The sequence below is a fragment of the Setaria italica genome, chromosome VII, assembly GCF_000263155.2.
Source record: "Setaria italica strain Yugu1 chromosome VII, Setaria_italica_v2.0, whole genome shotgun sequence".
Classification (NCBI taxonomy): Eukaryota; Viridiplantae; Streptophyta; class Magnoliopsida; order Poales; family Poaceae; genus Setaria; species Setaria italica.
Window position 1 is genome coordinate 3,121,849 of NC_028456.1, and position 70,740 is coordinate 3,192,588.

The following is a 70,740-nucleotide window of genomic DNA, read 5'->3' on the forward strand; positions in this document are numbered from 1 at the left end:
CTCTTTTGCCTAAGAAGCAGGATGCTACCCAAGTTAAGGACTTCCGGCCAATAAGCCTGATCCATAGCTTTGCTAAGCTTGTGGCCAAGATCATGGCTAACCCGCTGGCCCCTTTACTCCCCTCTCTGGTCTCCACAAATCAGAGTGCCTTTGTGAGAGGATGTCGTATCCATGATAACTTCATGTTTGTCCAACAGATGGTAAGATTGCTGCATAAGAACAAGAAAGAGGCCCACATCCTTCTCAAACTAAATATTTCTAAGGCCTTCGACTCAGTTTCTTGGTCGTTTTTGCTGGAAATTTTAAGTCGTGGGGTTTGAACAGCGCTGGCGTGATCTTTTATGTCTGCTTCTGTCTACATCCTCAACTCAAGTCCTAGTGAACGGTGAGCCAGGGGAGATTATCCATCATCGACGTGGTCTTAGGCAGGGAGACCCCCTCTCCCCTATGCTCTTCATCATTGTTATGAATGTCCTGAATTCCATGATAGAGTACGCTACAAGGGAACACATGCTGAAACCTTTGGCCATTCAGCAGGCCTGGCACCGGGTTTCTTTTTATGCGGATGATGCAGTGGTTTTTTGAGGCCTACTAGGGATGATTTGCATATATTCAGGCAACTGCTTGATCTCTTTGGGCATGCCTCTGGGCTTCAAACCAACCTGTCCAAAAGCTCAGTCTCCCCCATCCATTGTTCTGATGAGGAAGTGGCCCTCACAGCTGACATTCTCTCTTGTGCCATCAAAGAGTTTCCATGCAATTATCGTGGGCTGCCTCTCACTATTAGTAAACCGACCAAGGAGGTTTTATTGCCTCTTATTGACAAGGTGGCAGATTATCTCCCTGGATGGTAGGCTTCTCTAATGAACAGAGCTGGAAGATTGAAAATGGTTCGAGCAGTTTTGACAGCTGCTCCCATTTATCATCTAATTGCCATGGATTCACCGAAATGGGTTCTCAAAGCTATTGATAAGAGAAGGGGATTCCTGTGGAAGGGAAGGGAGCAGGCTAATGGTGGCAACTGCTTGGTAGCTTGGGAGAGAGTGCAGCGGCCCCTCGAATATGGCGGCCTTGGAATTCACAACCTAGAGCTTCTGGGGTGTGCTTTGAGGATTCGTTGGCTGTGGGCAAACAAGACTGATCCATATAGGCCATGGGCTGGACTTCCAGTAAATGTCCCCCGCAAGGCCCAAGCCCTTTTCAACATTGCGGTCGATGCAATTGTAGGTAATGGTGAGCAAATTTTGTTCTGGACAGACAGATGGCTGGATGGTCACACATTGGCTGAATTGGCCCCCAGCTTATTCAATTGCGTGCCCAAGCGAACAGCCAAGCAACGAAGTGTGGCTCAAGCTCTTCAGAACCGCAGATGGGTGGATGACATCAAAGGTGCTCTCACAGTTCAAGTCCTTATTGAGTATCTTCAGTTATGGGATTTAGTGGATGGAATAGTCCTACAACATGAGGTACCAGATCAATTCACTTGGAAATTAACCCAATCTGGGTTATACACCAGTAAATCTGCCTATGCTGCCTTCTTTGTGGGAACCATTAAATTTGGTCCCTGGAGAAGGATTTGGAAAAGCTGGGCGCCTCCTCGTTGCAAGTTCTTTATCTGGCTGGTTTTCCACAATCGGTGCTGGACGGCGGATCGCCTCGCAAAAAGGGGTCTGGCGCATCCCGAGGCTTGTCCTCTATGTGATCAAGCGGAGGGGACTATTCACCGTGTGCTGGTAGGTTGCGTGTTCACCCGCCAGGTCTGGACATTGATCTCCAGCAGCTGGACATTTCTATGGTGGCACCTGATCCCTCAACATCTCGCTTCTCCAATTGGTGGTGGAGAGCAATCTCAGCAGCTCCCAAGGAATTTTGGAAGGGCCTCAATTCCTTGATTATTCTGGTCGCTTGGGAGGTTTGGAAACACCAAAACTCTTGTGTGTTTGATAATGCTAGGCCTTGCATTCAGGAGGTTCTGCGGGCTGTCTGCAATGAAGGCGCCCTTTGGTGCAGTGCCGGAGCAAGAAAGCTCCAGGAGCTCTTGGTTAGGTCGCCAACCTTGGGCGTTTAGACCCCGAAGGTTTCTGGTCGTTGTTTTTGTAGATGGTGGCGCATCTGTTTAGTTTTTAGTGTGTGGGTGTGTGGGGTTCTCTTGTACTTGAGTAGGGTCTAACCAGACTCGTGTGCTTTTTTTTTCTACCTTAATGGAATGACACGCAGCTCTCCTGCATAGTTCGAGAAGAAAACATGTTTTGAGTATGAAATAGTTTGCCTGAAAATGTGCTGGTGACTTCACAAATTGGTTTACATGCACTTTCTGATTTCTCTTAGTTACTGTTTGCAGGATTTCTTTACAGTAGTATTTGAAGCCCCCGTCGTCGATGGAGACCTTCTATCATGGGTTGGCATTTCTGAACGTTCTCTTTGCTTACACAAATTTTGCTAGCAAGTCTGTATTTTGCACTTGAATTTTGCATGTAAACTGATAGCTTCGTATTCGGTGATTTAATTAGCATGGGCAGAACTAGCTAAATGGTTACTGTGATCCTTAATGTGCAAAATGATGAGAAAATTGGTTTCAGACATATTAGTGTAACTGTAGGATATCTCTCAACATTTCCATTCCATGTGCAGGCTAGAAAATTAAAAGCGCTTCTGGAGACTACATTTGGATGGGATCTTGAGGACAATGCAGTTAACCTCATTGATGAAGATGACGAGGTAATTTGGATCATGATCACAAGCGATATCACCTCTCTCTTACGACACTTTAGTGAAATTGTTATTTCAATCTGAGTGCAGTTTGCTCCTGTGGTTGTGGAAATGGATGGGTCATAGGCTAAGGAAGTCAGATTCCTTGAAATCTCCGGAGGGCATGGTACGCTTGGATGAATGCTGAAAACTTGCAATGGGTCAACCTTTTCTACTCTGATCCGTATTTTAAGTCATGCACACAATGTTATTAGAATCTTACAACTTTTGGTGTCTATAGGCACATGGTGCTGCGCTGATGTTTATGAAGTTTTACTGCCTGTAACTTGAATGATCGATTTGGTTGCCAGTTGGCAACTTTTCTGAAGATGGATATTAGTAGGATCCTTTGTATAGTGGTCCCGTGGTATCTGCATCAACAACGGTGTATCTTAGAACCTGATAGTGTGCTATGTACCATGGGAAAATTTGTACTTACAACTCACGTAGTACGTAGAGAGGGGGAAAACAAAGATGATTCCCATTGTAGGACTGGAGTGAACCAACTGAAATTGCGTTGGGAGTAAATCGAGTTGACATTTTGTTCAATGGGTTATTGAGGGTAGTAAAATAGACATCTATTTAATAAAATAAAGAGTGCATTCGCGGCTATTTTAACTAATTACAAATGGCGTCTAAACAAAATAATTACATATGGAATGCTGGTACAATTTTGGTTGGAAAATGTTCTGATATGACAGACATAAAGTTATAATGTCTAGACAAAATGTTCAGATGAGCTTGCTAGCTATGTTTTTTTCTTTTAACTCCCAAGTTTCATGATGACATTGGAATGTGATAATGTGGATTTGTCAAATCTTTGCAACCTTTTAACTAGGCCTCACCAGTCACCAATACTATGCGTCTGTTCTCCCGAAAAACGAAAAACGCGTCTCTTGCGGTTGCCCCACTATTCTGTGATGAACGGATACAGGTCGCATATTTTGGATGGTTTCGCGGTAAATCCATCTCGCATGTGCCTGCCTACAGGGCCTAGTTGTAATCTTGTGCTGTATCTGTTGAAAAAAGCGGTGCAAATGGAATCTAGTTGTAACATGCATGTGGTGTGCCCTCATTAACCTCGGGATGTGGGTAATTTAGGGGGCGTTTGGATGCCACGGGCTAAACTTTAGCCCTGTCACATCACACGTTCGAATGCTAATTAGGAGGATTAAATATGAGCTAATTATAAAACTAATAGCAGAACCCCTAGGCTAAATCGCGAGACGAATCTATTAAGCCTAATTAATCCATCATTAGCGAATGGTTACTGTAGCACCACATTATCAAATCATGGACTAATTAGGCTTAATAGATTCGTCTCGCGATTTAGCCTAGGGGTTGTGCAATTAGTTTTGTAATTAGACTATGTTTAATACTCCTAATTAGTGTCCAAACATCCGATGTGACAGGGGCTAAAATTTAGCCCCTCCTGGCCAAACACCCCCTTATTTGGAGGTCTACACTTTGACAGCAGAAGAGGGTGTGGGATGGGTGGTGTGGTGTGATTATGTGCACGCTGAGATGCTTTTTAGGGTTTAAGTTTTTTTTCTTTCAAACACGGTACACCTCTGAGAGAGTATGCTGGCAGATTTTGAGATTGATGAAATCACCATAGGTGACTCACTGTTAATGGCCATGTTGCATACACGGGTGTAGCCAGGAATCCCGTTTTTCCATTGTTAGGGGGCCCAGCAGTGCTAAGTTTACTCAAGATTTGATCAAATTTAAAATTTATAGTGGAAAATTCTAAACCATAGGGGGCCTGGCCCCTGGGCGCCCCCCTCCCTCCGCCATTGGTTGCATACCACTAAAAGAATAGCACTAAAGACCTGTGTTAAGTTTAAACTTGAACCCGAGTAGCAGTGGTGTAGTCAGGAATTTAGCTCATGGTATTTGTTGTAAAGTAAAAAAAAAGAGCAAATTTCCTCAGTGGTCCTTAAACTTGTCTCAAGTTTAAACCTCACTTAAATTTTTAGTAGATGAGAGCCCGGAGCAAGTTTATGAGCGTGGATGAGAGCTCAAGACAAGTTTAGGAACTATTATGTGCATTTTGAAAGTACCGAAGCAAAGTTTATGGACGTGGATAAGAGCTTGTGACAAATTTAGGGACTGTTATGTGCATTTTGAAAGTACCGGGATCAGAATAATAGCTTGGGATAAGTTTAAGAATCGTTTTGTGCATTTTGAGAGTACTAGGATCGGATGAGAACTCAAGACAAATTTAAATACCGCAGGTGAAATTTACTCTAAAAATTATGCGATGCAATATATAGGGCCATAACATCTTAATAATATCAAAAGTACAACGATGGCCTACTAGCCACGTCACCTTAGCCCGTGTGCACCTAGCTGTCGTGCCCGCGTTGCGTGGATCGGGGACGGCAGGGTGGCGTGGCCCCAGGAGGAAGAAGGTGCTTAGTATGATAGGTGGACCTCACAAACGGTATCTGACAGAAGGAGAAAACGGTGCTCATCCCGTCTGTTGCAATGTCTCCAACCAAATAAAAAATTGGAACGGACCCATTCCATTCAACCAAACATGAAATGGAATCATCCCATCCCAAAAAACTGGGACGGGATCGTCCCATCCTACATTGTCTCCCATCCAAACACAGTTTATTTTTGATTTCGCTTGACAAGTTACTGAGTTGAGCTCCATTTAGATCGGTGGAGACAAATTTGGGCTAGATCAATACTCATATATACTATGTATAATAAGTTTTTTCACCAAAATCTTGGGTATTCACGTGCCCTAGCTACGCCTATGCCGGGTAGGTTGGTTCCACCGTAAGGAACGTTTAAAGAGTTTATTTTCACTATCGTGTGCTCTACACTAGCAATTTCTTCCTTTTCTGGTGAGTTATTCCCATGTACCACTACTTATATTGTTGTAAGTTGTCCACTGGCTTTGATTTTTGGTACGGTATATATGAGAAAGAAATTGTCTTGAGTTTTTTTATTTATTTTGTGTCGATTATAGCAGAATTTGAGCTATACTTATGGCTTGTTCTCCACAAAAGAGAAAAATTGGTGTTCAATTGTCATAAATGTGAAGGTTGGAAGGATTATTATTAATATTTTCTCTCCAGTTTTCTAAATGAAAATATGGCCAATTTAATGTGAAGTGCCATCATTCAATAACTGTATCTAACAGCTCCAAGTAAATTTGTACTGCATCCTTTGAAATAGTACACTTTATGCAGTAAAAATATCTGAGTTGTTTAACCATATCTTGATGCAATTAACTAGGATAACACTCTACTTGGATCTAGAAAAGAAAATGGGCATTGCATTGGGATCTAGAACCTCTTGTTTTTGCGAGTAAACCTGCTCCTCCAGCTTTGTGCCTGCAGGCTGCAGAGCAACAAAGCAGTAATTTAGTGGCATTTGGTAAGAAGAATTTTTACAGCTTGCGCCGCATGTACTTTTTCCAGGATCCACATGCACTGCATGATTCACTTCTTGAAGTTTTAACAGTTTAATCTCTACATGGAGCATGTCCTTACGTCTCGCCTTTGTTACCCACAATCGATCATGATTCTCTCTGCTGCACGGCTTATTATATCAGTTCTCGGGGTTTGAACAATACAGTAAACCATATTGATCAGAAATAATGGGAAACATGTTGCACTACTAATAAATTGTAAACCTTTCAAAATTTCCAGTATTTCACATAGGTCCTCTTTCTTTTGTTTTCAAATAAATGGCTTGATTGAGGTATAGGTAAACCGTAAGTGTGAGCACGTATTATCTAAAAATAATCAAGTTATTAATGACTGGACGAAACCAAGAAATAACCCCGTAGTGGCGATACCACATCTGTTCAACACCCCCACCCCCATTAAAGAGGTGTCTGGATGAGTGAGATTCATGAAGAAATTTTGATGGTTTAGAAAACTTTGTAAGACCGAAGAAAATTAAGTTCAATCATTAAATTTTTAAATTTTGCACGGTTGTAGAATCTCTGCCAATATATTTCTGATAATTTTCATAAATAATTTGTAACTTTCATCTTGTTTTAATTTGTACTCAAACCTTTTCCATATTGTCAATTGTTACAATATCATATAGAAGATAGGGGAAGTATGAATAACAATTACTCCCTTGAATAATAATTACTCCTTCGTTCCAAATTGTAGGTTGTTTTAGCTTTTTTTAGTTCATAGATATTATTATGCATGTAGATATAGTGTATGTCTAGGTGAATAATAATATTTATAAACCTAGAAAAGTTAAAATGACTACAATTTAAAATAGAGGGAGTAGGTAGCATAAAAAATGAGAGAGATCTCTCAAACTGAACGGCACCAGCATTACTATTGAATCCTTTGATATATAATCTTTGAGACCAATCATAATGTCTTAAATGCACACGAGTGGCAATCTTTCTTGTCACTGTCCCATGATACCAACTGGCCGTCAATTGGGTCCCCTGTGCCAAACTTTCCAATGTGGCGCGATTCTTTAAACCCCCCAAAACCAGGAACTAGCAGTATGACCTAACCAATTGAGTGACATCCAACAGCTAAAGAAAAAAGAGACAACTCAACTTTAAGCCAAAACCTATATGTGCAACCAAAAGTTGATTGGTCACATTTGACTAGAACTTTTTAGACTGTAGGGAAGTTTGCATTTAGCATTGTGGCGCAACTGTCTGTAGTTTTCTTTAGTTCAACTTTCACCAGAAAGATGAAGAATAGAGGAGCGTCTCATGAACAGACGGGGACATATGTAACCCCATTTGACGTTGCAAACCTGTTATGGATATATTTGTTTCAGCTTGAGATTGTAAAAAGCAGCTTGTATATTGTAACAATCTACAATCTGGGCGGATCAGATTGTTCGATCGTAGCAATTTATCTATGGATTATATTGTTACAATCTGGAGTGAGAAGTGGCTTGCTTATTTCAGCTTCCGATTCTAAATGCTACAATCCACAATTCCAAGCTGAGATGAAGCCTACATTTTAGAATGCTTTTAGATATTTTTAGTGTTTTGCAAGTTTTCATTTATTTTCTAAATTGAGCTACTGAAAAATATATTATTGTGTTGCATCGATGGATGGATTGGATGTATGGAAATGTGAGAGGGATAATAAAAATAGTATAGAACAACATAATAACTCTAACTTCAGAGTCATTTGTCAAACAACTTGGAGGACTAGATTTTGTACAACTTTATTTCCGCGACAACAAACACAATAAGCATAAGTTACCATGTTTTAAAGAAATGAGCATGTAAAGAAAATAAAGCATAAATAAACATCAACACAAATTGACACCTTTATAATTTTTCACTATATGAATCATACATCGATCATCCCCATAAACCACAGTCCACAGCTAACCACATTCTTTTTCATATCTACAACCTATCTAGTGTACTGTATTAGCAACTACACATTCTCACACAAGATTGGAGTCCTATGGCCTATTGCTGACTTCAAGAATATGCAGGAAAATAAACCCTTCAAAATAGTTACTCTTGTTGTCTATGTCCCTCTTGTGGCACTAGTATATGTATCATGAAGACACTGAAGGATGAACCCCACCACAAGTCATCCTAATCCAGTGCTATTATGCCTCCCAATTCCTTCAGCTTTACCTCAAAAGAAACCCCACAAGCCCATTCAAATCATAACACTTTGAGAGATTCTTTTCCTGGGCCACAATTGACTAGTTACCAGCAGCCTAACATGGCTTCAATTTAAATAGGTAGCCACAAGCCCAGAGCCCGAGGCAGAGCCTAGTATTGAGCCATCTGGTTAAGATGAGACTGTCAATATTTTAATGCTAGATTAGGCAGAGGGTTAGACTGTAGTGTAAACACTGTTAATGCAGTAGGAATAGTAGTACTTGGTCAGGAATAATGTATCATAGGGCTAACGTGGTAAAGTTGTTAAAGTATTAACCACCCCTAAGAAGTCACACCCATCCCACCTTCATTCTGAATGTTACCATTTGATTTCAACTTTTTCACAGCTTGCGTTTAAGTTGCACAAAGCATCCTTATATTGTCAGAATTTATTTGCAAGTACACGACATTGCTGTGGGTAAACTTGGTATTCAAAACGATATCGAATTTGTTTTATTTTAGTTTGTTGGCAGTCCTTCGCGATTGATTCTGTTGTATTAATACCGACCTTGACATCACTTATATTTGTTGGGAAACAAATCTTAATAAGACTCGAACACAACAAATGGAATGCAAAAGCACTTGCAATTTCTTTTGAAATTATCCGTCTCTTTACAATGGGGTAGGGCTCCCCTTTTATAGTGACCCGGAGGTCATTTTACATACCATGAATACCCTTTCTCACCTACTACATTCCTAGAATATACTATACATAAAGATTTTTGGGGTAACTTTACAAATTGAACTCTCCTACCGAGTCACGCTTATCACGCTCCCTAGCAGTCACGCTAATCATGCCTCCTGGTGTTCACGCTTCCCACGCCTCCTTGTAGTCATGCTTTTCACGCCATTGTGTCTTTAACCTCGTGCTGGAAAACTCCTTAGCCTCGTGCTTGAAAGCTTCTGAGCCTCGTGCTGGAAAAGTTGCTTAGCTTCGTGCCTTCAACCTCGACGCGTATAGCTCAGCAATGACCCTGAGTAGAAAAACAGGGTAAGTCATTTCATATCTTAGCCATTAGCAAATGATCCTTAGCTTTGAGATCAAAACAACAGAGAAGATGCGAGGTCAACATGGTTTTCATGCCTGCTTAGATCCAGCAAGGTTAAGTGAATTTGTACAATAGTCTTGATTTTGCGAGGCTAGTTGGCTCTTGCTGAAGAAGACAGTGTCTTTTTGAGCGATTCCCAACAATATTTGCCAATAGGAGCCATACTTGAAATGGCAATCCATAAAAAACGCCAACACTAAGATCAGGTAAAAGAAAAAAGATATACTAAAGGGATAACAAAAATGAGAGCTGTCCATTCTGAGAAATCAAACGGTGGAAACAAAAAAAGTACCGTGAAGTACCTAAAGAGAAGTACTATGAAGTACCAATTTGGTGGGACCAAGTACAAAAATAGTGAGAAATTACTGTGATACCCTTTTAGTATGTGTAAATCTATTTAATTCTTATTTAAAGTAAAATAAGAATTGATACTTTAAAACTATTGTAACAAAGCTCAACAAAAATACTTAATAAAATGGATCATGAGGAAATTGCTTGACTACAAGGAATGTTATTTTAAATGATTCAAAAGAGAAGAGATTGGATATTCTCTTTTTCCTTGGTTTGCTGAACCTACCAATTTGCCAACTCCTTTGTTTAGGGATGACTTCATCAATATAAATGTAATTTGTTAACCCTTTATATATGTATCTGCACTTAGCTCGTAGTACAAAAATTGCATCTAAGAGGGCCTCAAATGTGAATGTAAAAGTAAAAAGGATCGACCATGAATTACCTAAGTAATTAACCCTCAACTCACATAGAGTAATCTTTTAACTTTATCTTGGTTTGCGTCTCATTAATTAATCCTTCATTTTTTTCCTTTGCAATGTGCTGTTATTTTGGAGAGTTGCTCCAGGTCGACAAGCACTAGCTCGTTCATCATCCAAAATTCCAACTCAACGCTTGCTCCCACGTGCATATCCACACAATAGCTTGCAAGAAACAAAGGTGATGGCTGTAAAACCCAGAGGTGACGCTGTAATAAGACGCTACGGTAACTAAATAGTTACAGTACTAAGTAATCTTGTTTAGGCTTATAGATTGTGGCTCGTGGCAGCGGCATATGATGCATAGGCGGCACCCGCTCTGAGCGGGCGCGTGAGTGCAGTACTTAATCCAATGAATAACCCATGCCGGCATCTTCACACCTCTATGCTAACAATACACTAGTACTGTACTGACGACTAACCACTGGATTAGAGAGGGACAGGCTGGCAGTGCCGTACGTCTGTTTATCATTTCAAATAATGGACACAGTCTGGGGAAACACACAAAAATGTCTATGCAGAATTAGCAGATCCATCAAAATTGCTGGTGCAACTTCACATATAGTTAGCTGCATTAAGGGGGTGTTTGAAACACCCTCACTAAACTTTAGCACCTGTCACATCAGATATTTGATACTAATTAGGACTATTAAACATAATTTAATTACAAAAATAATTGCACAGATGGAGTCTAATTCGCGAGACGAATCTATTAAGCCTAATTCATCCATGATTTGACAAATGTGGTGCTAATGCTGGATTAATTAGCTTTAATAGATTCATCTCGCGAATTAGACTCCATCTGTGCAATTATTTTTATAATTAGCTCATATTTAGTCCTCCTAATTAGTATCCGAACATCCAATGTGACCCTACTAAAATTTATCACCTCATACCAAGCACCTGGCATTCTGCACCGGCAGTTCGTTTTGAGCCAACTTCTTTTTGCTCAACCAATATTTCATAGTGAAATGACTGAGCAAAGTACAGACGAAAGAATTAATTGTTCACCCCTTGAGTGTGGCTATATCCAGGGCACAGAGAATGTAATTTTCAAACCGGGTAAGCGGCAGTGACAGGATGCAGAGTGGCTGCTGGCTACAAAAGGTGCTCTCTTTACTCATCAAATTAATTTTATTGCTACTTATTATGAGTGCAGTTCCGTTGAATAAAGAAATATAATAACAACTGCTCTAACAATTCAGATCAATTCCAAAACAAGTATACATATATCAACACATCTGGAACTTGAATTTAAGTTTTACTATTGGAGTCACATATATCTACATAGGAAAAAAAATATTCTATCGCAATATATCGGAAACACGCACTGCATACATACACAATACAACAACATTTATGCTCATATTGGATGTGATTTATCAATACTGTTTCGTTGGCATTTTAGGATCCGAAAATAATCTTTAGAGCTACACTTTGACCATCACTTTACCTTGCAATATATTATTAATTGTTACAAAGTCAATGCCGTCATTTCAATACCAGAAATATCGTGTAACTTTTATACACACTAAGCTAGCATACTAGTATAAAGTTTGTCTAATTATGTTGATTAAAATTATGAAGTTTGACTTTAAAATCCTTATATACCTTTACAAAAATCAAATGGACGAAATACCACTTTAGCCGCCCATACAATACAAACCAACTTGATGCTTGGCATCCAAGCCGTCCAGCATGCAAAGCAGCGTGTAGAGATTCGCGCTAGGCCGTTGGCAAGCGGCAAGGTGTACGTAGCATTTGCGAGTAGAAAACGCTCAAAGAAAAAAGAGCTAGGCAGAGAGGCATTGCTAATCCCTCGTCCTCTCCCCTAATTTGTCAGTGCCGCACTAATTTCTTTCCCGCCCTCCGATGCAAGTGCTTTCTCTCTCCACCACCAAGAGAGAGAACAGAGAAGAGAGGGTTTTGAGGAGCCCAATGCCTTGATGCAAGCACCCATCCATCGTCCACCTCCTCCTGCAACAACCAAGCAGGCAGCAAGCCGCAGGACACAAGCAAACACCTTTGAGGGTTTTGAGGAAGAGAGAGAAGCTAGCAAGGGAGAGAGACAGAGAGAGCTCCTGCTCCTCCTCCTTCCTCCACACTGCATTGAATCCCCCATTCCATCTCCATTGAGATCATCGCCACTCCCAATCCAGCAGGGGGGCAGCAAGCAAGCCCTTGCTTGGGGCATTGTGCACTGCCCGAGCCCCAAACACCGCGCAGTTTTTCATGCGGCTGCCGTTGCCATTGCCATCGCCAAGCCCCATGCGCCGCCGCCACCTCCTCCTCTCCCTTCCCCTCCTCTTACTCCACCTCCTCCTCGCCGCCACCTTCCCCACTGCTGCTGCGGCCGCGGGCTCGTCAGAGGTCGCCTTCCTGACGGCCTGGCTCAACACCACGGCAGCGCGGCCGCCGGACTGGTCCCCGGCGGCCGCGTCCCCGTGCAACTGGTCCCACGTCTCCTGCGACGGCGGCGGCGGCGTCGTAACATCCGTGTCCTTCCAGTCCGTGCACCTCGCGGTCCCGGTCCCGGCGGGCCTCTGCGCCGCGCTGCCCGGGCTCGTCTCGTTCGTGGTTTCCGATGCCAATCTGACCGGCGGCGTCCCCGACGACCTGTGGCGGTGCCGCCGCCTCGCCGTTCTTGACATCAGCGGCAACGCGCTCACTGGCCCCATCCCGCCGTCGCTCGGCAACTCCACGGCGCTGGAGACGCTGGCGCTCAACTCCAACCAGCTGTCAGGGCCCATCCCTCCCGAGCTCGCCGGCCTCGCGCCATCGCTCAAGAACCTCCTCCTGTTCGACAACCGCCTCTCCGGCGAGCTCCCGCCGTCGCTCGGCGAGCTGCGGCTGCTAGAGTCACTGCGCGCCGGCGGCAACCGCGACCTGGCGGGCCCGATACCGGACTCCTTCTCCAAGCTCTCCAACCTCGCCGTGCTCGGCCTCGCCGACACCAAGATCTCCGGCCCGCTCCCGGCGTCCCTCGGCCAGCTCCAGAGCCTCGAGACGCTGTCCATCTACACGACGGAGCTCTCCGGCGCCATCCCGCCGGAGCTCGGCAACTGCTCCAACCTCACCAACATCTACCTCTACGAAAACTCCCTCTCCGGCCCGCTGCCGCCATCGCTCGGCGCCCTGCCACAGCTCCAGAAGCTCCTCCTCTGGCAGAACGCGCTGACGGGCCCCATCCCGGACTCCTTCGGCAACCTCACCTCGCTCGTCTCCCTCGACCTCTCCATCAACTCCATCTCCGGCACCATCCCGGCGTCGCTCGGCCGGCTGCCGGCGCTGCAGGACCTCATGCTCAGCGACAACAACATCACCGGCACCCTCCCGCCGTCGCTCGCCAACGCCACCTCGCTCATCCAGCTGCAGGTGGACACCAACGAGATCTCCGGCCTCATCCCGCCGGAGCTCGGCCGCCTCGCCGGGCTCCAGGTCTTCTTCGCCTGGCAGAACCAGCTTGAGGGCTCCATCCCGGCGGCGCTCGCGTCCCTCAGCAACCTCCAGGCGCTCGACCTCTCCCACAACCACCTCACCGGAATCATACCACCGGGGCTCTTCCTCCTCCGCAACCTCACCAAGCTGCTCCTCCTCTCCAACGACCTCTCCGGCCCGCTGCCGCTGGAGATCGGCAAGGCGGCGAGCCTTGTGCGGCTGCGGCTCGGCGGCAACCGCATCGCGGGGTCGATCCCGGCGTCCGTGTCGGGCATGAAGAGCATCAACTTCCTCGACCTCGGAAGCAACCGGCTCGCCGGGCCGGTGCCGGCCGAGCTCGGCAACTGCTCACAGCTCCAGATGCTTGACCTCAGCAACAACTCGCTCTCCGGCCCGCTGCCGGAGACTCTCGCCGCCGTGCACAGCCTGCAGGAGCTCGACGTCTCGCACAACCGCCTCACTGGCGCCGTGCCCGACGCGTTCGGCAAGCTGGAGACGCTGAGCAGGCTGGTGCTCTGCGGTAACTCGCTGTCCGGGCCGATACCGCCGGCGCTCGGGCAGTGCCGCAACCTCGAGCTCCTCGACCTCAGTGACAACGATCTCACCGGAAGCATCCCCAACGAGCTCTGCGACATCGACGGGCTCGACATTGCTCTTAATCTGAGCCGGAACGGCCTCACCGGGCTGATCCCGGAGAAAATATCGGTGCTGAGCAAGCTCTCTGTGCTCGACCTCTCGCACAACGCGCTTGACGGCAGCCTCGCGCCGCTCGCTGGGCTGGACAACCTCGTCACGCTCAACGTGTCCAACAACAACTTCTCCGGGTACCTCCCCGACACGAAACTGTTCCGACAGCTCTCGGCGTCGTGCCTCACCGGCAACGCTGGGCTCTGCACCAGGGGCGGGGACGTGTGCTTCGTGAGCATTGATGCCAACGGGCACCCGGTGATGAACACCGCCGAGGAGGCGCAGCGCGTGCACCGCCTCAAGCTGGCCATCGCGCTACTGGTGACGGCGACGGTGGCGATGGTCCTCGGCATGATCGGCATACTGCGCGCGCGGCGCATGGGCTTCGGAGGGAAGAGTGGCGGCGGCGGTGGTGGCGGCGGCGACTCGGAGAGCGGCGGAGACCTGTCGTGGCCGTGGCAGTTCACGCCGTTCCAGAAGCTGAGCTTCTCAGTGGACCAGGTGGTGAGGAGTCTCGTGGACGCCAACATCATCGGCAAGGGCTGCTCCGGCGTGGTGTACCGCGTGAGCATCGACACCGGCGAGGTGATTGCCGTGAAGAAGCTGTGGCCCAACACTACCCACGCGGCGGCAGCGTCGTGCAAGGACGACGGCGGCACGAATGGCCGCGTCCGGGACTCGTTCTCGGCGGAGGTGCGTACGCTGGGCTCCATCCGACACAAGAACATCGTGCGGTTCCTCGGCTGCTGCTGGAACAAGACAACACGGCTGCTCATGTACGACTACATGGCCAACGGCAGCCTCGGCGCGGTGCTCCACGAACGCCGAGGCGCCGGCGCACAGTTGGAGTGGGACGTCCGGTACCGCATCGTGCTGGGGGCGGCGCAGGGGCTCGCGTACCTCCACCACGACTGCGTGCCGCCGATCGTGCACCGCGACATCAAGGCCAACAACATCCTCATCGGGCTCGACTTCGAGGCCTACATTGCCGACTTCGGCCTCGCCAAGCTCGTCGAGGACGGCGACTTTGGGCGGTCGTCCAACACCGTCGCCGGATCCTACGGCTACATCGCCCCTGGTATGTAGTAGTACTCTGAATGTATATGAGTTGTAAACATTTGCCAAACATTGTGGCAATTTGTTGAGATGAACTTCATTATATTGTTGATGAACTGAGATGAACACTGTTGTACAGAGTACGGGTACATGATGAAGATCACGGAGAAGAGCGACGTGTACAGCTACGGCGTGGTGGTGCTGGAGGTGCTGACGGGGAAGCAGCCGATCGACCCGACGATCCCGGACGGGCTCCACGTGGTGGACTGGGTGCGGCGGTGCAGGGACCGCGCCGATGTGCTGGACCCAGCGCTGCGGGGCCGGTCGGATGGCGAGGTGGAGGAGATGATGCAGGTGATGGGCGTGGCGCTGCTGTGCGTCAGCCCGACGCCCGACGACCGCCCGACGATGAAGGACGTGGCGGCGATGCTCAAGGAGATCAGGATGGAGCGTGAGGACCTGGCCAACGTGGACGTCCTCCTCAAGGGCGGCGCGTCGCCGCCTCCGTCCCATCATGGTCATGCCCCGGTGGCGGCGGCGGCCAAGCTGGCGTCGTCGTCGACGTCGAGCACGCCGCCGTCGTACCGGCAGGGCCCGAGCAACAGCCACAGCAACAGCTGCAGCAGCAGCAGCTTCTCCGCCATCTACTCCTCATCCAACAAGGCCAAGTCGCCATTTGGCTGAAGCTGAACCAATGCAAAGGAGGGCTGCAAACTAAGCTCTCAGCGGATGAAGAAGAAGAATGTTTCTAGCTTGCGAGGCTGGCTTCTGTGATGCGTTTTTGGAGCAAGTTAGTGATGGTGGTGAGCTGTGTAAATGAGAAGATAGGTTGTTTGCATTTGTTTCTGTTTTTGGAGGAGTTAGGATTAGACCTTGAACCAAAAGGTTTTAATGCCTTCTTGATGAGCGAGTGTTCAGTGTATGTTTGTTCGAATAAAGATGAAAATTTGGTTGCATGCTCATGCAGATGTGCAAGATTTACAGTTTTTGCAATGCTTAAAGCCTCAGAGCTTCTTTTGGTGTAAATGGCCGAGTACTGATAGCATCCTCCAGAAGATGCAGACTTGCAGTTTCTGTAAAAGAGAAATGAGCATTACTGCTTTTAGATTTTTCATGTTGCCAGCTTGATGTTCGTATATTTAGAACTCCAATACAGATAAGGGCGGAGCTTAAAAGTTGCATGCAACGAACAAAAATTCTTAACCACTCCTATATGAACTTTAGACTTAAATCAGGATCAGATAGCTCCTTGACGCAGCTAGTAGACTCAGACGCAAATTGTGCACAGTAAAGGCAAGAAATAGCTCCCAGGTCAATGCCATATCTCCAAGAGCATAAAAGGTCAATAGCATCCAATTATTTTAAAGGTAACCGAAGGAGCAATTTTTAATGGTACAACAAGACAGTATCATGGAAGCCTGATATGCCCTTGTACCAAAAATGGCATCCATGATGCAAAATGAAACCTCATGGATCTTCTTTTCTAAATAAAATAAAAAGGAGGTCCAGTCAGCAGTATTTTTAACAGTCACTCAAACCATTCAGGTATGTCTCAGGTACTGAAACCTGAAATACATTGTAGTGATGATTTAGACTTTTCTCCCCATGCAACCTGTAGACTCCACCGAGCGCTCCAGTAACTGGATTCCGGAAAGCGTAGAACACGCGCTTGAATCTTTGATGTACGAGTGCCATCGCACACCTTTAAACAAACATACATGTGAGCAAAAATGAAACTATGAATATACATTGATGTCAAAGTATATCAGTGAACATACATTGCACATGGCTCCCAAACAAGGTAGATATCAAATCCTGTGCAGAGATATGGTCTGGTGGTTTCAGACAAGTCGCCACAGCATGATTCATCTGTAGATTGCTCTTTATCCTGAAGTTCAAATTTCACCATGTCAGAAAAAAAACAGAGGAAATGAAAGCATAATTGACAGTTTATACGACAGCATTGCAATGAGAAATTTATGACAAGCAACAAGGCTCACTTTTGTGTCCGTCTTTAGCCTTTTTGCTGGTTCATTGTCCGAATAATCCTCCAGATTGCCATTTGAATCTGGCATGGTTATTGGAGTCGATGAAGGGAACAACATTCTATCCCTCTCAGCGGCATTCTCAATGGCAACCATGGCAGCATGTCTCAAGGGATGCCATGCAAAACAGCCTTCACAGGGCAATGGCTTCTGCTCAGTAGTCCTTCGTTTCGTCCATCCCAAAGGATTTATACATGAGACTTCCATGTTCAAACTGTTGCATTTAGAAAGACGGGAGCTTGGCCGTAACAAATTGCCATTATTCTCAGTTGATTCATCCAAAGAGAAGGTATCATTTGCTTTCACTTCAGCAAGTTTGTTTCCTTCTGCAGATGTATCATGCTGGTGTGTTTGGTCTGTAGCCTTCGCAATTATTTGCATACTTGATGGATCAACAATAATGGCAGCATTTCCTGCCTGGTAGATACAGATAACCAAAGTAGAGGTTAGTGAATAAGTATATGATTGAACAGCAATCATCCAGCAAGATGAAATAGAACTTCATGGAATCACACTCTAGGAACTGGTTTCTTGAGAAGCTAGCTCAAAGAGAAACAGTCTCCAGTTTAGTGTGGCGACGCAAATCCACCGCAAACTTCAAAACTACGCTGCATGCCCCAACCCATCGCCATTGACCCATTAGTCCAATCCAGCAGCAGAAGTTTTATTGGTTTCGACCAATTTAGTTGTCGCCTAGTTTTTTGTGTGTCACAAATTAGTCCCCCAGCTACTGGATCTGGTCTCTCAAGTGCTGGGGGTGGCGTACTTGGTCTCCAACTATTCTGCTCTGCTTGTTTCAGGTGGTTCAATGGTGTCTGCGCAAAGCCATGGACTTATTGCTTGGTATTTGTTGACGAGTGGTGTTGGGTATGGTTGCTAACCAAGCAAAAGGAGATACTAAATTAAATGTGCATAAACTTTCAGAATCGTTTATGCCTACCCTAAACAGTTACACATAAAATGAAATTGAGTAGCATCCTAAGAATAGTAATCATAGCCCCCACAGCTCCACAATGAGACATACATTTGAAAATAACGGAGCACAATATAATAATTATAATATAGCTTCCAAGAGGCATTGTTAAGCCAAGAGTGGTCACCTTTGATAATTGAATAGCAGTCTTCATGCAATTAAATATTGATGGTAATTCGTCATTTCGAAATCCACGAATAATATCAAGGCTGTAAATTAACATAGAAATCCATAGGAAAGGATACTTAAGCACATAATAAAAAATTGAATGAAGAGTTGAAGACCACTCAGTAAAGCTGCAGCATCTATGCAACTCTAATTCTCTGCACTAAACTATATCTACGGACAACAAAACTATATGAACAACTGCCAATTGGATGCAAACATTTGTTACTGTAATTCCATTCTGTCAAATAATTATTTAAAATATATGATTAATGAGCCATAACTTGAAGTTAAACAACCAGGAGCCCACCAAACACCACTGTCCACTGAAAATTCTAGACCCTAGAGCTATGCACTTGCCAATGTCCAGGACACCACTGGATAAACAAACAAGGAGAACTAGAGCTGTGAATGCAGATGCAACTACCCAAGCAGATTAAAGTGATCCATCAAGAATGGAGTCATGCTGCAAGATGGAGGAGTATTATCAGTTCAAGGGCAGTGCTATAGGCTAGAGTGGTAGACTGGAGGTCCAATTCCACCATCAACTGAAGCAGCTTTGCTGGCAACCTTGGTTGGGACATGAAAAACTTCTGTAGAAGTATATTGATGGTGGTTGGAACTTTGAAGTAACTGCTTCATTTTGAGATTCAGCTACAGAATTATTTTTCTCTTAAATTCATCGATAACATTTTGAAAAAAAGGGGGTCCCAACAGGTAACGTGTCCTAGAAAATATTGCATGTTTGGGCAAAGAAACTAACAAGTACTCCTACAATCCCAAATATAAGTCCATCTAGCTTTGTGCTAATACAAACCTTTTAGCATTGACAATCAATAACTAAAATTGATAGCATGAGGCTGGATGTAAATTCATTATGGTACATATTTCATACTATGTAACTCTTTCTATTTAAAATAATATATTCCAATAGATACTATTGGTCAAAGTGCAATTTTGGAGACCATGTCGATGTCCTAACAAACTTATATTTGGGATCAGAGGGAGAATTATTATGAACCGACATTGTAAATCCTACAGAACACCACAAGAAAATGCATAACCAGACACATAAGAGTTAGGACATACTTGTGCGCAGGATGGTAAGAAGTTGGCCAAAGTTTACATTGTTCTTCCCACTCCTCTTTTGATGTAGCGGAACACTTGGCAACCTGTGAAAGACTTTAACAAATAGTGAATGTCAATATATGACAAGGGCACAAGGTAAGTCTATCTAAATAAGAGGTTCTGTCAAGGATACAATCCAGAATCGCATGGCTAGCACTTTCACATGCCCAAAAAAATTGTCAAAATGAAATTTTAGCCAAGGATGAAAGCATTACTTACTTTCGCAATGAAAGGACTCAACTGATAAGTATCCACTATCTTTTGTACATCTCCAGGAAGCTGTTTGCTACAAGTTTGAGACCCAGTAGAAAGGCATAGGATTATTGATAAGTCAGATTTTCCTGTAAAATGTAATACAATAAATAGTTAGAAACAAAAAAACTCCAGCCAAGCTTAAAAATACTATGATCTGCTCAATTTTAATTCCACATTGTGGTGGTTGGTTCTTGAAAGAGATGTCGAGGACGGCGGTGACGAGGGCGCGCTAGAAGCGGAAGCTGGAGACCTAGGGCTGAAACCTAGACTCGTGATACCATGAAAGAGATGTTGTGGCGAGGAATGATTAGATTGATTGATACGGGAGCACAGGCTACAACCATATTTAGGCCTGGGAGACCAGGCAGGGGCGGCTAGGGTTGGGAAACCCTAACCGCCACCCTTCACACGCCTGGGCCGACGGCGCCCACAGGCGGGCTGCCAGCCGGCCTATAAACACAACAGGGGCCACAGGCCCATTAGCACTAATACATTCTAACAGTTCTGCTTTTACTAGTTCAAGATTAAGGGTTCTGAAATACTTGTTACATGGTAGGACAACTTGAAATATTGTGCTTCTCAGTTTAAGTTCTAGCTACTCTGATTTTCCTTCATTAAAATTGCTTACTACCTGACACAAATCAGCGCAAAAAGGCACTTTTTGCATTGAAGGACCAAATACTTTGGCATATGTAGATATTTTACAAGATAATAATAGAAAAGGCATCCTGCGTCCCGATGATAATAAAACTTTCCACTAATGATTGTGCAAAAGTAACTTTTGATGCATCACAAGGTTGTGCTTGACTAGAAAATATAAATATCATTCTGTATCTGACATTTAGGAGTATTTCTAGAGCTATGGCATGACTTTTAGAACATGTGTTTTCAGAAAGCTAGTGACATGTCTTCCATGAGTAGTGTGCTCAGAAGGCAAACAGAAAATGAAAATTGAGAGAATTTGCATATTCTACCACAATCAGTACATCGACGAACCCGCTTTACATGCCTCAGATTTTCCAAAGGACATATCGTGCTCAACTGCCTGTGACCAGTAAAAAAAAATTACTTGGAATGTTTATCACACTAATTGGTCAAGCTAAAGCCAAACACAACCAGGAAGGCGTTGCAACTTGCAGAGAGAAAGATGTAGCATGGTGTTGATTTTCTTATTGAAGAGAGAACTAAATAGAAACATTGGGGGTTTGAATTTCATATCAGGTGGATGCAACATAACTGAAAATCAAAGACAACTATATGTTCCTATGCAGAAGAGTAGAAATTCCAGATGTAATATTGGCTTTTCTAGACACCCATTGCTTAATCCAACGCGCAGCCCTCCAACTATTATTTCCTGAATTTCTTAACAAAACAATAACTCCCAAAACAGTACAGACCACTGAAAAGTTTGAATCCAAACTAAAAGAACAGGGATGAAAAGTCCTTTACCTAATGAGAGCGTTGGCTAGCTTTGGTTCAATGTTGGCAGCCACCACATCAACTGGTATGCAAAGCAACAAGAAAAACAAAATCAAATAGCAATAAAATTCAATTGCAGGCTAGGGCAATTAAAGCGATTGGAATACCTGTGGAGCCCTGGAGGGAGGGCGTTGGGTTGCCAGGGACCTCAGTGAGCTCCCACCCCATGATGACCAATTCTCAAAAGAAACTGAAACCAAGAAGCAGAGCAATCATGGTCACATTTTTGAGGTAAGCAAAACAATTGTAAAAAAACAAAGGAGAGAAGCAATCTTGCATAGATGGATGGGAATTAGGCCCATTCAACCCCTTTGGATGGGCAGGGGATGAATGCGCTTCTGTTGGGGGAATTGAATCTGAACTGATATTCCCACCAAAACCTAAGGGACTGGTCTAATAATCCATTCCTATTGAAAGCAAAGGGCCAGAAAGCAATCGGTTGCCCGACATTCAATCAGCAAAGTTGACCCATAGTTACACAAGTCTCTACTACATAATCTACATCAGCAGGAAACAAATCTGACCACGAACATTAGAATTCACATCAATAGAAGGCCACACCGCAACAGGTGGATACCGTTCAGGAGCAGAGTACCGCAACTTCAGTGTATAAAAACGCGCACACTTAATTCTAGGCATCAAGCGGAGCTGTGATTAGATCCTGGCGCAGGGTACCGCATACCTGCAGTGGGCAAAGCTTCCGGTGAAGGCGCGGCCGGAGGGAGTCCGGAAGCGGGCGGTGCTGGAAGAAGACCAACCCCGGGGAGGATCGAGTGGGGCCGGCGGCGGCCGCAGCGCTGGGAGATGATGGCCAGAGCGTAGCCCGTAGGAGGAAGCGGCGGACACAGATACTGATGGACCCGCCGTGGCTAGCGTCTAGCGGCGGCGCCGGGAGGGTTTTTCCCTTTTCTTCCGTCCGTTCCCGTGTGCTGTGCGGTATTTTCGGGCAAAAGAAAAGAAAAAATATTCGTTAGGATATTTAAAGGGGATATTTAAGTTTACGTATTTATCAACCCTCTAGAAATCTCTAGAAATGAAGCAACACATTTATCATTTTCGTTGACGTGGCGCGCCAACTCACCCGTGCAAGTATGGATCGGGATAGGAAAAAGACCAAAACACCCCTCACATATCCCCTATTAGATATCCCTTTCTTCTCGTTCACCACTATACGTGTGGAACCCACGTTCTTGGGGGTCATCTTCAACCTTCAAACGGTGTGACGTGGAACGCGAGCGCCGGCTGCAGTGGCGTCCTCGCCTTGCAGTTGCATGCAAACCTTTATGAGGTCGAGCGGGTGGGTGGAGCAGCCGGCCACGATGGATGCGATGTCGCCCTCGATGAATCCCTTGACCCCATTGCTTGGTTTGTTGCTCCTCGCTACGGTTGGTGCCACGGGGACGAGCAGCGTCGGCCACGGAAACGGCAGCAGCTCGCGGTCACAAGAGTGTTCGAAGGTTGAAGATGACCCCAAGATGTGGGTCCCACACGTAAGTGGTGGAGAGAGAGGAAATGGATAGCTAATAGGGATAAGGCAGGGACGTTTTGGTCTTTTCTCATCCCGATCCATGCTAGCACGGGTGAGTTGGTGCACAACGTCAACGAAAATGGCAAATGTGTTGCTTCGTTTATAGAGGGATGAAAAATACGTAAGCGCATCCATAAGGATAACAAATATTTAAATATCCCACCGGAAGATGGAAGGAACGGGCCTAAGAAGTGGCGGGCACTGGGGATGACGTCAGAGGGGGAGAACGCCGAGGGGGAGGGCTACCACGTCCGAGGATGGGACCGGAGCAGGGGCGAGGGCATCGGGGACGACGTCGGAGGAGGGCGGAGATAGCGGGGAGGGTAGAGGATGTTGCAGCGGCGGATGATGTGCGTAGGAGGTGGTGGTAGGCCTGGCGGTGGTGGTGGAGGTGGAGCAACGCACAAGGTGGCGGCGGTGGAGTCGGGAGTAGGAAGAGTAGGAAGACCAGGCAGCGCACGGGGAAATGCGAAGGCAAGCCTCGTAAGGCATGAAGGAGCACGGGCCAATCGATGAAGATCCGCGTGAGGCAGTTCCACTAGAATGTTAAGAGTTGGACGGTTGGAGATAAAGGTGTGGGAATGATTTTTTGTCTCTATTATGTGCAAGAAGAAGAAAAAACATGTGCAAGAAGAAGAAAAAAAAACCGTAAAAACGGATTCTTACGAGTCGCTGGAAACTACTCCCTCCGTTCTTAAATATATGATATGACGCTATTGATTTTTTTCATTTGTTTGACTATTCATCTTTTCTACAAATATTTTTACAAATAGATAAACCTACAAATTAAATCTAAAGTATATTTGACAATAGATATAATGATATACATTTTTACTTTAGTTAACTAACTCATTCAATAGATATTGGATCAAAGTTGGAGGAATAAGTCAACGGCATCATATATTCGAGAACGGAGGGAGTACAAATAAAATGTTTTCCTCCACCGTGAAATCCGAACAACTACAGAGCAGTAACCAGGTTTAGGTTTAGGTTTTTGTCAACGAAAAATAGAAGCTCCAGGGGAATTTCATGGAACACATACTTACACGCATGGCTAAGAAGGTGTAGCAACAATGCGCAAGGATGAGGCAGCTGCAGCAGGCAGAAGCTGCAACCAACGATGGAGTAGGCGGACGGCTGGCCTTGGTGGAAGCTCGCATGCGTTGCGTTGAATGCAGGGGCATGCGCCGCCGTACCAGCACCCATGGCCACGCCTTCCAAGGGGCGTCGCTGTCGCCATGTAGCCGTGAGGAGGACAAGCCTTGCTCCAGTGGGCGGTGTCCGATTGGGATCTGCCCGTCATCATGGAGGTGCCACCTCTTGAGGGGCCGCGAGCAGGGTGAGCTCACGCAGGAGTACACGCGGGTGGGGGCACTCTTGCACTGGCTGCGGCGGCAGCAGCGGCGGCCAGGACAGCGAGACTGTAGCAGCGACAACCCGGTGGCCCAGACACCCGCTCCTCCCCTCCCATGCACCGGCTGCCACACTCCTCCCCACTGCACGCTCGCGTCGCCTCCACATCCGCTCTGTCTGCTTGCTCGTGGTAAGGGATGAGCAGCGAGGGACGCTCCCTGGTGTGGCGGTAACGTGGGGATCGAGCGCCCGTCACGAGGACGGAGAGGAAGGAAGGAGGGGGAAGTAGCAGCGAGCCGTGTGGTGCCGGGAGCCGATGGCATGGAAGGGGAGGGCTCCAAGAGAAATGTTCTCTTCATGGTATTGAAATATTTTGGAACTCAGGGGGCGTGCCGCAAAGAAACCAAACGTGGTTACGGTTGGCGAGGGACCTCCCTGAACCCGAAGTTAATTAGCGGAGAACTGATGGGCTTTTTGCAAAATTCCACATGCATGCATGTGTGCTTGTGAACAGCCGAATCTCTTCTATCCGACGGACACCAAATAACGACCGGATCTCTTCTATCCGACGGACGCCAAATGAGACGTGGCCGGGCTCAGGGAGGCACGGCAGGTGGCCAGGAAGAAGGGAAGTTGATGTTGTGGCTTTAGCCTTGGAGGGATAGCCAATTTCCTATTTGGATCCCAGAATAAATCCCTACACATGATAAGAAGGCAATTTCCAGTTTGTATCCCAGAAAAAGATAAGTCTTGATTTGGATGCCAATTAGAAAGTTACAAATATGAACTAATTAGGCGTGATTAGTTCATATTTAGGCTATCATCATACTACTTTAGGATTAAATTAAACTAGTCCTCCACTTTGTTCCGCAGCTGGGCCGGCCCAAGCGTGCATTGTTGCTGTGCCCTTTGTTGGGCCAAGCATTGTGACAAGGCAGTTCCATTGGGGATCCCGGGTCTATGGACCCGTCAGGAGCCCTTGAGTCCCTTTAGGGCTTTGTTGAAGCTGTGAAGGGGCTTTCGGACGGTAGGCTGCTGCTTCCTTGGGGGGAGCACACAAGGGTGTTGTTTTTTTTGTCTTGTTTGTGGGGCAGACGGGCCGCATTGTGGGGGGTGGCCCCGTATCCAAAATGATAAGGACGAACTCCACGTGGGGATCGTACCGTTGCCTCGTGGCCCGGTACCTTCGCCTCAATTTCTAGCGCCTTTTACTATGCGGTAGTCGAACCATCGCCTTAGAGCCAGGCGTCTTTAGTGCGCGGTTGCTGAACTGTCGCTTCGATGCTAGGAGCCTTTATCGCGCGTTCATAGACGCGTACTGTAACCATCCCTGGGCGGTAGCCGGCCGCCTGGCTATAAATAGGAGGGGCTTCTGCATCTGGAGTTCCCATAGCTCGGGTTGTCGATCTAGTAGGTTTTAGACTCCTGCTCTTCACCATGGGCGGCTTAGGCTGTTCCTCATGATGCCAGAAGATTTCTAGTAATAGGCGTCGGCGTGCTCCTTCCCTCTAGAGCCTCTTTGGGCATGTCCGGGGGGCACAATGCGAAAAGAATTCTCATAACATGGATCCGCCGTGCATCCTGGATGTTTCTTGCCTGAGAGGCCGAATGGGAGGATGAGGGCGCTGCCGAGGGAGGAAGAGGAACCATGGCTTCCTTGTCCTCTATGCCGTGCTCGTTCCCCAGGCCGTCGAAGGCCGGACGTCATCATCGGAATGCTCGGCCTCTGACTCATCATCCTGATCTACTGCGCGCCTAGCGGCGTGGCAGCGGAGATGCACGCCGAGTAGGCACGATATGTAGGCGTCGATGGTGGCCGAAAGCCAGTTTACCCAAGTGACCTGGGACGAGTGCTCGTACTCCATCCATGCCTTTTCTTCTCGGTACATAAGATATATTTGTGGGGGACTGCGAGCCCCCAAGTGAACAGTTTTATGTTCATTTGTAATTGTGATTGGGAGCTTGTCCCGCCCGTCCTTGTTTCTGCCCTTAAGTAATTTTTGCTTTTCACCCTTTTCCTTTCAAACTTGCCCGTTGACCATAGGCTACAATCTTAAGAATCTGGGCGTGGCCCATGAGGCTTGTAACCATAGTCATGGCGGGGTCTGATCGGTCTGCAAGCTAGAGCGTAAGTTTCTTAGGGTAGTTTAGAGGACGGGATGCCCTTTCGTTCGGGCGCACCCTTTCATTTGGACAAGGTGCGTGATTACACAAAAAAGTAAAAGAGGGGGTGGAGCCGTACCCCCATGGAGCCCCCGAGTGACCCAGGCCGAGAGTGTTCGGGCTGGGATGCTGTAGGAGAAAGTGTTGAATGGGAAAGGACTGGTAATGAACCGAGTTAGGGAAATAAATGTAGTAACTGCTCAATGTTCCAAGTGTTGGTGAAAATATTACCGTTGTCGTCCTTCAGTCGGTAGGCGGCTGGGCAGATCACCTCGGCCACCGTGTACGGTCCTTCCCATGGTGGAGAAAACTTGTGCTTGTCCTTGGTTGTTTGGGTCCTCTGGAATACGAGGTCGTCAACTTCAAGGGTTCCCCCTTGAATCTTTCTCTCGTGATACCTGCGGAGGGTTTGTTGGTAACGGGTGGAGCAGATGAGGGTCATCTCGTGCGCCTCCTCGAGTAGGTCTATCGCATCCTGTTGAGCCTCCGCGGCTTGGTGGGGTCGAACGCCTTTACCCTTGGGGCACCGTAGTCAAGGTCGGATGGTAACACCGCCTCAGTGTCGTATTCCAGGAAAAAGGGGGTGTACCGTGTCGATCGGTTTGGGGTCGTCCTCAGGCTCCATAGGACAGCTGGGAGCTCTGCGACCCATGGTCCGATGTGTTCCTTGATCTGGTCGAAAATGCATGGCTTGAGCCTTGGAGGACCATACCATTGGCCCGCTCGACCTGACCGTTAGTTCGCAGGTGCCCGATCGAGGTCCAATCGACCCTGATGCCATAACCGTCACAGAAGTCCAGGAACTTCTTGCCAGTGAAGTTTGTTCCATTGTTTATGATGATACAGTAACCGGTAGACGATATCGAGGAAGAACTCGACTGCCTCTTGTGAGAGGATGTTGGTGATGGGTTTCGCCTCGATCCATTTGGTGAACTTATCCACCACCACGAGTAGGTTGGTGAAGCCACCTGCTGCCTTTTTGAGGGGTCCGACCATGTTGAGGCCCCAGACCGCAAATGGCCAGGTGATGGGGATGGTCTGGAATTCCTGCGCTGGCAGGTGACTCTGCCGAGCGTAGAACTGGCATCTGTTACACCTGCGAACCACTTCCTCTGCGTCTCCCAGCACCGTGGGCCAGTAAAAACCTTGGCGAAAGGTTTTCCCAACCAACGACTGCGGGGCCGCGTGATGTCCGCAAATCCTGGCGTGCACTTCAAGGAGAAGTTGTTTCCCCGAGTCGGTCAGGATGCAACATGAGTATTCCCGACGGACTCCACTTGTAAGTGCATCACCGATGGCAACGAACGTTTTGGCGCGTCGAGCGATTCGGCGCGCTTCCGTCCTCTCCGGGGGAGGACTTCTTCAAGGATGTAGGCTAGTAGTGGCGCCCTCCGGTCGATCGGGTCAAGCAACATTACCGCGGTGTCGGGGTTGGAGCCCCCGAGCGCTTGGTCGAAGTTGGGTTGTGTCGATGCGTTGGAGCTCCCGAGCATGCGATCAGGAGCTGGCCGCATCTGGGTCGAATCCTCCCGGATGCAGGCGGATGGCTCGTGGAGGTCCTTCACAAAGTCCCCGTCCGGGGGCGAGCCCCGTTTGACCGCCAGTTTCGCGAGGGAGTCTGCGGCATCATTGTCCTTTCGCGGGATGTGATGCAGCTTGATCCCTTGGAACTTGCCCTCGAGCTTGCGTACCTCTTGGCAGTACGCTGCCGTGAGGGGACTCTTACAGGAAGATTCCTTCATGACTTGGTCGACCACCAGCTCCGAGTCACCGCGGACGTAAAGCCATGTTGCGCCGAGCTCGATGGCGATTCGTAGCCTGTTGACGAGGGCTTCATATTCCGTGACATTATTCGAGGCCATGAAGTGGAGGTTGATTGCGTAGCGGAGCCTGTTTTCCTCTGGGGAGACCAGGACCACTCTAGCCTCCGAGCCGGGTCCCATGATCGACCCATCGAAGAACATCGTCTAGTACTCGTGGGCGACATCCGGGATCAGGGTCTGGACCTCCATCCACTCGCTGACGAAGTCAGCTAGGTCCTAAGATTTAATCGCAGTGCGCGGGGCATACATGATGTTGTGGCCTATGAGCTCAAGTGCCCACTTGGAGATCCGGCCCGCGGTGTCGCGGTTGCAGACGATCTCACCCAGGGGGTACGAGGTGACGATCATGACCTCATGTTTGGTGAAGTAGTATAGGAGCATCTGGTTTGCCATCAGCACAGTGTACAGAAGCTTCTAGACCTAGGGGTAGCATACCTTGGCGTCGGTGAGCACCTCACTGGCAAAGTACACCGGTCGCTGAATTTTCAGCACGTGTCCGGGCTCCTCTCTTTCAACGACGAGAATGGCGCTGACCACGTGGTCATTTGCCGTGATGTAGAGGAGGAGGGGTTCCTCTCGCTCGGGAGCGATGAGGATCGGGGCTGAAGTCAGCAACGATTTGAGGCTTTCCAAAGCTTTCTGTGCCTCTTTTATCCAGACAAACGCGTCCGACTTCTTGAGGAGTTTGTAGAGTTGCATCCCCTTCTCGCTGAGTTGGGAGATGAACCGGCTCAAAGCGGCTAAGCAGCCAGTGAGCCTCTACACACCTTTGAGTTGCCTATGGGACCCATTTTCGCGATGGCCATGATTTTTTTAGGGTTGGCTTCGATGCCATGCTCGGACACGATGTACCTGAGCAGCTTCCCCTTGGGAACCCTAAAAACTCATTTCTCAGGATTCAATTTGACGCTGAACCTTCAGAGGTTCACGAATGTTGCGGCTAAGTTCGCCAGCAGGTCACCCGCTTGAGCCATCTTCAGCACTATGTCGTCCACATAGACGGCAATAGTGGCCTTCAGCCGCTCGACCTGATCAGGATGGTCGGGCAGGTCGATTTGGTCGACGAAGCACCGTTGGTACGTGGCACTGGTGTTCTTCAGACCGAAGGGCATGGTCACGTAACAGTACGAACCATACGAGGTGATGAAGGAGGTCACGACCTGATCAAACTCTATCATCGCGATTTGGAAATAGCCGGAGTAGGCATCCAGAAAGGAGAGGATTTCGCATCCTGAGCTGGAGTCGACTATCTGATCTATGCGGGGTAAAGGAAAATGATCCTTAGGACACGCCTTGTTAAGGCCATTATAGTCAACACACATTCTCCATTTCCCATTTTTGTTTTTTACAAGAACTGGGTTAGCAAGCCAGTCGGAGTGGTACATCTCCTTGATGAAACCGGTCGCCAGGAGTTTGGCGATCTCCTCGCCTATAGGCCTACACCTCTCGTCGTCGAAGCGGCACAGGCATTGCTTGATGGGCTTCGAACATGAGGTGCTTCGTAGTGCATGCTCGGCAACCTCCCTCGGGATCCCTGGCATGTCAGCAGGCTTCCATGCGAAGACATCCCGATTGGCGCGCAGGATGTTAATGAGCTCGCTTTCCTATTTGGCTGGGAGTTTGGTCCCAATCTGCACCATCTTGGTCGTGTTGCTGGGGTTGATCTCCACCGCCTTGGTCTCCTCGGTTGGACTGAAGGTGCTCACGGAGGTCGGCTCGTTGTAGTCAAGCATTGCCGATGATGCCTCCTTTCTGAGTTTCGAGAGCTCAACGGAGTTGACAATGCCAGTGGTGAGCTCGAGATTCTCACGGTCACATGTGTAGGCGTGTGAGAAGGTGCTACCCACTGTGATGGGCCGTGCAGTCCCGGCATCTTCAGCTTGAGGTTGGTGTAGTTGGGGACCGTCTTGAACTTGGCGTAACATGGCCACCCCAGGATGGCGTGGTAGCACTCGAAGAAGTCCACCACCTCGAAGGTCAAGACCTCTATGCGGAAGTTGGCGCGGTCGCCAAACGTGACTGACAGGTCGATCTACCCGAGCGGATATGCCTGCATCCCCGGGATCACGCCGTGGAAGGGTGCACTCACCGGTCGAAGCTCGGACCGGGGGATGCACATGGCATCCAGGGTCTCAACATACAGGATTTTGAGGTTGCTGCCCCTATCCATGAGCACCCGGGTGAGGCACTTCCTGTTAACGATGGGTTCGATGACGAGCGGGTATCGACCCGGTCGGGGGACGCACGGGGGATGGTCCTTCTGATCGAATGTAATTGGATGGTTCGACCAGCACAGAAAAGTAGGGACAACTGAATCGATGGCACATTCCTCTTGGTAACACACCTTGTGCTGCCGCTTGGAGTGGTCGGTGTTGGATCCCCCGAAGATCATGAGGCATGCTTTGGGGTCGGGGAAGCCGTCTCCATCCTTGCACGCCATGCCCTCCTTGTTGGCCATGTCCTCCTTGCCCTTCCGCTCCTTTGGCTTGCCGTAGAAAACGCTTGAGGAGTTTGCAGTCCTTGTAGAGGTGCTTGATGGGGTAGGCGTGGTTGGTGCAGGGGCTCTCCATGAGCATTTTGAAGTGGTCGTGCTAGCCCGACTGGGGTTGTTTGTCCGGTCGGCCGGCCACGGCGACCAAGATCGGGTCGGTTGGCCGACGCTAATCCTTCTTGTTCTTCTTGCCTCGTTGCGTGGAGGGGCCATCATCCCGGTCCTCATGCTTGGCTTTGACCTTGTCTCGACCGGCGCTGAAGACCGCCCCAACAGCCTCTTCTCCCGAGGCGTGGTTTGTGGCGATGTCGAGCAGCTTGCGGGTGGTCCGAGGCTTGACGCAACCGAGCTTGTGGATCAGGGACTTGCACGTTGTCCCTGAGAGGAAAGCAATGATGACGTCTGGGTCGACGATGTCAGGGAGGGAGTTGCATTGCTTTAAGAATCTACAAATGTAGTCCTGCAGAGACTCATTAGGCTCCTGCTTGCAACTCTTGAGATCCCAAGAGTTCCCAGGGGGACGTACGTCCCCTAGAAATTTCCCACGAAGACCTTGAGTTCCGCCCAGTCGCGGATGTTGTTAGGCAGAAGGAACTCGAGCCACGCTCGAACAAACTCCCCTATGCAGATAAGGAGGTACTGGATGATGAAATAGTCATCATCGGCTCCTCCGGCTCGGCAGGCGAGCTGGAAGTCTTCAAGCCACACACCGGGTTTCGTCTCCCCAGTGTACCTGGTGATGTTGATGGGCGGTCGGAAGCACTGCGGGAAAGTCGCTTTCTGGATGCAGCGACCGAAAGCTCAGGGACCCAACCCATCTGGGCTGGGACTCCGGTTGCCATTCTGGTTGCTCGATCGGCCGCCACGCCTGGGGTGCATCTCCTCGCGCTCCTCGTCGAACCGGTTACGGCCCGCGTCAGCTACCCTAGCTGCCATCTGGTGGACGTCGGCATCGTGCTGGGCTAGGCATCACGCATGGATGACACTGCACGCATCGTGATTCGGCTTAATCCACTCGTGCACGTGCTGACGCCATGGAGCTAGTGCGGGGTCAGGCTGTGGCGCGGCCGCGACGCTCTGCCCTGCACGGTGCAGCTGTTGAGGCGAGCGAATGGAGTGGTTTGGCTGGTGCGGCCCCAGTGCTCCAGTCGGACATGAAGCCGCGTGTCGCTATCGCGATGCGGAGCTCTCTGCCTGTTGTACGGTGATAGTATCCACTAGTGCCTGGAGGTTTCGGTGGATGGCCTGTTCCTGGGGGTCAACCGGCTCGGGGAGGCTTCGGAGAAGCATCGCTGCGGCGGCGATGTTCTGTTCGGCTTGAGCAAACTGCGGGAGGTCATCCCTCCCGGCCAGGATGTTGCGCTGGACCTGGCGAGCGCGGGCTCGTGCGCCACTTGCTGGGTTGCACGCGTGTGGTATGGAGTGATGCACTAGGCACGCTGGTGGCGGCAGCTGCGCGTCTTGCTGGCGCTAGCGTAGCTCGTCGCTGTGCATTTGCGCTTGCGCCAGGGCCTCTGCACGGTGGTTCGGCGGAGTGTAAGTCTCATCGCTGATGCTGGAGCCGTCGCTCTCGAGCTCCTCGTCGCAGAGGTCATGGAAGGAGGCAGGAGCATAGTCTGCCATTTCCACGAACTCGCAGGGGTGAGGAGGCGACGTCATGATCCTCCAGAGCCCTCGGGTGTACGAGTCCATAGGGGATGCGAGACCCAAGGGGAGCTAGTCGTGTGGCGAGCGCGGTGGGGACAGCGGAGTCTCTTCGGAGAGCTGGTGAAAAGTGTTAGCCAGTGAATACATGATAGTATTCACATCACTTACCATGAGGTTCGTGCCCAGCATGGACTCGATGTGGAGCGTGAGTGCCTCCACGTCGAGATCATCAAGCGGCTCATGGGTGACGATGCGAGCCAATCCTCCCAGGAGTGTACGCAGAGCCGATCGGCGACAAAGTCCAGACTTTCGAAGCGGAAGGCCTAGGACGGGGCGAAAACAGGTGGAACCCATGCCCCACCGAGTGTGTGGGTGGGAAACTCCAACGAACCGAAGCGAATCGTATCGCTGGAGCCCACCATGCTGGAGGTAGCTGGAAGATGGGCCATCCGATGACCTCCAAAAACGTGAACGCAACGGCGTCTTCCCCACGGACGGCGCCAACTGTTGGTGCGAAATCTGGCTGACAAGTAAATATTTATAGTTTTACCATGCGTTAGATCGGATATGGCCTAGCACACAATGACACAGGATGTATACTGGTTTGAGAAGCGTGCCCTACGTCCAGTCAGGGTCGGTCGACTTTATTCATGAGCCTAGTTGCTCAAAGTTTGCAGTGGAGGTACAAACAAGAGGAGGATGAGAGGGGGTGCCTGAGTCCTAGCCATGCTCTCGTCTCAGTGGAGGAGAGTGACAGGAGCCCAGACGTGCGCTAAGTGTTACGAGTATGCGAGTGGCGTAATGTGAGAGAGTGTATGAGCGTAAAGGAGAGCATAAGTTGTAGAAGTGGAGGGTTCGTCCCCTTTTATAGTACAAGGGAACGGCCTTATAAGTCCGGGAAGGATAAGAGAGTGTACATGTGCTACCTAGGCCCATGTCGTCGGGTACGGTATGGCCTCCGTCCTCGGTCCCTATTCTCCTCGTCAGGCCACTCCATTGTAGCGGGTAGGTTTACGGCGATACTGTGCAGGGCATGGCACGGTACGGTTATTCGTACGACCGGCTGACCGGACGCTTCCTCGTATCCGTCCCACCTGCTCCCTGGCCCACACCGAGCGAGCATCCCCGATCGGTTGTCCCAGTCAACCCCGACTGAGTCGATCGGGGAGCGGTGAGGTACGACGCGATGTATCACCAGTCGGGAGGAACTCGGTCGGGTCGGTCTGTGGTCCCACCCCCGACTGGACCCCTTGGGTCGAGGTGCACCGGTCGGGGGGAACTCGGTCGGGTCGGTCTGTGGTCCCACCCCCGACTGGACCCCTTGGGTCGAGGTGCCGACTAGGCCTTTTAGTCGGAAGAGCCAGTTAGTGGCCGGATCGCGATCTCGGCAGTCAGCGATCGGGGAGCGGTGAGGTACGACGTGATGTATCACTGGTCGGGAGGAACTCTGGTTCGGGGGAACTCGATTGGGGTCGGACTGTGATCCCACCCCTGACTGGACCCTTGGGTCGAGGTGCCGACTAGGCCTCTTAGTCGGAAGAGCCAGTCAGTGGCCGGATCACGGTCTCCGCCTGACGTTGCGCAACTAGGCCAGCCCAAGTGCGCGTTATTGTTGAGCCCTTTATTAGGCCAAGCATTGTGAGAAGGCAATCCAAGAACCCCGGGTCTATGGACCCGTCACCCCTAGTATGGTGCGTCGTAAGGGGTATATATACGTCCTCCTTGTATAAAGGAATATAGAAATGTTCGTTGTACGTTGGAACGAAGTCAACCAGGCGTCAATCAATATCGACCACAGAAACTCTGTGATAATTGGTAGGCAGGTTAATTGAAGCAAACAACCTTAGTTGACAATCTAATGTTGATGACAGATAAATAGGTCCACTCCACAGTAAACGAAGGCTAGAATGCCATATTCCCACACGAAAGACAACGGTAAATTAAAGTCTAAGAGCATAAAGAAACAATGAAACTGAATCCTGGCGATTTCTTAATCTTGGGCTGGGCAACTCCGATCTCGGTGAATTGATCTGTGAAACAAACAGCAAAATCGGTCAGCTTGGCTTGGAGAATTCACCAGTGCAAATGTAAGCTATTTTTAATATCTGCTTGGTTTGTTATATATCAATTTCTGGCAATCCAACAGCAAAAAATAAAGTGATGGCTTGTTGGGATGTGTAAGCTATTGTACTTCTGTTTTTTGAACCAAGACTCTAGTTCTGTGCCAGTTGCTCAGTATCAAGGTATCATAAATTCATAATGCACGGAAAAAGGAAGAATACAGGAATTTTCTTCAGCTCTACAAGGAACATCAATGTGATTAAAAAAAACCACAAGAATTTAGGATCAAGGAACTAGCAGGTTATTAAAATCAGATGCCAAACTATAGTTAACATTCATAATATCAGTTAGCACGGCATTTGATAGTTTACAAATCAAACAATGGTCTATATATCCACAAATGGTATAAGTATTTCATGTTGTTAACAGTGAAAGCAGCAGACTTATTATGAGAAGAGACATTTGACACCTGTTTAGAGAGACCATCATACTACATTATTAAATTTTGCCGTGCATGGTACATAAAAAACTTAGCCAAGATTGCACCCGTCTAAAGAGCAAGCCATTGTAATATGTAGCTGGAGAATCCACAATCTTGGCAACTAAAATAGTGTATTCCTTAGACCCCGGCCTTGTTCGGTTGTGCAAGGATTGCCATGGAATGGCAGGGAATCAAACCCTGCCAATCCCTCTCAATCCACATCAAACCAAACAAGGCCTCATACTGCTGGTTTTCCTTATGAACCGGCAGTGGTAGGGCAATTTCACTGCCACTTTTCACTTGGTCAGCAATTTCTGTCAGTTGGAGACATGGGTAACGTGGCATGTTCTGTGCTAGTGCATCTGTAACAATAATGGCAGCATGTCTCATGTATGGACTAAAAAATAAAGATTCTGAAGAACAGGGCAAAATGATGGCAGTTCGTCTGCTCGAATGATTAATTGAAAACATGGTGCATAACTTAAGTGTCTTAGGCTACCTGTAAGTGGATCTAGACTACATGCTATTAACTAATTTAGAGAAGTTGATGAGAAAGGCTGGATCAATTGGAGGGAGGGTCACTGTCCATAAGGGCTAGAAATGTGTTGACCATGCTTCACAAGCTAAGAAGTTTGCCTATATATAGTATGTCAATGTACCAGCTTCCTAAAACTGTGCTATGAAAACGGGATAATTGCTACAACGCCCTGAACTCTAATTGTAAGTTCCAGCCTCCTTTCTTCCAATTTTGCAGAATTCCCCTTCTTTGACCAAGTCAACGCACCTTTGCACCTGCTTTTGCCACCTTTTGCCATCAAAATAGGAGCAACAGTTTGTTCGGAAAAAAAAGCAACAGCTCATTGTCAATGCAAGGGCAGTGGTGAAAGTTTAAAAAATGGGGCTTGAGACCAAAGATACAACTGCAAAACCATGTGAGGGCAAGCATATGCCCCAAGGAAAATTTGAAGGGAAAAAACAAAAGAAAAACTTCTTTGGCAGAGTGGGAGTATTAATGGGACATTAATTTTATCTTGTGAAATGGGTTGAAATGTACAATAACAGATAAAAAAAAGAGTCTAGGATCTAAAAATTACTCAAAACTGAACATGTCTTTTGTGTAAATGGTAGTGGAAGCTAGAAGCTGAGCAAGAAGACTCATTACTAGATAATGAGAGTAAACAGCACCTCAAAAATGATTGTATATATACCAGTTACCTCCTAAAGTTACACAAATCTGTGGCAATCATGTTAGCCTATTTTAATCCACTTTAACACATTTTGTAAAGAGTGAAATGCACCGGCGGCCCTTGAACTTGTCACGTTGTGCCAAATAGGTACATCAACTCTGAAAACGCATTTTTGGCTCCCCAAACTTGCTAATCGTGCCAAATAGGTCCAAATCCTAGCAATTTGTATTAAAATGCCGATTACACTATAATTAGCCCCCCTCTCTCTCCATATCTCCTCCCTCTCGTCCTCCTTGACGCTCTCCCCTGAGCTAGACGCCGCCGTGCGCACGGAGGTCTCCTACGGCGATGGGAGCAGCACGGTCTCCTACGCCGGCGTGGCGTGGGAGGAGGATGAGGTAGACGACGCCGGGGAAGGAGGCCAGGCGGCAGCGAGCCAATGCTGGAGCCACCTGCTGCCCCTGATGCCACGGCGGCGGAAGCAGAAGCGCCACCGCTGGTGGCCGACGATGCTGCAGCTACGGCTTCTGCAGATGAGCCACCGAAGGCGGAGGAGCCGGTGGGCGCATCTCCGATGCCACCACAACCTGAGCCGGCAGAGGGGCCTTCTCCGTCTTCGGCGACAAGGCCACCGGCTTCCAGCCGCTGAACGCCGAGGACGTCCACTCGTACCTCCACAAGGCCGTCGACTTCATCTCTGACTACACAAGGTCCTCGCGCTTGACTGGCTCGCCCAGCTCCACCGCCTGCCGGCCAGCTTCATGAACCGCACCGCCGCCGGCTGCGGCACCGGCGTCATCCTCGGCACCACCAGCGAGGCCATGATCATCATGCTCGTCGCCGCGCTCGACGCCGCGCGGCGCTGGAGCGGGTCGGAGAGCATCGCCGGCTTGCCACGCCTCCCCATCTACGCCGCCGACCCGACCCACTCCACCACCTTCAAGGCGTGCCGCCACGCCGGCTTCGACCCGGCCAACATTTGCTCCATCCCCACCGGCCCGGAGACGGACTACGCCCTCGACCCGGCGAAGCTCCTCGAGGTCATGGAGGACCGCGCCTCGTCGTCGTCCTCCAGCTCGTCCTCCTCCCTGCGCGCACTGGCTCGGGCCACAAACAGGCGCTGTTGCGGCCCCACCACAGCCTTCGGCCACCGCGGCTCGCCAGTGGTAGCGGCCTCCCAGCTCGCCCGCGTCGCCCCCGCTCAGCGCCCACGCAGGCCGTCGGCCGCCGCCCCTCACCTTGCTTCGCTGTTCTGCGACCACGCCGGCCACCGCCCTCCACCTCTCCCCACGTCGGCGGCTCGCTCCGCGTCGCCTCCTAGGCCCCAGCTTGCTCGTGCCCGTGGCCTCACACCGGTAGGGGCGTCCTGCGCTGCCTCACCCCGGGCTGCGGCCAAGCTCCACTCGCGGCGGAAGCCGCCGGCGACGAGCTACGCCAGCCGCCCGGGAAGAACATCAGCACGAGCCGGGGGAGGAGGTCGGTGCCAGGAAAGGAGGCTGGGCGGCGGCACCGGCTAGGAATTGGGAGGCAGGCGGAGGTGCCGGGGAGAAAAAAAGAGAAGATAAAGGTGAGGTAAAAAAAGAGAGGATGACAGGTGGGCCCCGCAGCTAACAGGTGGTGATTTAAGTTAGCTAACGGGATTTGGACCTCGCGTGAACCGATTAGCAAGTTTGGGGACCCAAAAATGCGTTTTCAGAGTTGATGTACCTATTTGGCACAGTGACAAGTTCGAGGGCCGCCGGTGCATTTCACTCTTTTCTAAAAACAGATTTGTCTGCACAACTAATTTCAGAAGTGACCACTCAGCTAATGTTTAGTATCTCAGCACCAACTTGTCAATGACATTGGTGCTCACCATCTTCAACGATGATGTTGCAAGACCTGTAGCATGGTTAAGGGATTGATTTGATGATTTGGTCATTTTGTTATGTACTGATATCTATGGATGGATATAATTTTTATAATCCAAGAAAACATTTAACATGTAGCTTGGCCAATAAACCACAGGTTTCTCAAACCTGAGGTCTGATAAACTCAAGCTGTCTTCAATATTGCATCAGATATATGTTTCAGCAATGTTTCAACAGCAAAAACATGGTCACAGTGTTACATTCTTGATGCGTTAAAGAAATGTTGATATGAGAAAATTGTTTAACAGCATGTAGCTTGGCCAATAAACCACAGGTTTCTCAAACCTGAGATCTTATAAACTAAAGCTTTCTTCAGTCTTGCATCAGAGATATGTTTCAGCAACGTTTCAACAGAAAAAACATGATTACAGTGTTACATTCTTTATGCGTTAAAGAAATTGATGATACAAAAATTGTTTAGCAACATGTAGCTTGGCCAATAAACCACAGGTTTCTCAAACCTGAGATCTGATAAGCTCAAGCTGTCTTCAATTTTGCACCAGAGATATATTTTGGCAATGTTTCAATAGCCAAAACATGGTTAACAGTGTTAACTTCTTGATGCGTTAAAAAGAAATGTCTCCCTAATTTCAATCAAAGTGAATACTTTTGAAGAGTAACAAACAAGCATGCTTCTGATGACAGAATCATGAGTGCAAGTAGCAAATACATATCCACAATATTTGCAACTTGTATCATGTATGTTTGCAAGGTTAAGATCAACTATTTTAGTAAAGCATAAGTTCATAACTTGCTAAACAAAAGCAAATAGAGCTTAAAAAAGTTGGAAAGATAAGATCCACAAGAAATTTCCACTACGATAGTGCTAATAGTTTAACTCAATTGTTGTAATGATGCATACAGAGGAACCAAAAGGTAGACCAGGGAAGAGCTATAAATATACTAGATAAATTGGAGGTATTGAGAACAGTAGAACTAGCAAGAACCTTAGCCTGAAAACCACACACTCTTTGTCAACAGGCTCCTTTTCAGGTCAGAGCTCCATCCTTCCTGGTTAATTTTGTGGTGGATAGACATCCTTACTACATAGAATAGGCTGCGAATCGTGTGCATTTGCAGAAGGGAAGCAGCAGGATCCAAATCATATCAGTTCAGCTAGCAGTAGCTTCTATATAACCGGACTCCATTTGCAGCAATAAGAAATGATGGCAATCCTAAGGGGTTTTCTTATTATTTTTCTTGGGAGATGGTGCCATGGCTTCTCAAGTGCTGGCTGACACCGACAGAACAAGAGATTTTCTAACGATTAATAGAAGGACCAGAATTGGGGCTTGAGAACTAAAAGGAGGAGATTAATATATAAAGGTATGCCTTTCAGGACACTATGCAAAGGAACCTTCCTGTGAACAGCTGTGATTGCAATGCTACAACAATAGTTAACTTGTTGGCCTTCTAGTGACATTGCATTGACCATTTAACTTGGTAATTCGAATGGACACAATAGGAGTCGAGTAACCAACATGGCATGTTTAGTTAGGTGTCATACTGTCATTAACTCGAATATGTATTTCTTAGACAAATAGCAGATAATAGATTTGCATTACCTGCTCAGTCAACTGAAGTTATCAGATCCGAGGAAAGTCTAAAGTGCTATTCAAAGTGTCAAATCCAACATTTCCACTGCCAGTATCCCTGCCTACAAGAGAAATAACTCTGAAGTGATAAGGAAAATTACCAAAATGCAAAGTGGGGCTTATACTGAAAAAAATGTTAAAAAATATTTAGCTGATCAGGAGAAATGAAGCTATCTAGAACTATTCTGAAAGGAAGTCGATGCTATTTGTCAAATAAACTAAATCCAAATTTGCGCAAACTGGGAAAGTTGAGTAGCAACAATAACCATGACTTGCTTATATTAGACAAAACAAGGCATTATTCTTTTCTGATCCATTGTAAAACCTCTTCACACGCAGCAAAAGGTTTCCGAAAAGAATTATACTGTATACATTTCATATGGTAAGATATTGTAATGCAACTCACCATGTGGATATACATGTTAATGCACATGTGGAACCAACACTATCGTGTTAAATTAGAAAAATTGTTCATTGAATAAAGTCAGTTACATAAAAATGGAAGCAATACATTGACTAACCTATTAATATTCTCAGCATGAATAAAGCACAGGAACTACTTTTGGGTACAAATTCTAGCCATCCATTTGGATGAATGGATAACGAAAATGTTGTGGATGCATACTTGATATACAACTTAAATTTGATGTGCTTCTTATATGAGTATAGACCATTAATAGAAAGATAAGCAGAAAAGTGTCGAATGAAAGACCATAACAATCTTTATGCTTCCATATATGCAAATGTTCTTTTTTTATCTCACTTACCAGATGGTTCAAGTTTAGGTATTATTGCTTCTTCGTGTCACTTTTTAACAGTTGTACCTTATGCAGAAAAAGTTCAAAATCCTAGAATTCACAGAAAAGGACAAATATAGTAAACTTTATGTACCCATCAATGGACGGTCATAAAATGAATTTCAGTGCTGTCCCTTTACTCAGTTCAATACCAATTGAAAAAAATGGCATCAGTTCATTAACTGGCCAAAGAAACAAAAAGAAAAAAAATACTATCCATGGTTATTACTAGTCAAGCTTAATCACATGAACAAGTTGCAGCAACTGGGAAAAAATTGTTACTCCTAAAAGACTACAGCAACCAGGTATGGGGAAAAAATGTTCCTCCTAAACGATAGAGTTATTACCTGTAGTATAGAAACCTGTGTAGGGATGATAGGTGGTCATGAAATCGGTCCTAAAAAGATGCTTGAACTGCAGTGACTTGAGTGGGATCATGAAGACTTCAAGATCTACTGATACAAAAATCACATGACTATCCTCATCATATCCATGTATTACTGTCCACGGTCCATGAATCGGTGACCTCAATGAAAGGAGCTTGTCCAGTTCTATGGTTTTCTGAAGCATCCATCTGACACCACCGTTGGAACTGGCATTCCTCTCCCATAGTTGCATGCTCGCGCCTGACAAAATGGCGAAGCCAAGTTCGCCACTCTCCATCCGCAATATCTGAAAGCGTGAATCTGTTGCAATGTGTGCGTCCACCGGGGTATCAATCTGAGCTAGATTGCGCTTAGCCAAATCAAACACAAGAATGCCACGCTTCCCACACCCATTAAGAAACCAGCAAAGTGAATTCCCAACCAGGACGCTAGGACTTAGCATTGAAAGCGGCGCCGAGATCGATGTGGAGATGAGGTCGTTCCACACACCAGTGCTGGATTCATAGAGGGAGCCGAACACCTTCGGATCAGCATCACGCGGCACATCATCACTGCGTAACAAGATCACCTTGAAGGCTTCTAGTGGCAATCGGCCGGTGTGGTGGCCGTCGCAAACCAGCGCGGCATTGCGGATGGTCGAGCGTGGGTCTTCGTTGTTGAACCACGATGGCGGAACGGCCACGCGGCGATGGTCTCGGGCTACAGGATCCCACAAGATGATCTCGAGGCGCGTCAGGTTGAGGATGAGAGCGAGGCCGTGGCGGCAGCCGAGGAAGTTATAGAGCTCGCCGCGGCGCGGCGCCTGCAAGGAGAGGCGCGAGGGGTCCACGCGGTCGGGCGGGTCCAGCGTCGGGGTGAAGTCGGCGACGCCTTCGAGGCCGCCGGAGAAGAAGCCGAGAAGCGGGGGGTGTGGCCGGAGGCCGTGGAATGCGCGAAAGCGGCGGAGGAATTGGGGATCGGAGACGAGGCGGCCCCAGCGCTTGCAGACGAGGGAGGCGCGGGGGAGGGAGGACGGCCGCGGTGGGAGGCGGAGGAAGATCTCCCGGAGGAGGTCGTCATCGTCCGGCAAGGGCGCCGGCGACGAGAGGCGGCGGCGGCGGCGCATCAAACCCTCACTCATCTGGAACAATTGAAGCTGTGCTCCGTAGGACTGGACTGGATGAGTGCGTCGGATTGAGCCGGAACGCGAGCGCGGGGGTGAGAGCTCCAGGCGGGGGAGAGGAGCACGGGCGGAAAAGCGTGGCGGCAGGAGAGTGCGGGGCTAACGCGGCGGGGAGGTGGAGCAGCTGGGGGGAGAGGGGCGGCGGCGGCAAGGCAAGGTGAAAAGGATTCGGCAAAATTTGCTGAGGTCGATTTGCTGAGGGGCACAGTTCACAAAGCACTGGCTTGATGGACGCTCTCGTTTTATGCAAATTTGCTGGAAGACAACGATCAAATTTAGGATCTGATTGGTTGCTCGCACGTACCCGGAACCGAGCTCCCCACGTGCGATTAAGGAGTGATTGGTTACCTGGACCTGTTGCTGGGCCTGGTTCGCCGGGTGCAAAAAGACTCTCAGATGCTGGCTCCCGTGGTGCGACCGATTCGACCTTCTCCCCAGAGTCAGGCTCCGCGGGTGCGGCGACGCGTGCAAGTCGAGCGTGCGACGGGCGAAAAAGCTTTCGCGCGTGTGCGTGGGAAGCTTTGGCACCTTCGCTAGGGTTACCGGGTGATTTCGCGCCATTCTGCGGCCATAAATGGCGACCCCAACCCTTCCCCTTCCCCTTCCCCTTCCCTCTCGCGTAGACTTGTTCCTCCACCGGTGGCTCGCAGGTTAGGGTTTCACCCTTGTCCCCTTTCGTTGTTGTTTTTGATCTCCGAAGGCCTGATCTACCACCCCCATGGGTTTTCTTTGGTTCGCAGGTTGGAGTTGTTGACGGATCTGTTGGGCAAGGCAAGTTTTTTTCATCCTTTGTTCGGATTTCGTCAAAACCGCAACCCTAGGGTTCGATAATCCCACTGACCGGTGCATTTCTTATGTGATAGACGCAGGCTCCCACTGGATTTGAGTTCTTCGGTTGTTCCTAGGTACGATTCTTGAGTTTAAGCACCCGATCTGAGTTCTTTACTGGATCCTATGTACGATTTTTTAGTTTACGCACCCGATCTGAGTTATTTGGTTCGTTTCTGAGTGATTACTTTTTTTTGGTTGCTAGGTTTCCAGATTAGACTTCCCCTCCTTCGGACGCCGCCGATCTGTTCGTGGTTCGGTTGCGGATCTGAGTTCCCCATCCTCTCACATGTTGTTCTCCCTGTTGCTATTGTTACGGTAAAATATCCTAGCCTTTACCCCTCCGTGGATGCACATGTTATCTTAAAACCATACTGTCGATGTTTACTATGTGGTGGAAATAATAACTACTAGTGTTGTTTGACGATTCAGCATACTCTGAGCACACTTGTTCATGATGTTGATGCGTGTATATGGATCTAAGCATGTTTTTTCATGTGAATGATATGTTTTTAGATTGGTCTGAGCCTTGTTGTTCATGTCAATGATGTCTTTATATTGACCTTATTATTGTTGTCCATGTCAATGATGTTTTACAATAGTGATCTGAGCCATGTTATCCATGTCAATGATGTGTTCATATATTGATCTGAGCCTTATTGTCCATGTCAATGATGTGTTTATATATTGATCTCAGCCTTATTGTGCATGCCAGTGATGTGTTTATATATTGATCTGAGCATTGTTGCCCATGTCAGTGACCCTTGTTTTGCATGTTATTCATATAGATGGTTCTTGAAGACAAGAGACGCATGCTTATTATTCATGCAGCTGCTCTAGTGACTGCCATGTATGCATTCTTCCTGAATAGGCTTAGGATGGCTAAAACCTCACGTCCTCAGATTAGTTATGCCCCAATGAGTGCTATGGATGAGGAAAGGCAAAAAAACTTGGACAAAATTTATAACTGTAACGATGTAGAGTGTGTAAACATGCTTCGCATGAGAAGAGCCTCTTTTTTTAGGCTATGTAATTTGCTTAGGGGCAGGGACTTGCTTAGAGATACCATACATAGTAGTGTAGAAGAGCAACTTGCTATGTTTCTCCACGTTGTTGGGCATAGCCAAAGGTTTAGAGTTATCCATCAAAGTTGGAGGAGATCTGTAGAGACAGTAAGTAGACATTTCAAGGAGGTGTTGTATGCAATTGGTGAACTTAGGCATGAGATGATTAAGGCTCCATCAAGTGAGATATCTCTTAAGATTACAAACAGCTCAAGATGGTACCCATATTTTAAGGTAATACAATAGTATTCATATGAGACAAATAATACATAATTGAGTAAAAATTTTGTAATTAAGTGTTGTTGGGTTTATATAGGATTGTGTTGGGGCTATAGATGGCACTCACATCTATGCTAGAGTCCCAGGTAAGATGCAATCAGCATTTAGGGGCAGGAAACACTATACAACTCAAAATGTGCTAGTCGCAGTGGACTTTGACTTGAAGTTCACTTATGTGTTGGCTGGCTGGGAGGATTCTGCACATGATGCTACCATTCTAGCAGATGCACTAGAGAGAGATGATGGGTTAAGGGTTCCACAAGGTAATGAATTAAATTAGTTCCATAAACCAAGTTACAAAGTAGTTGACATTAGGACTAATACCTGTTTGTAATCTTTCTAGGAAAATTCTATCTGGTAGATGCTGGATATGCATGCCGTCCTGGATTCCTACCTCCTTACAGGGTACTAGATATCATCTTATTGAGTTTGGTGGTAGAAATTATCCAACCAATCCAAGGGAGCTGTTCAATTTGAGGCATTCTAGTCTGCGTGTTATGGTTGAAAGGGCTTTTAGGAATTTAAAAAATAGATTTCGAATTATTGACAACAAACCTTTTCATCCATTCAAGACACAAGTGAAGTTGGTCCTTGCTTGTTTGTCACACCTGATTTTTAAGGACAAAATCGAGTGCATTAAATACATGTGCGCCAGGATCAAGTTACACACATGTACAACAATAGTGAATAATAAAGACAGTGCTAAATCGAATAAAGAGAGTATTAACCATTATTACATGACCGAAAGTCTCAATAAAACACAAAGTCTAATTATTACGCAGCGGAACTCCAAAGACGATGACGACTCCACAGGCAGCTGACTAAAGAAACGTACGCCTAGAACTCCTCAAAGTCGTGTAGATACTCCTCGTCCCAATTAGCTTGGTCTGAACAGCGGTTTTGCAAGGGTGAGTACACTTATGGTTGGTACTCAACAAGTCGTGGGGAGTAGTGTAGTGTAAGGCTAATTCAAGGTATGGCTAAGGCATAAATAGCATTCGCTTTTAATTAAGTTGGTCAAGTTTTATTAGCAATTAACTAAGTATAAGTTCATACCACCCGAAATTAAACATGATTATATATAAAGTAAGCAACATATGCATGAAATGATAACAAGTTAAATCCATCTTCCGATAATATTATCATGTGAGGGTCCAGGCCGCTCTTAACCGTGAGCACGGCTGATCGATCAGTTTTACACTCTGCAGAGGTGGCACATCTTTACCCACAAGTCGCGTAAAAGTTCAAAAGAACTTTGGACCCAACCATGCGGTGTTTGCAAGGCACCATACCACACTTCCGAGGTGTGATTGCATAGGGACGCTACGAGGCCTTTACAAAGATTCATTAGTCAGTGGCAACCCGCTAAGGTTTCGGTGTCTGGCGTGCACCACCCATCCCAGGAAAAATGCAACGACTCAGTCCCCCCTCTTGCCTCATCACGAGTAAGGTCACCCCAGACTAAGGTTTCTAATTAATCAGCCAAGACCAGAGCCATTTAGTCTTGTGGTAGCACTGTTTTCCTGGGTGGTTCTCCATGTTCCGATTAACAAATAATGATCTTGTCTTAATGAAAGGTATAACAGAAGTAAAGCAAGATTAAGTATTGTGTGTAGTTAAACCACCATGTACCAAGTAAGCACTAAGCATGAGCTACCCAACATAAAGTAAACCGGTTGGTCAAGGCAAAGGTAAATCAATCTAGGCGAACCTTAATTGGGACCCATCAATTTAATCTTAACATGTGCATAGCATAAATGTTGAGTACGAGAAAGTAAAGGTGTATAGGACGAAAAGGTAGTGATCAAGGACACAACTTGCCTTCTTGGCCTTGCTCCTGCTGTTCGTACTCCTCGAAGGCTTGATCTGCAACTCCCTCGAACTACGGGACGTCTACACGCGTCACACGAGCACATACAAGCAAACATGGGCAAAAGTAAGAAAACAGTACACCAATCATAGTTAAACAGAGAAAACAAGCTTGAAAAGTTGATCTACGCTTTAAAATGAACACGTGGATATAAAGAACGCGAAAAACGGAGTTAAGATGCAAAAGATATGATTAAAACAAAATCTAGGGACTTTTCTGTGAGAAAAACAAAACTTTTAGGGCCTATCCGCGAAAACCGAGGGCTTATACGTAATTATGCGTATAAACCGAAGGTCTGACGCGTAAAAACTCAAATCCGGACGGCGGGTTGATTTCTGGAAAGCTCAAGGGTCAAACCGAAAAGTGCGAGGGCAGATCTGTAAATATTTTTCAACGCGATCTGGACCGCGGGTTGATTTGCGAAAAAGGCGGGGGCTTAAGAGAAAAAGCGGCGCGGCGCAGCTCGGTTGACCGTTACGCGGCCGGATTGACTCGCTGCGAGCCGTCGGATCTTGATCCGACGGTCGCGGTCGACGACGACTCGCGGCGGCGGCGGAAACAGAGTGGCCGGCGGCGGTGAGCGGCGGCGGTTCGCCGGAGTTGGCCGAAACGGCGCTCCGGGGCACGGTTTGGCGCGCGGATTTCACCAGAAGAGAGAGGAGGGCGCGGTGAACTCGTTTTGGGGGTCCTTGATGACCGGAGCTCACCGGAGGCGGCGTTTGACGGTGGGGAAGAGGCGGCGGCGCTTGGAGCTCGGGCGCTAGGGTTTTGGGGCTTCGGGTGTGGGTGCTTGAGGCCGGGAGGGGACAGCGGCTTATATAAGGCGGAGGGCTTAGAGATAGAGCGCCCCGGGTTTAAACTCCCCGAAGGATTCGGAGCGGGGGCCGACGGGTTTCCGGAAGCGGCGGCGCGTCGGTTGCGGGAGTCCCGGCCGGATACGGCCGGAGGAGGGAGATGACGGGTGGGGCCCACCCATCAGCGGACACGGGCGGCAGGCAGGCCGGAGCGGCGTCATGGGCCGGCGCACGCGTTTGCGAGCCGCGAGGCGGGAGTGAAGCGGCGGGCCGCTGCGGTGGAGAGCTGGGCCGGCCAGGAGGAAAAGAGGAGGGGGCCGGCGAGCGGGCGAGCTTCGCAGGCCGAGGCGGGGTGCTGGGCCGCGAAGGAGGAGCGACGGGTCGGCGAGGGGAAGCGGGCCGACCGGCGCTGCTGGCGTTGGAGAAAAGGAGCTGGGCTGAAAGAAGAAGAAGAAAGGGAGAGAAAGATGGATGCGGCCCAGGAGAGTAAAAGAGAAAATAAAAGAGAGGGAGAAAGGAAAAATGTTTGGGAAAATCAAATTTAAATTAGGAAATTCAAAATTTGATTCAAACTCAAGCAATCAAAATAAATGCACCAGCATGAATGCACAATTAACTCGTATGATGAATTTAATTAAATTAAAGAAAATGAATTTAAATGCCTAGAATTTAAATGACACCCTAATTTGAGCAAATTTTAATGAATTTGAATTATTCAAAATTTTGGGTGTTGCATTTTACATAATTGGATTATAGGGGATGGCACTGATGAGGTTATTCCTCTTGAGTCCACATGGAAGCCTAATTCTGTTAATGGCCATGGGTCCCTGTTGATGACAATGCAGCTTGGGCTACTGTTAGAGATGAATGGGCTAATCAAATGTGGGCTAGTAGGGGTAATGCACATTTGTAGACATTAGATAACTTTGCTATGTTGTTGTAATGTTTCTGTTCCTTTTGTACCTTCAGACATTGGACAACTGTGCTATGATGATATGTTATTCCTGTTTCTTTCTTACTTTAAGGCATTGGATAATTGTGCTATGATGATCTGTTATTCCTGTTTCTTTCTGTTGGCGCTAGAAATCGGTCAACCGAATCCCAACGACCGACACACGACCCGGGAGAATCTGCTTAACTCCTGTTCGGGTGAATGCCCTGGTGCGGTCTGCGCGGCGTGCCAGCCAATCTGACCTGTTGATTGGCAAGGAAGAACACGTGTCAGGTTCAGAAATCACGATCGGCTAGGTTTCCGATCTCGAGAGAGCTTATCAGCGAATCGGCCGATTTGCTATATTAAAGGAATCGGCTATAGGACAGCCGATCACTGTAGCCTTGTTGACAAAGAATTGCTAGAGTAATCGATGCAAAGCTTATGATAGTAACACTAGGAATAGATCTAATCGGCAATAGATGAATCTAACAACGGAAAGTAAAGAAAGCCGATACTACCGATTCCTAGCTGGATAACTGGTGATAAAGACTAGAAAAACAGGTAAAAACCTATGAATCTAGCAAATATCGATAACTAGTGAATAAATCTAAACGAAACAACAGCGATACGCCTGAAGTTAAGGCTTAGATATTACTCGATAAACGGAACTTACAGAATCGGCTGGAGGTCAAGATGATGCAGCCCTGCCAACCCGCACGAACTCGTGGAAAAGAGAAAAGTAGTAGCGAAGTCGCCTGCTTGAAAGTAAGTACGAGGAAAAAGTAGTTTGTTGTATTGATTGGTTGATGATTACAGATTTACAAAGGTAGCTATTTATAGCCCCGTACAGATATCTTCTTAACCGACTAGAATTCTATCCCTAACTTAAACAGAAAACGAATATCTACAAGCACGATTCGTGCTAGGTTGGTTACTTCACGCTTCGTGGGCTGATTCCCACCTCGTCCTTCTATTCCCTTCTAAGCCCATACAGGCCCAATTAGTCCAACCTCCTAATCGGCCGATTCCTTATCGGCAAAAGATTACCGATTGGGACTCTAGTATGTTTGACCTGAAGCAAGACAGAAGTCACCGGCCGATCTCACACTGTAGCACCATCTGGCTGATTCCCAACTGTGCTTCTCCGATTCCCCCTCTTCTTGGCGCCGATTCTATTAGTGACGAAATCTGGCGTCAACACATGCCCCCCAGTTTCGGAGTAAAACATAGTCTTTTACTTCGAAATTCTTTATAACTCCCCCTCCGAAACAGCCGCAGTGAAAATATCTTTCCGTTTCGCGGTCTTCCAGCTGATCATTGCAATTTTTCGAAACGGGCGCCCACGACAGCCACTACTCCCGAAAAACTCGAAGCTCCGGCGCGGTGAAAATTCCATTTTTACCCCCCCCCTTCATGCATCCTTTAAATAGCGCTTCACCCGCACCTCATCTTCAAGCTCACGTCTCTTTTCCAGCGCGCGCGCCTTCTTCCTCCTTCGACATCTTTCCCTTGCCGCCGAAGCTTCCTAGCTCCACTTCCTGCTACTTTTCTCTCTCTTCCTCCAATGGCGGCTCCTTACGGCAACTCTCCCGCGCGCGATGCCCCAGAAGTACCTTCTGTGGTGGTGGCGACAACCGTTGCTCCTTCCTCAGAAGAAGGAGCTTCATCGGAGATCCCAATGGCGATCCCCATCGCGGCCCCATCGTCCGCATCTGCACCGGCGACGACGCCGATCACCCAGAACTTCATCCCAGAGGTAAATACCGAATCCTTTTTCCATCGGCAACAATATTTACCTTAGATCTGTTTCTTACTTTTCTACACTCCCCTTTCCTTTTTAGGCAGTTAGGCATCGAATTACCATTCACCTCACGGGAAATCCCGGCCTTATTTGTCTCGGACCCATGGGAAACCCAGATCCAATAGATCTCATAAATTTGGAAACTGATCGGATACCCTTCAAACTGTCTAATATGAACTTAGATCACTGGCTAGGCACTTTTAGATCCTGGCCGAATGAAACCCCAGGTTGGAGGGAGTGGTACCAACGGGTGGCCGCATCAAAGAGCGTCTCATGGGAAGAACTCAAAATCGGCCAGTGCATCAACCTTTCCTTATCTCAGATGGAGAAAAATGAGCTGTTAGTGATGGCGGCTTCTTATTTTTGGTCTGATGCACTCAATGCATTCTTATTTGGGCACGGTCCTATGACCCCCACACTGGCTGATATGGTCCTGTTGACCGGCCTTGACATATCCTCCCCGGATACACCCTTCCACCTTTTGACCACAACATCACATCGGCTGGACACAAGGGGAATCGGCGGATGGAAGGGTTTCATCAAAAGTAATAAGAGGACCGGGACTGTTGAGAACAGGGAGCACACGGCTTTCCTGATGATGTGGCTAGAAAAACACTTCTTTTGCGGAAGAGCCGCCGGCCCAACAACCAATACCCAAGCCTTAGCTGAAGCACTGTCCAGAGGAAACCATGTCCCCCTCGAGAAACATCTACTAGGGGCTGTGTACCATATGCTTCATCAAATCGGCACAAGACTATCCAAGGGAGAGCCGATCGGCAATCAAGGCGGGCCTTGGTGGTTCGTTAATCTGTGGTTGAACCTTTACATGAGCAGAATCACCCAGCAGCCGGTGGACCGCATGACGTTCCCCAATATTGAATCGGCGGAGGACCCTACCGAACGTCGTCGATGCATGTCCTTTGGCGAAGCGGCGTCAGCTTTTCCAGGTTGCGCGTATTCTGCTACAAAGGTAGCCGAGTACTTTCGATGCTTCTATAATGGATTTAATGAAGACGCAACCATTTGGTTTCCGTATCAGCGAGACGACCCGGTCTTTGAACTCCCCACTTGCTTCGATTCAGCTTCCGGCCGATTTGATGAAGATCTCTATGAAGAGTTGATCAAGCTAGGACTCCTGCCAGCCAACTTCTTCTCGGGGAAGGATGCCCCTACGTACGAATTCTACAACCCCTCCGCTGCAGCACGTCAATTCGGCATGGGTCAGCTGCCGATTCAAGTGTACTTTGCTGGCCGAATCAAGTTTAGAGATGAGCTCACATCTGGCCTGGATTACAGTCGGTTGCGAGACCGAATTCCGGACTCCAGTACAATTAACTTGAACGACTGGCTAGTAGCTCCATTTGTTGTCCAGCCATTCAAACTCTGGTGGGCCGATTGGAAGCAATTTCTTTTCTGCAACTCAGCATCGGCATACTGCAACCTTCTGGACCCGGCCAACATCGACCCGAACGCCGAGGTACTTCACTTAGCCGATTTTTATTCCTCTTAACATGATTGAGTACTAATGATTTTATTATTTCTTCAGGACGAGAATCGGACCCCTCCAACACACAGCCGCAGCGGACGGCTAATAGAGAATCATCCATATACCACTTATCCTCTTATCGGCTATGACGCCCCATCTGTTGACGTGATTGCTGGCCGATCAAAACAAGTTCATAAGAGGACCACTAAGAAGACCAGTCGCCGAGTCTGGGCTCGTACGGAATCGGCGGATCCTCCTGTGCTCGTATCGGCAGAAACTTCGGCCGCACCACCTTCTCAGGTCATTCAAGGTGCCGATACTCAAGCCATCACGCAAGCTGGGGTGGCCGCCGCATCGTTGTTGTTGGAAGCCATACAGGTAAGCCTGAGTTTTACTGTCTCCGATTGTTATTCTGATATTAACCCTTCTTAACTTTAGACCACACAGAGCACCCCTATGGAAATACAACAATCGGCAGCAACTCAACCAGCCATCGACGCGCCCCCGCTCCCATCCGTTGAGGTATAGTACTTATCTTACCGATTTCCTTTGGGTATTTGCGTAATGTACTTATTCAATCCTCTGACACAGGCCATCGGCACACCAAGCGCTCCTCGACCACCGATCTCTTCTCAGGGAGCTGGTCCAAGCACCGCGCTGATTATCGTGGAGTCTTCTTCATCCGATGAACCCATGGCGCAGGCTCCTGAGCAAGGCGTGACGGCTTCACAAGTGCAGCATGAGGAAATTCGCTTCAAAATGCTAAGTTTCTATTTCGGCTTCTATCCAGCTGATTTGCTCTTACTCCCCGCCGATTTATCCTTTCTCTTTATTTTCTCCAGGAACAAGACACCCCCGACAACAGCCTCTTTTCCTTTGCGGTCGCCCTTTCCGACGACGAAGAAGTTGCTTCTCGCCAAGTCGTCCTGAGCTCCGTTCCTGATGACGTCCGAGCTAAACTTTCCAGCATCCGATCCCTCCTTCAAGGGGACATCGGCCGACTAGTAGAAGACGCTTTGCCGATTCGGCAGCTCTTCAATGACGTCAGCGGACGAGTACCAGAGGAGGCGGAGGAGGCCCTAGCGCCAGCGGCCTTCATCGAGTCCATGAGGATCCTAGTCTTCAGGGCCCTTCGTCATATGGCCGATCGCGCCAAGCTGGCCAAGACTCGTGAAGAGGAAGACGCTTTCAAGCGTCAGGCTCAAGAGGCGCATCGGCGTATCCATGTTCTAGAAGATTCCCGCCCGACGATCATCGGTGAGATAGACCGCCTCAAGCGTCGGAGGGCGGAGCTTGCTAAGGAGATGGAGCAAGTGACTAAAGCAATCAGTGCTGAAGAGAAAAAACTCCAAGAGCTACCCTCTGTCATTGCCGATTTGACACGGGAGAGGTAGCGCTTTGCTCACGAGGCCCTAAAGCTCCATCGCAGTACATCAGAAGTCCCTGGATCGGCAGATGAAGACCAACGGGTTCTTGACTCTGCCGATCAGATCCGGCGTCGGGCCATCACGGCTATCGATACCCTTCTGGGTAATCTGTAAAACACTGACCGTTTTGTACGAACATGTACTATCTTCTTTGACCGTCTCTCGCGACACCCTTTCTATTTATTGCCTTTCTTATTACCGATGGGACGTGGCCTTACCAAATTTCCACGCATCTTTTTCCATAAATACCGACCTCGGCGCTTATTCCCGATAGCACCAATTTGGCTTTTGGTTTACTTTTCTTCTTCCTCTCGTCGGTGCGACTCTCTGTCATGGCTTCGTCGGCTTCTTCTTCTTCTGTTAACCAGGTGAAGTCCTGACCTCAACTTCCCTTAGATCCTAGGGAAAGAATGTCCCTTCTTATTCCTTCTTTGTTTCAGCCTGAACGTCTTAGCCCCGAGCTCGTGCGCGCCATTGAGCGCATTCACTCCGAGGACCCGTTGACGTCGGAGGACAAGGCGCTGATCCTGGCTCACCGAGAGGAACTCCAAGACCACATTACTGTGGAGGCTCGTGTGGTCTTGGATTCCGTGGTGAGTGAAATTAATCGTCGATCTCCAACCGTCAGGAGCCATCATTGTGACGATCTTGAAGATGACGTCGCCACGGCAGCCCGCACGATCTTGGACTTTGTGGAGAGGAACGGCAGCCGGCGACCTCCCACCGACAGGAGCCGTCTGCTTCCTCGGCCAGTCGTCCTCGCGGCGGCAGGGACTTCGCGCCCTCCCATGGATCGGAGTCATTTTCTCCCTCGTCAAGTTGAAGCGGAGACTTCAATGAAGGCGATAGAAGAAGAATACCTCCGCGTCATGAGCGAGTTGGAGCGGAACGGGAAGGCGTCCAAGAAGAAGAATAACTAGTTTTTTTTTGTATTTTTTGTTCTAAGGGCGACTAATGTTTTGTCGGCCGTGTAACCCATCGCCCGTACCGAATGAATGCAATCGGCCGATCCGGTCGACTATGTATTTGAACCGATTTGCATCGGTTATGCGTTTGAACCGATTTGTATCGGCTAAGTGTGGTCGTGTCATGGTTAATTTCCTACGCTCCGACCCATATACTGGGGTAGTATCTTTTTAAGTACCTTCCGTTCAGAGCTCTAGTAAATTCCTCCCCTTCTATTGTTTCCAAAATGTAGGCATTTCCTGGAGCGCACCTGCCGATTTTATACGGCCCTTCCCAGGTAGGGGACCATTTTCCGAATTTAGGATCTTTCGACCCGATCGGCAATACTAACTTCCATACCAGGTCCCCGGGGAAGAATTGTTTGACTTTGACCTTCTTATCGTACCACCTAGCTACTCTCTTTTTATTTTCTTCAATGCTTATCAGAGCCCTCAATCGTTGGCCAGCCAAATCGTCAAGTTCCCTTTTCATAAGCGATGAGTACTCGTCGGCCGATAACTGGTCCTGGAGCGAAATACGCCTCGATCCTGCCCTTGATTCCCACTGTAGTACTGCATCGTGACCGTACACCAACTGGTAGGGAGACAACTTGGTAGCCCCATGACAAGCCATCCTGTACGCCCACAGGGCCTCAGTTAAACATAAATGCCACTTCTTTGGCTGTTCTTCGATTTTCCTTTTGATTAACTTGATTATCCCTTTATTAGAGGATTCCGCCTGACCATTGGCTTGAGCGTAATACGGAGAAGAATTTAACAATTTGATTTCCATATCGGTCGTAAATTCCTCAAATTCCCCCGATGTGAACATTGTTCCTTGATCGGTTGTTATGGTTTGAGGGATACCGAATCGGTAGACGATGTGGTCCCTTACGAAGTCGGCCATGATAGCCGACGTCACGGTTTTTAACGGGATAGCTTCTACCCATTGGGTAAAGTAATCAGTAGCCACCAGAATAAATTTGTGCCCCTTGCTAGACGGTGGGTAAATTTGGCCGATAAGGTCTATTCCCCATCCCCTGAACGGCCATGGTTTAATGATGGGATTCATGGCCGATGCGGGTGCACGCTGGACATTTCCAAACTTTTGACACTCCTGACAACCCTTATAATATTTGAAACAGTCTTCGAGGATCGTCGGCCAATAGTACCCATTATTCCTGATCATCCACTTCATCTTATGTGCCGATTGGTGTGCTCCACATACCCCTTCATGGATTTCTCCCATTAGAGTCTTGGCCTCTTCTGTCCCAAGGCATTTGAGAAGGACTCCATCAATCGTTCGGTAGAATAGGTCATCTTCGAGTAGTACGTATTTGGTGGCATGAAAACGTACTCGCCGCTCCACCTTTTTAGACGGATCCTTCAGGTAGTCGGCAATTTCTTTACGCCAATCATCGGCCGTGAGTTCTAGAGCCATAGCGCCTAGAATTGGCCGATACCCAGATGCATGCTGGGCGAGTTTGTTGGCGTCTTCGTTGCGGTTTCTTGGGATGTGCTCGATTACCGCCGATCGGAACTCTTTCAAGAGCTGTAAGCAATCTTCGTAATAAATTCTTAATACGTCATCTTTTCATTGAGACCTTCCGGTTAGTTGATCCACAATAAGCATAGAATCTCCGAAGACTTCAACGGAATCGGCCTTGACTTCTCTCAATAGTTGTAAGACTTTTAATACAGCCCGGTACTCCGCTTGATTGTTAGTAGCAGCGGTTTCTATCGGCAGAGAAAAATCATAGCTTGCCCCCCGAGGCGATATGAGAACGATGCTGATTCCTGATCCGACCCCACATGATGACCCGTCGAAATATAATTTCCATGGTGCCAGCTCTACGAGGGTAATTTCCGGTCTGCAGTGCTGTGCGACGAAATCGGCCATGACTTGACCCTTGACGGTTTTGCCGATTCATACCGCAGGTCAAATTCTGATAAAGCTAAGATCCATTTTCCGATTCGTCCTTTCAATATCGGCAGTGATAGCATGTATTTTACTACGTCGTCTTTGCATACGACTACACATTCTGCCGATAGTAGATAGTGTCTGAGTTTAGTGCATGAGAAGTAAAGACATAGGCACAAACGCTCCACTGGAGAATATCTTGTTTCAGCATCCAGAAGTCTTCTACTGACGTAATAAATTACCCGCTCCTTGCCTTCAAACTCCTGGACTAGAGCCGATCCAATAGCTTTTTCATCGGCTGATAAGTATAGTTTAAACGGCTTACCAGTTTGAGGGGGAACCAACACTGGTGGTGAGACCAAGTATTGCTTGATATCTTCCAATGCTTTGCGCTGCTCTTCTCCCCATATAAATTCCTGGTCCGGCTTTAGCTTCAGAAGTGGCGTGAACGCCTGAATCCGTCTAGATAGATTAGATATAAATCTTCTGATGAAATTCACCTTGCCGATAAGAGATTGCAGTACGGTTTTGTTCTGTGGGGCCACGACTTTGTTGATGGCCGCTATGGTCTTCCGATTGATCTCTATGCCTCGTTCGTGTAGCATGAATCCTAAGAACTGTCCGGCGGATACGCCGAAAGCACATTTGTTGGGATTCATCTTGAGACCGTGTTTTTTGGTACACTCTAGCACTTTTCGCAAATCGGCCAGATGTTCTTCGTGACCTTTAGACTTGACCACGACATCATCGATGTAGATTTCTACCAGAAGGCCAATGAGTTTGTGAAATATGTAATTCATAGCTCTCTGATATGTAGCACCAGCGTTCTTCAAGCCGAAAGTCATCACCACCCACTCGAACAAACCAAGGTGGCCTGGACATCTGAAGGCCGTTTTGGGTATATCCTCTTCGGCCATAAGTATTTGATTGTATCCGGCGTTTCCGTCCATGAAGCTAATGATTTTATGCCCCGCGGCAGCGTCGATTAGTACATCGGCCGTTGGCATGGGGTAACCATCCATTGGTGTGGCCTGATTAAGATTCCTGAAATCAACGCAAACGCGTAGCTTCCCATTTTTCTTGTATACGGGTACGATGTTAGAAATCCACTCGGCATAACGACATTGCCGAATAAATTTTGCTTCGATTAGCCGAGTTATTTCAGCTTTTATGTCTGGTAGAATTTTAGGATTGCAGCGTCGTGCGGGTTGTTGGTACGGCCGATACCCTGGTTTTATGGGTAGCCGATGTTCAACAATGGATCGGTCTAAACCGGGCATCTCGTGATACTCCCAAGCAAAACAATCCTTAAATTCCTTTAATAAATTTGTCAATTTACACTTGTACTCTAGATCTAAATTTGCACTAATATGAGTCGGCCTTGGTTTAGTACCATCGCCTAAATCTATCATTTCTAATGAATCGGCCGACGTGAACCCGTGCCCTAGCTTCCCATCTTCTCGGGCGGACTGATCCATCTATTCTGAATCCTCGGAGCCGACTGCTCGGATCGGCTGTAGGTCAAAATCGGTGACCTTCAGGAAATCGGTCTCCCATACTCTACCTGATATGCCCCTGACAGTTTCGCAGCTCCACTGCTGCGTGTCAGCTGACGCAATGCTGTATGCGGAGTCGGCCTTGACCACCTCGATGTTATCGCCGACCCATTGTACGAGGTGTTGGGATACGAGGTAGGCTACGCTAGCGCAAATCAAAATTTTCTACCACGTATAACCAGGAAGAACTGCCGTATAAGGATCACGGGATTACCACTCGATGCACTACTGGTGCGGAAGATGTAGATATGCGTCGATGCAGTAAAGACGATCACGTAGTCGTACGTAGTCGATCACGTCCAACAGCTCCTCAGCAGCTCGTCCACGTGCAGCAAGATCGCCTCCGGTGCCGTGGCTCGTCGTCGGCTCGTCGTGGCTCGTCGTCGGCTCGTCGTGGCTCGTCGTCGGCTCGTCGTGGCTCGTCGGCGGCTCGTCGATGGCTCGTCCAAGTGCTACAGGCGCAACACCTCCAAGGTATCCACACGTGCAGGGAGGAAGCGTCGCAAGCCGGATTGCTAGATCCGCGAGTTGCAACAGGCGAGGGCGTGGGAGGCGCGGCAGGTGTGTTTCGCCAAAAAGGTGTAAACCCTAGGGCGCCCCACCCCTCTATTTATAGAGGTTCCTGATGGGCCTCTGGATCCGAGGCCCATTAGTACTCCTAAACCTAATCCAACTCGGATCAAATCCGAATTGGGCTTCCAGCCCCTTAAGTGTGCGACCCTTTGGGTTCGGATATGTATAGACATGGCCCGAGTACTCCTACTCGGCCCAATAATCGGTAGCGCTAGCAAGACGTGCCAACTCCTATACGCACACGAAGATCATATCAGACGAACCATCACAACATAATATACATGCTATTCCCTTTGCCTCACGATATTTGGTCTAGCTTCAAGCCGACCGCTCTTTCTCGATCCAGTGATTCGGAATCCCTTTGTAAGTTAACTCTTAACCGTACGTAGCATGGCCATGCATTTTCGGATCCGATCACTCGAGGGGCCCAGAGATATCACTCTCAATCAGAGAGGGGCAAATCCCATCTTGATTGACCATGTCTCATAGCATGCTTCTTGACAAACTCGAAAGCTACCTTTATAACTACCCTGTTACGGCGTAGCGTTTGATAGTCCCTAAGTAGGTCGATCCACATCTAGAATACATGCGACAATCTCAGGTCTAAGGACAAAGCGTATATGTTGTTTAAAGAGAGAACTACTTCTCATGTTGGGTCAGTCCTAACACATGTCTCCACATGTGTCCACATTATTAGTTCAACATCTCCATGTCCATGACTTGTGAAACATAGTCATCAACTAATACATGTGCTAGTCTAATATTCATGTGTGTCCTCACATGAACTCCGACTAGGAACAACTTTAGAATAACCATACAAGTAAAGAGTTTCACATACAATTCACATAATTGCAAATCAATTCAAGTAGCCTTTAATGGATATTCAATGAACACAATATACAAATCATGGATACAAGTGGAATATCATCATCTCTATGATTGCCTCTAGGGCATACCTCCAACAGTCTCCCACTTGCACTAGAGTCAATCTAGAAGGTACCTAATACCCATAGCTCTTACATGCGCATCATGCTTAGCCTGCGGGAGTGGTTTTGTCAACGGATCAGAAATGTTCAGATCCGTGTGTATTTTGCATATCTTGATCTCACCCCGGTTAACGAATTCTCGAATGAGATGAAATCGCCGCATTACGTGTTTGTTCTTCTGGTGGTTCCTTGGCTCCTTTGCTTGCGCAATTGCCCCATTATTATCACAGTAGAGATTCAATGGGCTGGACGCATTCGGGAACACACCAAGCTCAATGAGGAAATTCCTTATCCAAACACCTTCCTTCGCGGCTTCCGAAGCCGCGATGTACTCGGCTTCTGTCGTAGAATCGGCCACCGTCTCCTGCTTGGAACTCTTCCAACTAACAGCACCACCATTCAGCGTGAACACAAATCCTGATTGTGACTTTGAATCATCTCTGTCGGTTTGGAAACTAGCATCGGTGTAACCTGTTACAACGAGCTCCTCCTGACCTCCATAGACGAGGAACATATCTTTAGTCCTTCTCAAGTACTTAAGAATGTTTTTCACCGCTGTCCAGTGACTCTCACCTAGATCAGATTGGTGTCTGCTTGTCATACTTAGCGCATATGAAACATCTGGGCGAGTACTTATCATTGCATACATGATAGATCCAATAGCCGAGGCATATGGAACTCTACTCATGCGATCCCGCTCATCAGCAGTCGAAGGACACTGAGTCTTGCTGAGATGTATGCCATGTGACATAGGCAAGAACCCTTTCTTTGCCTCTTCCATGCTGAACCGCTTCAACACTTTGTCAATATAAGTATCTTGGCTCAAACCTATAAGCCTTCTCGATCTATCTCTATAGATCTTAATGCCCAGAATATATGCCGCTTCCCCTAAGTCCTTCATCGAAAAACTATTTTTCAGTGAAGTCTTTACGGACTCAAGCATAGGAATGTTATTTCCAATCAGTAATATGTCATCCACATATAAGATTAGAAATACTACAGAGCTCCCACTAACCTTCTTGTAAACACAAGACTCTTCTTCGTTCTTGGTGAAGTCAAACCCTTTGACCACTTCATCAAAACGAATGTTCCAACTCCTAGATGCTTGCTTCAATCCATAAATGGATCTCTGAAGCTTGCATACCTTTCCAGCATTTTTCGGATCGACAAAACCCTCGGGCTGTATCATATACACGTCCTCAGCTAGGTTTCCATTCAGGAAAGCTGTCTTGACATCCATCTGCCATATCTCATAATCGAAATATGCAGCTATAGCTAGAATAATCCGAATGGACTTAAGCATCACTACGGGCGAGAAGGTCTCATCGTAGTCAACTCCTTGAACTTGTCGAAAACCTTTTGCGACAAGTCGTGCTTTATAGATGTGAACATTTCCATCCATGTCCTTTTTCTTCTTATAGATCCACTTGCACTCTATGGCTTTAACACCATCAGGCGGGTCAACCAAGTTCCAAACTTGATTGTCTCCCATGGACTCTATTTCGGATTGCATGGCACTCTGCCATTTTTTGGAGTCTGGGTCCATCATTGCTTCTGCATATGTCGCAGGCTCATCATTGTCCAACAATAATATTTCTCGCATTTCGCGGAGCCTTGCTGACCTTCGTGGTTGTGGCGGTGCCATGGGTATCTCAACTTGTTCTGCTACGTTAGCATCACTCATTGATTCTTGCCCGATTGGCTCATCTTGAACTTCTTCAAGATGCACTATCTTTCCACTCTTTTCTCCTTTGAGAAACTCTTTCTCTAGGAAAACCCCGTTCCGAGCGACAAACACTTTGCCTTCTGATCGGTTGTAGAAATAATATCCCAAAGTTTCCTTTGGATATCCCACGAAAATGCACTTATCCGACTTGGGTGTGATCTTGTCCGACTGAAGTCGCTTGACATACACTTCACATCCCCAAATCTTTAGAAAAGACAAACTAGCAACCTTTCCAGTCCACATCTCATATGGTGTCTTAACTACGGATTTAGATGGTACCCTATTAAGTGTGAAAGCTGTTGTTTCTAGAGCGTATCCCCAAAATGACAACGGTAGGTCCGACTAGCTCATCATTGATCGAACCATGTCTAACAAAGTTCGATTACGTCGCTCGGACACACCGTTTCTCTGAGGTGTTCCAGGCGGCGTAAGTTGTGGAACAATTCCGCAACTCTTTAGATGATTGCTAAATTCGTGGCTCAAATACTCGCCTCCACGATCAGATCGTAAGGCCTTAATTTTCTTGCCACGCTGATTTTCAACTTCGTTCTGAAATTCCTTGAACTTTTTAAAGGTTTCAGACTTGTGCCTCATCAAGTAGACATAGCCATATCTACTAAAATCATCAGTGAAAGTTATGAAGTATTGGAATCCTCCTCTAGCCGTCGTGCTCATTGGTCCGCATACATCACTATGTACGAGTTCCAACAAGTCTACTGTTCTCTCAGGAAATCCTGTGAAAGGCGTCTTGGTCATCTTGCCTAGCAAGCAAGCCTCACATGTCTCGTATGATTCAAAATCAAACGAAGTTAGAAGTCCATCAGAATGGAGCTTCTTCATGCGCTTATCACTTATATGACCCAAACGACAATGCCATAAGTAGGTAGGACTCAAATCATTAGGCCGAGGCCTTTTAGCACTTACATTACAGACAGGTGAACCATCAAGATTTAAAACAAATAATCCATTCACAATGGGTGCAAAAGCCATAAACATATTATTCTTAGAGATCACACAACCATTGTTTTCACTCGCAAATGAATATCCATCCTTCATCAAGCATGAAGGAGACAAAATGTTTCGACTTAAACTTGGAACAAAATAACAATTATTCAACTCCATAATAAATCCTGACGGGAGGTGGAGTTGCATCGTCCCGACGGTCAAAGCAGCAACTCTTGCATTATTGCCCACGCGGAAATCAACTTCTCCTCTTTCCACGCTTCTACTTCTTATCATTCCCTGCATCGAATTGCAAATATGAGCAACCGATCCGGTATCAAATACCCAAGAATTAATAACTGTATCAGCGAGAAATATGTTGTCTATAACATTAACAACAAGCGTACCTGAGGTAGAAGTACTCTTACTTCCGCCATTCTTCAAGGAAGCTAGGTACTGCTTGCAGTTTCTCTTCCAGTGACCAAGTTCATGACAGTAAAAGCACTCTTTGTCTGGAGCAGGTCCAGGTCCAGCTTTAACCTTGGGCGGTGGGTTTGGCTTGGACGTTCCAGCCTTGCCCTTCTTCTTCCAAGAATTGCCCTTCTTCTTAAAGCTGGGCTTGTTCTGTATCGCCATCACATGGCTGGTACTAGCGCTTTTCTTTATGTCAGCCTCTGCTGTTTTAAGCATGCCACACAGCTCATTCAGACCCTTCTCCGTCCCATGCATATGGTAGTTCGAGATGAAGTTCCCATAGCTAGGAGGAAGAGACGAAAGAATGAAATCAGTGGCCAACTCTTGGCCCAGTGGGAAGCCTAGCTTCTCCAACCGTTGAGTGTAAACAACCATCTTGATTACGTGTGGTCCTACTGCTGCGCCTTCTGCTAGCTTGCTCTAAACAAAGGCCTTAGACACATTGAACCTTTCAGTCTTGGCCTGTGTTTGGAACATGTCTCTAAGCGCCACGATCATATCGTGCGCCTCATGGTTTGTTTCGAACTGCATCTGCAGCTCGGGTTCCATGCAAGCAAGCATAAGGCAGCTTACTTCGAGGTTAGCATCACATGCTTTCTTGTAAGCATTCTTAGCAGCAGCGGGTGCATCCTCAGCAGGTTCTTCTGGTAGTGGGTTGTCTAGAACATCTTCCTTTTTCTCAGCCCTGAGAACAATTCTCAGGTTACGGATCCAATCCGAGTAGTTTGTTCCATTCAACTTGTCCTTCTCTAGGACCGAACGCAAAGCAAACGATGTGGTGGTGTTGCTAGGTGCCATTTAATCTACAACAAAAGTAATGCAAAATACACTAAGACAAACGTATCCATGATAGAGCAAATTACATTAAACTATTTTAACAGAATCTACTCCCACTAAAATCAATATCCCTCTATTGAAACTTAGTGATTCAGGATCCACAACTAACAAGTCTACTAGTGAGCTTTAGCATCACCGCTAGTAAACGAGGTAGATCGGTAAGCAACTTTTGCTAATCATATCACATATGACTCCTGTTGTTGGGTGACATCTCTATGTCTCGGCGTCCAACCTTTATGCCCCAAGGTCCTTAACCGTTAAGATGACCTTGTTAAGCAAACCAACCCTTATGCGTGTAAGTGTCCGACACAAACCCGTCTAGTCAAGGAAAACTAGTGGCACCCTAATTTCATAGACCCACCACTAATTGTACAAGACATGGGACGGTGCAAGTTTTAGTTGGGAGGGCATACTAACTTAAACTTTGCGAGGGATCGTTCTACTTCTAACATCACAGCATGCAGAAAGTAAAACATAAACAGAATAGCATTCACACAGTTGTGACACAGTATGGCCCGTTTTCATATGGTGATCTCCATCTCCATAGAACCTGTTCACCATGGTGATCTCCATCTCCATGTTCCATGTGCGCCATCCTCCTGGTGATGAGTCCTCCAAGAACTAGAGCATGCTATTACGCCTAATAGCTAGTAAAGAATCTAGTAATGAAGATTACATAGTTGCTTGGATCATCACAGATTGGTACGCAGACCATTAAATACAATAAGGTGACAACACATATGACTCCTGCCGTGTTGCCGTACGCGCGACACGCAGGTCACGAATGAGTTACACACATGCATCACATACACAAGGGGGCCATACTGATCACAAGATACACACATACATCCTGCAAAACAGAGTTAGGCGTCCTAACGTTCCAAACTTCGGAGGCCCGAAACTCCATCTTCCAAGCCGAATTTGGGAAATCTAATTTCGCTGAAAACGGCAAGGCGTTGAATTTCATGTGTAACTTTTTCTGTAGATCAATTTTCGTATAGAAATCGCCCCGATCCGAGATCGTATCGAAAAGTTACGGCTAATTTACCGAAGTATGCGCATACGGCAAAATCCCGACCCCAGCAGTAGATCCCATCTACTATTGCACATCTAATGCGCCTGGCGTATGACCCTGGATCTCGATTCGACCAATCATATTGATCTTCGCTCACTGCAACTGGATTTACGTGTATCACTTAACTCCGATGGCGGAAACCGACCGGTAGGAGTATGTCGTTACACTACCATTGCAGCAAGGGCACGAAATCAGGACATAGATCAAACAGAGAACTCGCATATCTCCATATGCACACATCCCGAATCCAAAACTAAGCAGTTACGGCTCTTGATACCACTGTTGGGATACGAGGTAGGCTACGCTAGCGCAAATCAAAATTTTCTACCGCGTATAACCAGGAAGAACTGCCGTATAAGGATCACGGGATTACCACTCGACGCACTACTGGTGCGGAAGATGTAGATATGCGTCGGTGCAGTGAAGACGATCACGTAGTCGTACGTAGTCGATCACGTCCAGCAGCTCCTCAGCAGCTCGTCCACGTGCAGCAAGATCGCCTCCGGTGCCGCGGCTCGTCGTCGGCTCGTCGTGGCTCATCATGGCTCGTCGGCGGCTCGTCGATGGCTCGTCCAAGTGCTACAGGCGCAACACCTCCAAGGTATCCACACGTGCAGGGAGGAAGCATCGCAAGCCGGATTGCTAGATCCGCGAGTTGCAACAGGCGAGGGCGTGGGAGGCGCGGCAGGTGTGTTTCGCCAAAAAGGTGTAAACCCTAGGGCGCCCCCACCCCTCTATTTATAGAGGTTCCTGATGGGCCTCTGGATCCGAGGCCCATTAGTACTCCTAAACCTAATCCAACTCGGATCAAATCCGAATTGGGCTTCCAGCCGCTTAAGTGTGCGACCCTTTGGGTTCGGATACGTATAGACATGGCCCGAGTACTCCTACTCGGCCCAATAGTTGGTAGCGGCCTCTAGCAAGACGTGTCAACTCCTATACGCACACGAAGATCATATCAGACGAACCATCACAACATAATATACATGCTATTCCCTTTGCCTCATGATATTTGGTCTAGCTTCAAGCCGACCGCTCTTTCTCGATCCTGTGATTCGGAATCCCTTTGTAGGTTAACTCTTAACCGTACGTAGCATGGCCATGCATTTTCGGATCCGATCACTCGAGGGGCCCAGAGATATCACTCTCAATCAGAGAGGGGCAAATCCCATCTTGATTGACCATGTCTCATAGCATGCTTCTTGACAAACCCGAAAGCTACCTTTATAACTACCCTGTTACGGCGTAGCGTTTGATAGTCCCTAAGTAGGTCGATCCACATCTAGAATACATGCGACAATCTCAGGTCTAAGGACAAAGCGTATATGTTGTTTAAAGAGAGAACTACTTCTCATGTTGGGTCAGTCCTAACACATGTCTCCACATGTGTCCACATTATTAGTTCAACATCTCCATGTCCATGACTTGTGAAACATAGTCATCAACTAATACATGTGCTAGTCTAATATTCATGTGTGTCCTCACATGAACTCCGACTAGGAACAACTTTAGAATAACCATACAAGTAAAGAGTTTCACATACAATTCACATAATTGCAAATCAATTCAAGTAGCCTTTAATGGATATTCAATGAACACAATATACAAATCATGGATACAAGTGGAATATCATCATCTCTATGATTGCCTCTAGGGCATACCTCCAACACGAGGCACTGATGCATTGTTGACAGGATGCAGCAATTTCCGTGTATCCAGTCTCGACCAAGTAGCATATTGTAGGATCCCTTGCCATTAATAATGAAGAAGGTGGTAGGAAGGGTCTTACTGCCGATGGTGAGGTCGACGCAGAGAGCACCGCGAGCGTTTGACACCTTGCCCTCGAAGTCCTTGAGCATCATGTCTGTCTTGGTCAGGTCGTCGTCGCTTTTCCCAAGCTTCCGGAGTACGGCGTACGGCATGATGTTGACAGCAGCTCCTCCGTCTACCATCAGTCTAGTAAGGGGGCGACCTTCAACATGCCCTTTAAGGAACAATGCCTTCATATGTTGTCGTTCGTCATGTTCGGGCTTCTCGAACGTAGCCATCATTGGCTCCAAAGCCAACTGTGCGGTTTGTTCTTCTATTGCCGATACATCCTGTTGATCGGCGGGAGTCATGAATTCCATCGGCAATATAAAAACCATGCCGATCTCGGCTGCCGATTCGTCACCCGCCGATTCATCGTTCCTTTTATCGTTTCTTTTGGGGCGCCACACCCGAAGCCTTCCTTCCTTCTTATCCGTCGCACTTTCTTCTTCTTGCTGTTCCCATTGGCGAAGACGTTGGATTCTTCGTTTTTGAGACTTGGTCAGTCCATCAGGACACCACCTGGGGTTTATTGGTCTTCCCTCTGACCTGGCGCGTTTCCATTCCGGTTCGCGTCCTAACGGGTTTTCATCTGTCACCCGAGCATCGGCCATCTCTTCGAGCCGGCTGTGAACGCTAGCTCTGTTGTCTGACTGGTCGTGTCGATCAGTCCTGCCCCCCTACCTATTATGGCGTTTATCTTCCGACCGATCATATCGGTCACTTCTGCCCCCCAGCCGATCATGCACGGGAGGGCGCTGGTCATCTTGGTTGCGCCAATTCCTGCTGATCGGTTCTGGCCTTCTGTCTCTGGAGCGAGACCTGTTGAACGGCCGATTGCCACGATAAGGACTGTTGCATTCTGGGCAAGTATCGGCCGAAGGTAGCCTGAGGTTATTTTCCCAACAATGAATGAAGAATGGGCATCTCCAATGCTCCTCGTGCCGACGCATTGCTTCTTCTCGGGACCTTGAGCGTTCATGCTGACGTTGGTATTTCTGAAGCAGGAACTGGGACGTAATGCGTGGCCCTTCTGACTCACCATCGTCGTCTTCTATCCGCCGCTTCCCCTTTACATCTTCAGGTGTAGCTTGATTTCTGGGATCGACGGCGCCGCTCTTTTTGGCCGATTCGGATGTCAGCACTTTTGTTTGGAGTGAATTCTTCCCCGTATCAACCATGTTGGTAGGAAAGGGGTGTTGGTCAATCTTCATTGGCTTGGCCGATTTCGCCGGCATTTCAAATTTAATTCTGCCTTGCTCAATGGCCGACTGTATCTGTTGCCTGAAGATCTTGCACTCGTTGGTATCATGGGATGTGGCATTGTGCCACTTGCAATACTTCATCTTCTTTAATTGTTCCGTAGAAAGTATTGTATGGTACGGCGAGAGTTTAATCTGCCCTTCCTGGAGGAGAAGGTCGAAGATTTTATCGGCCTTAGTTGTGTCAAAACCGAACACTTCTAGATCCTTTTTGCCGAATGGGCATGATATCGGCTTCTTCCCCTTGATCCACTCCGCAAGTCCGACTTCAACATCTTCCTCATCCTCTAACTCTTCCAGGAACGCCACTTTCTTTTGGAAATTCCTCCTCGGATCGAAAGGACGTACCTCCTGTCCAGACAATCGGTGAACAATCTGGCTCAGACTTTCGAACTCTTGTGAAGCGTATCTTTCTTTGATGTGGGGCAGAAGGCCTTGAAAAGCTATATCGGCCAACTGCGCATCGGTTAGAGCCAGAGAGTAGCACTTGTTTCTGATTTCCCGAAACCTCTGTATATACGAGGATATCGGCTCATCACTCCTTTGCCTGAGGCTGGTCAAATCGGACAGCTTCATCTCATGCACCCCGGCATAGAAGTATTTGTGGAACTGTCTTTCTAAATCGGCCCATGTGATAATTGAGTTTGGTGGCAATGTAGTGAACCATTGAAAGGCCGAACCAGACAGAGATGACGAGAACAACCGTACCCGTAAGGCGTCTTGCGTAGCTGCTTCTCCGCATTGGATGATGAATCTATTCACATGCTCTACGGTCGAAGTATCATCCATCCCCGAAAATTTAGTGAAATCAGGAACTTTATACCGATGGGGGAACGGCAATAGGTCATATGTAGACGGGTATGGTGTTCTATAGGTATAAGTCTGCACCTTCGGCTTCAAGCCGAATTGTTCTTGCATCACCTCCGCAATACGTGCCGACCAGTCTGGCTATTGCTGGTGAACCGTTGGTTGAGGTACCGGCACGTGCTGATAAATCGGAGGCTGAATGAACGGAGGCTGATTGAAGGGTGGTACCTGAGTGTAAGCCGGCTGTGTAGTAAAGGCTGGCTGTTTGAATGAGCCGCTCGTTTCATCATACAGCATGATCTCTGCTGTCTTGTTGACCTCCGGAGCGACAGGCTGGTATGGCGGCACGGTTGGCCGGATAGCAGCCTGGAAGGATGTCTGGAACGGAGGATTCATTTGACTGGCCGATTGATTCTGACCGGCCATGACTGAAGGTGCCCCCCAGGGTGATGGGTTAATTGGGCTGACCGGAGGGAATGGCGCAGAGGACAGTTGGATGGAGCCATATCCCATAGGAGCTGATGATGAGGAAGCACCTGATCCCCCGACAGAAAATTGGATCGGCTGAGAAACCGAATTTGAATAAGTCTGACTTGGTGGAATCGGCTGAAAATATGTCGGTCCCCTGTATCCTTGAGGTATGCCCCCGGCGAAGGAATTGACAACGGCGTTGTGCACCATGTTTGAAAGCACCGGGGACTGGTCGATGAAGGCGTGATGAATAGATTGTTGAATCATATAGGACATTTTATCCGAATCCTCAGAAATTGTGATCTGGCGGGGAGCAGGGAATGGAGTCTTTTTGATGGTCTTGCCGCTTCTGGAGCGACTGAAAGACTTCAGGCAAGCTTTCTGGAACTGCTCCGTATACTTGTCCAGCTCTTCCTTCTGGTCGTCCTTCAGATCTGCTTCCGTCACCTCGATGACGTTATCTTCGGAGACTTCAGCAGCTTTCGACATGATGGCGGTTGTATTTGGTCCCACTGGGCGTGCCAAAAGTGTGTTGGCGCTAGAAATCGGTCAACGGAATCCCAACGACCGACACACGACCCGGGAGAATCTGCTTAACTCCTGTTCGGGTGAATGCCCTGGTGCGGTCTGCGCGGCGTGCCAGCCAATCTGACCTATTGATTGGCAAGGAAGAACACGTGTCAGGTTCAGAAATCACGATCGGCTAGGTTTCCGATCTCGAGAGAGCTTATCAGCGAATCGGCCGATTTGCTATATTAAAGGAATCGGCTATAGGACAGCCGATCACTGTAGCCTTGTTGACAAAGAATTGCTAGAGTAATCGATGCAAAGCTTATGATAGTAACACTAGGAATAGATCTAATCGGCAATAGATGAATCTAACAACGGAAAGTAAAGAAAGCCGATACTACCGATTCCTAGCTGGATAACTGGTGATAAAGACTAGAAAAACAGGTAAAAACCTATGAATCTAGCAAATATCGATAACTAGTGAATAAATCTAAACGAAACAACAGCGATACGCCCGAAGTTAAGGCTTAGATATTTGTTGGGGGGAAATATTAACGATCCCCTAAGCAACATTTAAGGAAGCAAACGCAGAAAGCCCAGGCCTACCAAGACGTGATCAAAACTCCGCCTCGCCCGATCAAGACACCGGGATCGGAAACGGCCGACCCCCCTCCGCAAGGTCTCCGCCTCGCCCGACCGCGACCCCAGGGTCGGGGGCGCACGACCCTGTGCCACGAAAGTTCCGCCTCGTCCGACCCCAAGCGAAGGAGTCGGGCACGCTGGGGCCCACGGGGCCAGAACCCCCCTCGGATGCGATCCACATGAGCAAGACAGACAAATCCAGTGGGTCCCCCCGTCGGCCTCGCCATAAATGCGCCGCAGGCCTAGCAGAGGGCAGGGCGACCGCGCCCCTCACGCAACCCGGCGCAAGTACCCGTGCACGACCGCCCTGTGCAGGCTACAGTGCCGGCGGCCGGCTCCCATTCGCCGCAGGGTACTCATGGCCTGCGCCGACCGGAGCAAAGGAGAGAGCGGCCCGTCCTCGGGTCCCACACGCCCTCGGGTCCCGCACAAACAACAGTACGGATGTGAAGCTCTCCCTCTCAACAGCCATCGCCGGAGCAGCGGCATCCACCGTCCCCCCTAATGGACACCAGGGTAACGACGGAACACCCTCATCATGATCTGATACCTACGAGCATCGAAGTAGCTATCTGCGAGGAGCAACCACACTTGGCACCTAACGACCTCCCCCTCCGGCATGCACGCCGGCACGCGTCTGGGGTCAGCAGGGCATCGGACGCCTAGGATTTCGCTCCTCCTTCCTGTCATATCTCTTACCTTTTCACGCTTTACCCTATACAGTTCTTTTTTACCCGATCCCAAATGTAACTCCGGCCGTCCCCTTGCGATATAAAAGGAGGAATCCGGGGCCGGAGAGGGGGGATCGATCGATCAGCTTCTTCTCCCACACACCACAGTACACTACCGCTCTTCCTAAGAGCACGAAAACCGAAGAGACTTGGGACCGGTCCCTCTCTCGCCAATCTGTAACCCCCTACTACAGAACCCCCGCGTGGGCAACACGAGCATCCTCGATACTGGACGTAGGGCTTCCTTTGCCCGAACCAGTCTAATCTGTGTCTCCCGCGCAACCACCTGAGGCTCACGCGCATAAAAGAAATTTACTAGTCTAAGTCTTGATCCGCTGATCTTGACAACGACAATATTACTCGATAAACGGAACTTACAGAATCGGCCGGAGGTCAAGATGATGCAGCCCTGCCAACCTGCACGAACTCGTGGAAAAGAGAAAAGTAGTAGCGAAGTCGCCTGCTTGAAAGTAAGTACGAGGAAAAAGTAGTTTGTTGTATTGATTGGTTGATGATTACAGATTTACAAAGGTAGCTATTTATAGCCCCGTACAGATATCTTCTTAACCGACTAGAATTCTATCCCTAACTCAAACAGAAAACGAATATCTACAAGCACGATTCGTGCTAGGTTGGTTACTTCACGCTTCGTGGGCTGATTCCCACCTCGTCCTTCTATTCCCTTCTAAGCCCATACAGGCCCAATTAGTCCACCCTCCTAATCGGCCGATTCCTTATCGGCAAAAGATTACCGATTGGGACTCTGGTATGTTTGACCTGAAGCAAGATAGAAGTCACCGGCCGATCTCACACTGTAGCACCATCTAGCCGATTCCCAACTATGCTTCTCCGATTCCCCCTCTTCTTGGCGCCGATTCTATTAGTGACGAAATCTGGCGTCAACACTTTCTCACTTTGAGGCATTGGACAACTGTGTTATGATGATATGTTATTCCTGTTTCTTTGTCACTCTGAC

The 70,740-nt window shown here is 48.0% G+C and overlaps 5 protein-coding genes across 6 annotated transcripts in view; 2 read left to right on the top strand and 3 right to left on the bottom strand.

The window, feature by feature from the left end:
* LOC101765473 (protein AAR2 homolog) overlaps window positions 1-3,370 on the top strand; it is a 17,417-nt gene extending 14,047 nt beyond the window's left edge. Inside the window, exons 11-14 of one of the 2 annotated variants that reach the window (XM_004974982.2) lie at window positions 2,342-2,398; window positions 2,632-2,718; window positions 2,800-2,875; window positions 2,990-3,370. In XM_004974982.2, the coding sequence (XP_004975039.1) occupies window positions 2,342-2,398; window positions 2,632-2,718; window positions 2,800-2,835 (180 nt within the window). In that variant the 3' untranslated portion in view covers window positions 2,836-2,875; window positions 2,990-3,370. Of the gene's footprint in view, window positions 1-2,341; window positions 2,399-2,631; window positions 2,719-2,799 lie in introns of both variants that reach the window. The other variant, XM_004974981.2, reaches the window with a different exon arrangement.
* Window positions 3,371-12,113: 8,743 nt separating this feature from the next.
* On the top strand, window positions 12,114-16,346 carry LOC101766156 (LRR receptor-like serine/threonine-protein kinase RCH1). Its single transcript, XM_022828127.1, has 2 exons — window positions 12,114-15,408; window positions 15,526-16,346. The coding sequence occupies exons 1-2, from the start codon at window positions 12,438-12,440 to the stop codon at window positions 16,068-16,070; spliced, it is 3,516 nt and encodes a 1,171-aa protein (XP_022683862.1). The 5' UTR covers window positions 12,114-12,437; the 3' UTR covers window positions 16,071-16,346.
* Window positions 16,347-16,846: 500 nt separating this feature from the next.
* On the bottom strand, window positions 16,847-22,351 carry LOC101766565 (probable inactive tRNA-specific adenosine deaminase-like protein 3). Its single transcript, XM_004974984.2, has 10 exons — window positions 22,114-22,351; window positions 21,539-21,621; window positions 21,402-21,453; window positions 20,927-20,997; window positions 19,917-20,038; window positions 19,659-19,741; window positions 18,532-18,613; window positions 17,387-17,848; window positions 17,165-17,274; window positions 16,847-17,088 (listed from the first exon to the last, which is right to left on the bottom strand). The coding sequence occupies exons 2-10, from the start codon at window positions 21,597-21,599 to the stop codon at window positions 16,908-16,910; spliced, it is 1,224 nt and encodes a 407-aa protein (XP_004975041.1). The 5' UTR covers window positions 21,600-21,621; window positions 22,114-22,351; the 3' UTR covers window positions 16,847-16,907.
* Window positions 22,352-27,716: 5,365 nt separating this feature from the next.
* On the bottom strand, window positions 27,717-28,418 carry LOC106804412 (uncharacterized protein Mb2253c-like). Its single transcript, XM_014805470.1, has one exon. The coding sequence runs from the start codon at window positions 28,416-28,418 to the stop codon at window positions 27,717-27,719; it is 702 nt and encodes a 233-aa protein (XP_014660956.1).
* A 5,802-nt stretch (window positions 28,419-34,220) lies between these two features.
* Window positions 34,221-42,217, bottom strand: LOC101766982. The gene is made up of 3 exons (XM_004974985.4): window positions 40,815-42,217; window positions 39,641-39,732; window positions 34,221-34,466 (listed from the first exon to the last, which is right to left on the bottom strand). The coding sequence occupies exons 1-2, from the start codon at window positions 41,971-41,973 to the stop codon at window positions 39,662-39,664; spliced, it is 1,230 nt and encodes a 409-aa protein (XP_004975042.1). The 5' UTR covers window positions 41,974-42,217; the 3' UTR covers window positions 34,221-34,466; window positions 39,641-39,661.
* Between the last annotated feature and the right edge of the window lie 28,523 nt (window positions 42,218-70,740).

What these genes read in the sequence shown, in the direction of transcription:
- LOC101766156 (XM_022828127.1), top strand. Translation starts at nt 12,438, where the DNA reads ATGCGGCTGCCGTTGCCATTGCCATCGCCAAGCCCCATGCGCCGCCGC. An exon ending in CTACGGCTACATCGCCCCTG is followed by an intron (nt 15,409 to 15,525) that starts GTATGTAGTAGT and finishes ACTGTTGTACAG; the next exon opens with AGTACGGGTACATGATGAAG.
- LOC101766565 (XM_004974984.2), bottom strand. Translation starts at nt 21,599, where the DNA reads ATGGGGTGGGAGCTCACTGAGGTCCCTGGCAACCCAACGCCCTCCCTC. An exon ending in CTCCCTCCAGGGCTCCACAG is followed by an intron (nt 21,454 to 21,538) that starts GTATTCCAATCG and finishes TTTGCATACCAG; the next exon opens with TTGATGTGGTGGCTGCCAAC. An exon ending in CTGCTATTCAATTATCAAAG is followed by an intron (nt 17,849 to 18,531) that starts GTGACCACTCTT and finishes TGTATCTACCAG; the next exon opens with GCAGGAAATGCTGCCATTAT.
- LOC106804412 (XM_014805470.1), bottom strand. Translation starts at nt 28,418, where the DNA reads ATGGGACCCGGCTCGGAGGCTAGAGTGGTCCTGGTCTCCCCAGAGGAA.
- LOC101766982 (XM_004974985.4), bottom strand. Translation starts at nt 41,973, where the DNA reads ATGAGTGAGGGTTTGATGCGCCGCCGCCGCCGCCTCTCGTCGCCGGCG. An exon ending in CACAGGTTTCTATACTACAG is followed by an intron (nt 39,733 to 40,814) that starts GTAATAACTCTA and finishes TTTCTCTTGTAG; the next exon opens with GCAGGGATACTGGCAGTGGA.